This window comes from Triticum aestivum, chromosome 5D (genome assembly GCF_018294505.1).
Source record: "Triticum aestivum cultivar Chinese Spring chromosome 5D, IWGSC CS RefSeq v2.1, whole genome shotgun sequence".
Classification (NCBI taxonomy): domain Eukaryota; kingdom Viridiplantae; phylum Streptophyta; class Magnoliopsida; order Poales; family Poaceae; genus Triticum; species Triticum aestivum.
The window spans coordinates 101,019,569-101,091,657 of NC_057808.1; the positions used below are offsets into that span (position 1 = coordinate 101,019,569).

General features: G+C 43.5%; 1 pseudogene; it reads left to right on the forward strand.

Annotated features, from left to right (window-relative positions):
* Window positions 1-36,421: 36,421 nt before the first annotated feature.
* LOC123119686 (triphosphate tunnel metalloenzyme 3-like) lies at window positions 36,422-37,099 on the forward strand (annotated as a pseudogene).
* The last annotated feature ends 34,990 nt before the right edge of the window (window positions 37,100-72,089 follow it).

Genomic DNA, 72,089 nt, shown 5'->3' on the forward strand with positions numbered 1-72,089 from the left:
GCAGAATTGAACCAAGCAGTTAATTGAACACCACATTGCATGACATATAGAACATATACACTATAGGAGAAGATTGCATGGTAAAAGTAGATAGCACAATTCACTAGAATTTGTTAAGGAAAGGCAGTAGCTAGCAAACTGAACATGGGTCCTTATAGTGAGCTAATAAGACAAGCTACTCCTCATTGTCGGAGATATCGATGACGATTGGCTCCTTGGACATGGAAGAAGGCGAGGCCTCCGCATCGTGGGTGCCCTTGTTATAGTGGTGAGTTGCCTGAGCCGCTCCGGGCACCAACCTGCTGGCTCTCGAGATGAGGTAAGCACGTGCACACTGAGAAAACACCTCGTAGTCTTCGTCGAAGGCACCAACAGTGGCCTCGAGAAAACGCCACGAACTGTCGTTTAAAGCAGCCAACCGCGTCGCGGCGTCAGCGCGCGAGGCGTCAACGGTGGCCTCGACGGCGAGGTGCTCCTCCAAGATCTGGGGGTCGGCACGAATGGCAGCCATCGCGACCTCTTCCGCGCGTGCGGCCGCGATTTGCTTCTCCGTTGCCAAATGCTCCTTGAGGTCCTGGCTATACTGCGTGCACCATGGCTTAGGGCTGCGCTTATTTGGTGGAGGGTCGGTGATTTGGGTGGAAGGTGTCGCGCTCGCGCCCGCGGTCGGGGCATGTGGGATGTGGAAGGAGGAGGAGGATGGGGTCAGGTGTGGATTACCTGCCTGGATAGGCGAGGCCGAGCAGAGTGAAGGAGGGTCGCCGGCGAGGAGGCGGCGGCGCTGCAAGCAAAGAGTGAAGGTTTCAACTTGGAAAGGAAGGCGGAAAGAGGGGAATGTGGCTTTTGGTAAGGGGGGCGGGGAGCTAGATATTTCCGCGGAAGCCGAAAATTTGGAATCGCTTCAGCCAAAAAACTAGCTCGCAAAGTGTCATCAGACACGGTCCCTTATTCAGACATGGTCCAAAGATATTTTGTGCTACATCTCACACAGTTGGTTATAATAAACTGTGTGGGGTCTACTTGATTTTTCGTCTTGATTTGAATTACATAATGGGGTCACAGCGGCCATGGACGGTGTTTGAATTGCTAGACCTTTTATCTGCAGTGATCATAAAAGAATTGGAATTATTCAGGGTTCGTTTGGACATTTTTATGCATTAAGTGAGTTTTCAATGCATTTATGTGCAGAATTCAAATTTGAACTACATGCACATGCTCCAGTGCATATAAATTCGTTGAAAAATCAAATCTTTGTCCTTGGGTGCATGCTTAGGTCCCATGCAAGAAATGGGAATGAATCTCAAACACCATGGCACCGTTGATCGGCGGCAAAACATTGAGATGCTTGGTTTTTAAATTCTAGTAAATCCAAAACTCGTCTAAAATTCATGAAACTTGGCATGCTATCATGGAGCGGCATCAGCATGACGTGGTAAATTTTTTATCCCATTTGGGGCAGGTTTGGGTATATGCTTCTCACAAACCGGAGCTTCTCACAACAAGCATGATGGTTTTCGGTAGGGAACGCCCCACCTTTGGGGACGAAACGATATCCATTGCCTCTTATTGCTTTCAATTTTTTTTCTCGTGTCAACATAGAACAACAGGAGTGTTGTGTGAACTTTTGTGATTTTTCAGGGTTCGTTTGGACATTTTTATGCATTATCTGAGTTTTCAATGCATTTATGTGCATAATTCAAATTTGAACTACATGCGCATGCTCCAACGCATATAAATTGGTTGAAAAATGAAATATGTGTCCTTGGGTGCATGCTTAGGTCCCATGCAAGAAATGGGAATGAATTTCAAACACTAGGGCATCGTTGATTGCCGGCAAAACATTGAGATGCGTGGTTTTTAAATTCTAGTAAATCCAAAACTCGTCTGAAATTCATGAAACTTGGCATGCTATCATGGAGCGGCATCAACATGCCGTGGTAAAAATTTTGTCCCATTTGGGGCAGGTTTGGGTATATGCTTCTCACAAACCGGAGCTTCTCACAACAAGCATGATGGTTTTCGGTAGGGAACGCCCCACCTTTGGGGACGAAACGATATCCATTGCCTCTTATTGCTTTCAATTTTTTTTCTCGTGTTAACATAGAACAACAGGAGTGTTGTGTGAATTTTTGTGATTTTTTGGGGTTTGTTTGGACATTTTTATGCATTAACTGAGTTTTCAATGCATTTATGTGCATAATTCAAATTTGAACTACATGCGCTTGCTCCAGTGCATTTAAATTGGTTGAAAAATCAAATCCGTGTCCTGGGGTGCATGCTTAGGTCCCACGCAACAAATGAGAATGAATTTCAAACACCAGGGCACCGTTGATTGCCGGCAAAACATTGAGATACTTTGTTTTTAAATTCTAGTAAATCTAAAACTCGTCTGAAATTCATGAAACTTGGCATGCTATCATGGAAGGGCACCCGACATGCTGTGGTATTTTTTGTGTCCATTTTGAGAGAACGTGCACTCGAATAATGACAGCCAACAAAGGCATTTTGAAAATAAATAGCTGCCACTTTAATATCTCAAACGTTTGTATAATTTAAACCGTGTGCGTTCGGTTAACCATTCACGTGACGCCATGTGTCTTGGTTTTAATGGCTATAGGAGGTGTCGTGTGGACAGCTGCTTGACTGAACGGGAGGCGTGCGAGCGCAGTCCGGTGCGCAGGCTCACCAGGAAGCGTACAAGCTGTTCAACGTAGGATCTGTGCATCTCTTCAATGCAAACGGTTTAGATTACGGTATGCAAATTAAAGCCAGACTTCGGCGCTAAGCCAAGAGACACTGCGATTTGTCAAAATATGCAGCTAAAAATCAATATCACTATCTATTTTTTGCAACTAAAATTCAGTAATTAAGCATAGATTTCATTCATACTACAGATTAAGCAGTCGTTCTCAGCGGGAAGCGAGACAGCCTTGGACCGCCGCCCGCCTCGCTCCCACTGGTCTATATTAATGGCGCCGCCGAGCGGCCGCACCCCCCATCCTCGCCACACACACAATTCCTCTCTCTCCGCCCGCATCCTCGACACCACTCTGAGTCCTCAAAGCCATCAGTGTACGAGGATGCCGCCGAAGCGCCCCACCGGAGGGACTGGCGACGCCGGGGCTGCTGAAGCACCGGAGCACGGCGTGAATATGGAGACAGAGGTTTTCGTCCCCGCCAACGAGGTGGAGAACGAGGCTGCCAACAAGCGGAGGTGGGTCGAGAAAGAACCGCAAGTGACTCCAGCAGGCCTAGACTTCATCAACAACCTCCCCGATGATATGTTGATAGTCATCATATCCCTCCTCCCAATCCAAAATCGAGCCAGGACAGCCGCCGTTTCCCGGCGGTGGCGCACCCTATGGCTCCGCACCCCTGTCGACCTCCTCCACGCCCACAAGCTCTGCCATGGCTATCACCAAAGCTTGGATGCGTTCTCCCAGATCCTCGGCAGTCATCATGGTCCAATCAAAGGCCTTACCGCGGGCAAGTTTTGTTCCAATGGCAAGGAGTGAGCCAAGATTGACGAGTGGTTCCGATCCCGCGCCATAGATCAGCTCGAGAAGCTAAGTTATAATGATGGGCATATGAGCTTGCTGCCAACATCCGCGCTCCGCTTCGCGCCCACACTGCGCCTCGCTAAGTTCATGAACTGCCATCCCGCCCCTAATGACGCGCCCGCTCTTTTTCTACCATGACTGAAGCACCTCGAGCTCGTCGTCGTCCGCATCCCAAAGGATGACATGGAGCGCCTGCTCCACGACTGTACCACACTCGAGTTCCTTCGCCTTCAGGCGATGAATTGGTCGAGTACCTTGCACATTGTCGGTGTCAAAACCGGCGGATCTCGGGTAGGGGGTCCCGAACTGTGCATCTAGAATCGATGGTAACAGGAGACGGGGGACACGATGTTTACCCAGGTTCGGGCCCTCTCTATGGAGGTAATACCCTACTTCCTGCTTGATTGATCTTGATGAATATGGGTGTTACAAGAGTTGATCTACCATGAGATCGTAATGGCTAAACCCTAGAAGTCTAGCCTATGAGTATATGGTAATGAATCTGTCCTATCCGGACTATGCTCTCCGGTTTATATAGACACGGGAGAGATCTAGGGTTACATGAGGTCGGTTACATAAGAGGGAATCTTCATAATCAATCGCCCAGCTTGCCTTCCACGCCAAGTAGAGTCCAATCCGGACATGGGTATAGTCTTCGATCTTCATGTCTTCATAGCCCATCAGTCCGGCCCATGGATAACAGGCCGGATGCCTGAGGACCCCTTAGCCCAGGACTCCCTCAGTAGCCCCTGAACCTGGCTTCAATGATGAGGAGTCCGGCGCACAGATTGTCTTCGGCATTGCAAGGCGGGTTCCCCTTCTTCCGAACTCCAAGATAGTTTTCGTATGCGATGATTGTATCCGAACCTGCAACGCATTCCACACACAACCACAGAGAGAATATAGTATTTGCACGAGTCTGATCTGCTGACAGTTTTTATGACGCTACGTCTGTCCGGTCATATTCTTGAACCGTTTTTCATCTGCCACCCCGCGTTACGAGACGCGGTTGCTATTGGCATGTCTTGTCGAAGCAGAGATCGTGTTCCCTTATTGCGGGATTCTCATCAATGTGGGCGTGGGTAACCCAACCCTGCCACCTGCACAGCCATTGGGAATAGGTGAATCTTAAGGCGAGTGAGGAGGCGTTTAATGTTTGTTGCCTTTATAAGAGGATAAGGATCCCTCTTCCTCTTCTCACGCTTTCTATCCATCTCCGTCTTCCAGATCTCGAGCTCCAACGCCCAAGTTCCAATCTCCTTTCCACCCCAGCAACCATGTCCGGATCCGGTAGTTAGGGCAAGTGGATGGCCTCCTCCGTCACGGAGGAGGACATTACTGAGCTCCGGGCGGCCGGATACTTGGCGAAGGGAATCGCCCACCGCTTGTCGGCCGAGGGACAAATCGTTCCCACGCCGGAGCCCAACGAGAGGGTAGTATTCCTCCCTCATTTCTTCCGCGGGCTGGGGTTCCCAATCCATCCCTTTGTCCGTGGGCTGATGTATTATTACAGGGTGGATTTCCATGATCTGTCCCCAAACTCCTTCCTCAACATCTCGGCGTTCATCGTCGTGTGCGAGGCCTTCCTCCGCATCCACCCCCACTTCGGGCTGTGGCTCAAAGTCTTCAACGTGAAGCCGAAGGTGGTAGACGGCCAGCACGCGGAGTGCGGAGGAGCCATGGTGAGCAAGCTGCCCAACGTCTCCTGGACGAAAGGTATTTGTGTGGAGACAGTGAAGGAGTGGCAGAGACAATGGTTCTATATCGCAGAACCCCGCGGCACCTCCTGGGCCGCGGCTACTGAATTCTGCTCTGGCGCTCCTATGCGGCTCACCTCTTGGGTTGAGAAGAGTCCAGATTGGGGTTCGTCCAACGAGGTAATAGCGCTGCAGACGCGCGTTCAAAGCATGATAGCCAAGAACGTCAAGCTTGTAGATGTAATCCAGGTGATGTTAGTTCGCCGAATTCTCCCGTGCCAACGCCGAAGCCGCCCCTTGTGGGAATTCGACCCGAAGAATCACCATACCTTGGTGAGGCTCTTCGAGACTACTCACAAGGACGCGTGGAAGTTGCTCTTTAAGGGCAACGAGAAACCGCCGGCCGCGGATTCAGATCGCGGACACGACGCTGGTCATCCTGCCAGTGAGGTATGTCTCTTTTAATGTATTCCCTGCCTGTTTGATGCTAGGGCGACGCCTGAGCTTTTCTTATCGCTCTTTCAGGACTGGGCGGAGAGGGCGAAGCGGATCCAGTGTCTGGCTCCGCTACCTGAAGAACCAGTCATCCCGCGCCTAGCGAAGATGCTGGTGCCAGCGCCGTATAAGGCACCGGAGAAGAAGGCCAAGAAGAAGGCAAAGGGGGCCAAGAGCGGCCTCCGTCGTAAGGGTACCTCGGACATGGCGTCCGAGGACGACGAAACTCATTCCTATGTCCCTGAGGACAATGACGGGGAGGAGAAGGAGGAAGAAAACAATCCTCCCCCCGAGGAGAGGAAGAAGAAGAGGGCGGCTCCGGCGCATCTGGAGGCGGAGGCGTCAAAAAAGGGGAAGGGTGTTCCCGCGGTCAACACCACGTGGGACGTTGACAGTCCGGAACGACGCCCCCGCACTAAGCCCCTGGCCACGTCGTAAGTGACATGGCTTATTTATGCACACATCCAGCCCTTTTTCTCCATTATCTTGATGTGGTTAACCGTACCATTGCAGTCCGGCCCGCGACCTGATTCAGCGATCCTCGTCTGGAAGTTCGTTGGCCCCGTCGGAGATGGTGAGCCAGTCGCCACCACCCGCTTATTCCCCCGGGGCCGGGGACGACACCGAAGTGCTGTCCCGGAGGCCCGATCTGAACCGGGAAGGAACCCACGGCGCTGTCCGGGAGGCGCTATGAGGCGAAGCCTCCACTGCCGGACATATGGAGGGGACGATCCCCATGGAGACTGGCAAAGAGGGCCGCATCCAGCTTGGCCCTCAGCCGAATACGATTCTGGAGGCCCATATGGCTCCGGAGTCGGGCGGGCAGCCCCCTTTGAAGGAGGGGGTGCACCGCTTCCACCGGTGGTCCCTATCCATCCAGGGGCGCCGGATAACCTGATGGAGACGTTACGAGGCGCCTCCGTTATGGAAGAGCATCGTGTCCTTATGGGCACGGTGTCGAGAAGGTTCAGTCTGCCAAGAGTGGACTGAACGAAGCCCGCAGTAGCCTGTTGACAGGTTTCGAGGTAAGTGACATAGAAAGAGAAAACCCCATGTAGTCCATAGCCCCTAAGACACTTTTCGGTGTTCGGCGACAAGAACCGGACAAAGGATCAATCTTTTATTGCAGGAGACTAACGTGAGATGTATGCATAAGCAGGCATCGCTGTTGGCCGCAACCTCGCATGCTGCCGAAGTCTCTGAACTGAAGCAGAGGCTGGAGCGGACCGAGAACGAGCTCGGCGAGGTTACAATGCGGCTTCAGGAGAAACAAGGTACATAACCTCTTGCTGTGTGTTCGGAAAGAACAAGTGTTGCATACTGACCATAATGTCAAAATGTGTGCAGGAGCCCCGACCGAGGTGGAGGCCCTGAAAAAGGCTCTGGTCGAAGCCGAGGGGAAGGCCGTCGAGCAGCAAGCCGCTCGAAAAAATCTCGAGGCCCGAGTGAAGGAGGTCCAACAGGAGCTCCAAGACGCGGTGAAAAAATGTGAGATCTTGGAGAATGATGTGTCGGCTCAAAAGGCCGAACTCTCCAAGGCTTGTTAGAGCGCGGAAACCACACGGAATGAGGCCCGGGCCACCCTCCAGGAGATCCAGGAGGCTAGGAAGATCACGGCGGGTAAGGTTTTTAAGATGCAAAGCAAGTGTGCGGAGAAGCAATACCTTTTACTAACCCGGGTTCGGAGTTCCCCAGGGACTTTTGTGGATTTACCACGTAGCGTATCAGATGCTGCAGAGTTCTACCAAGCGAAAGGAGGAGGTTCGGCGGAGAAGTTATTCTGGACGCAGTATGCGATGCCAGAGCATCCCGTGTCCTTCACCGATCAGCTGAAGCAGCTGGTGGAGCTGCACAGGGTGGCCGAACTAGCCATGAGGGATTTAACAATCTGGCTATGGCCAACCGAAGCTATGCCTGGCAGCTACTTCGGACTTGTGAAGCGGCTAGTTGAAGCCTGTCCTCGGCTAGACGTCATCAAGCGCTCTGTATGTATTGAAGGTGCCCGTATGGCCTTCGCTCGCTGCAAGATGTGGTGGGTGAAGATGACCGCTGTTGAAGTGGCCATCGGGCCGCCAGAGGGCAAGGAGCACCGCACACCCGAAAAATATTTTGCGGATGTCCTAGAAGGGTCTCGACTTGTGGCAGCTCAATGTTCGAAGGACATTATTTTCGAATGAATACATTCATGTTGTCCTTTTCCTTGTATTATAAAGACAAAGCTTGTTTTGTAATGTAATTTTGTTATGCTTTAAATTGTTTCCTCCTGTGCGACCGTGTTCTATGCAATCTGAGGGTTGGCCAGTCAACGGCTTCTGCCCTCACGTAATTAGTACGGAGGTGTTCGGGATGGGATCTAAACAATCTTGATCCAATTATATGGTCCTTGAAGGAGTTGTTTAGTGCAACGAACAAGGCAATCAGACTATACGTCTTAAACGCCGTCACTTAGCCATAGGAGTTTTATAATTAAGCAAGTGCGCAGCCCCTGGTCCAAGCCAGGGTGCTGTCAGCATCTGATCGGGAAGTGCCGATCCTTTGCATGACGCGGAAAATAATCTCCAACGATTTTGTAACCCTTGAACAGATGACCGGCTCTCGCCGTATCAGGACAGTCAGTTTTCGGCTTTCTCTACTGAGGTGCTCATCCGGTCAAGGCCATGGCACAATCGCAGTAGTTCTCCCTTTACTACCCTAGCCGATATAGCGGAACGTAGGGTAGCAAGCACAGGAGCCGGGCAACCCAACTATTGACCAAAGACATGATTCGGAGCCAATGCATATAATGCTAAATTTCGGGGTGCCGAACTTTTATACAAGAAATGTTCGGACTTTGTTGCCGTGTTATGGGGCAATAAACAGCCCCTGGCGAATATGAAACATACAAAAGAGTACCGATGTAGCTGATAAGCAGATCGAAATAAAATGAAGTAAGAAGCGAAAACCACATTAACTGGGCCGCAAATCATTTTTATTATAACTGAGTGGATATGTCAAGGCGTATCTTATACAAATAGTGCGATAAGCACCTGGGCTATTTAACATGCCGGGATCAAGAAGGGGCAGCGTGCGGGTCCTGGGAAATAAGTAAAAATACCGTCAAGAAGAACGTATGGAGGTGACCCTACGCACCTATGTTGCGTGCCCCCTTTGTATGCCGATCCTTCGAAGGGGCTGGCAATCAGGCTCGCGAGAAAAGGAACCTGAAACAGAAAGGAAAAAGTGTGTCCGGGGTCGGTCTAGCCGAACTGTGAATCCTGGATTGGCTTGTGCCTCCGTCGACGTCCATGGAATTTCGAGTGCGTAATTATGTACGCGTGGTACGAATGCCACTACTTCATCGGGACTGGGATGGAGGCCAAATTGCTAGTCGAGCTCTTGACGAGCCTTGTTGTCCTACTGCAGTGTAGTTTGGAACTTCTTGATGGTGTCCAGGGGCTCGGCAGCCGCATTATGGTGCTGCTTGAGAAGGCCGCTCTGTACTTCTGCTGCTAGGGCAGCGGTGCGCTCCTCTGTTCGGAGGGAGCGTTCCGTGTTGCCATTGATTGTTATGACGCCGCGTGGGCCGGGCATCTTGAGCTTGAGATAAGCGTAGTGCGGCACTGCGTTGAATCTAGCAAACGTTGTTCGTCCGAGCAGTGCGTGGTAGCCGCTGCGGAATGGGGCGATGTCGAAGATTAACTCCTCGCTTCAGAAATTATCCGGAGAACCGAAGACTACTTCCAGCGTGAGCCCGTACAGCGGGCCTTGACGTGTGGTATGACTCCTTTGAAGGTAGTCTTTGTTGGTTTGATTCGTGAGGGGTCAATGCCCATCTTCCGCACCGTGTCTTGATATAGCAGGTTGAGGCTGCTACCACCGTCCATCAGGACTCGTGTTAGGTGAAATCCGTCGATGATTGGGTCAAGGACCAATGCGGCCGAACCGCCATGATGGATACCGGTTGGGTGGTCTCCACGATCGAAGGTGATTGGAAATGACGACCATGGATTGAATTTGGGGGCGACTGGCTCTACCGCGTAGACGTCCCTGAGTGCACGCTTACGCTCCCTTTTGGGGATGTGTGAAGCGTATATCATATTCACCGTTTTGACCTGAGGGGGAAATTTCTTCTGCCCCCCAGTGTTCAGCTGCCGGGGCTCTTCGTCCTTGTCCTCACTTTGTGATCCCTTTTCTTTGTTTTCAGCGTTTAACTTGCCAGACTGCTTGAGAACCCAACAATCCCTATTGGTATGATTGGCTTGCTTGTCCGGGGTGCCGTGTATCTGGCACGGACGGTCGAGTATGCGGTCCAGGCTGGAAGGTCCTTCATTATTTCTTTTATAGGGCTTCTTCTGCTGGCCGGACTTGGAGCCAGTGAATCCGGCGTTGACTGTGGCGTCATCGGTGTTATTGTCGTTGCTTCGGCGTTTGTGTCTGTTGCGCCGGAGCTTGCCAGTGCTATTCTTGGCCTCCGAGTGGCCTGTCTCGCTGGCTGTGTTGTTACTACGGGCCAGCCAACTGTCCTCTCCCACGCAAAAGCGGGTCATTAGTGCTGTGAGGGCTGCCATGGACTTCGGCTTTTCTTGGCCGAGGTGGCGTGCCAGCCATTCATCACGGATGCTGCGTTTAAAGGCTGCTAGGGCCTCGGCATCCGGACAGTCAATGATCTGGTTCTTTTTGGTTAGGAATCTAGTCCATAATTTTCTGGCTGATTCTCCAGGTTGTTGAACTCTGTGGCTTAAGTCATCGGCGTCTGGTGGCCGGACATAGGTTCCTTGGAAGTTGTCGAGGAAAGCCTCTTCCAAGTCCTCCCAGCTGCCGATGGAATTTTCAGGCAGACTGTTAAGCCAGTGCCGAGCTGGCCCTTTGAGCTTTAGTGGGAGGTATTTAATGGCGTGGAGATCATCTCCTCGAGCCATGTGGATATGGAGGATAAAGTCCTCGATCCATACTGCTGGATCCGTTGTGCCGTCGTATGATTCGACATTGACGGGCTTGAACCCCTCGGGGAATTCATGGTCCAGTACTTCATCTGTGAAGCAGAGAGGGTGTGCGGTGCCTCTATATCGGGCCGAGTCGTGGCATAGCTCTCATGGAGTCCGTCTGCGGTATTCGGCCCGGGTGTGGTTAGATTTATCACGTCCGAATAGGTAGCCTTCTTCGTGCCTCGAGACACGCCCTCGCGATCCGTAGATCGATCTTGTGTGTCCTGTTCTGTCGTCCAGGATTTGCCGGAGGTCGTATGTGTGACCCCGAACTCTTCCGTCTCTATTTTTGCGAGGCGGTGGGGCAGGCTGCTGTTCAGCGTGAGTTGTCGCTTTGTCCCGGCCGCAGGGTGGCTGGTCGGCCGCCCTGTCTAGGCCATGCGGTGGTCGCTCCTCATTATGCGAGGGAGATATGTGTTCCGGTGCCTCCTCATAAAATTAAGGTAGCAGTCTGCGTTTCGGGTAGCTCTTGGCTGGGCACTTGAGGTTGTATTCTTCCGCTGTCAGGACGTCAGTTCATCTGTCGACGAGCAGATCTTGTTCAGCTTGAAGCTGCTACTGTTTCTTTTTTAGGCTCCTTGCAGTGTCTATGAGTTGAAGCTTAAAGCATTCCTGCTCCAGAGGGTCCTCGGGCACGATGAAATCTTCATTGTCGAGGCTTGTCTCCTCTTCGTAGGGCGGATGGTAACTATCGTCCTTCGAGTTATCTTCTATGGCCTGTTCATCAGGGTTGTCTTGCATGTTGTCATGTACCTCCTATTCGGATGCAGCGCCGACAGGGTCTTGATTGGTTTCGGCGTCGCTCGGAGTACTATTTTCTCCGGTGCCAGTGTTGCCATCCTTTGAGCAACGAGGCTTAGAACGGCGTTTGGGACGCCGGCGCTTGGACTGCGTCTTAGAGGGTTTGTTCTTATCCGGCTCTTCTTTGTCGTCGCCAGATCCTTTAGGTGTATCAACCATGTACACATTGTACGAAGAGGTGGCCGTCCAACATTTAGTGAATGGCGGGTCTTGGCCTTGCTCCCTATCGGCATCGTCATCCATGCCGTCGATTTCTTCGGAGCCATAGTCAAGCACGTCGGTTAAGTCATCGACGGTGGCTATGAAGTGGGTGGCGGGTGGGAAGCAAAATTCCTCATCGTCCGCCTCTAGCTCGAACCGAACATAGTTCGGCTGTGAGTCTTCCTCCAAGGACAAGTTCTTCAAAGAAATTAGTACGTCACCCAAAGGCGAATGCTGGAAGATGTCTGCGGCGCTAAATTCGAAAATTGGTAACCGATCCAGCTCGGTGTCCGTTGGCGCACTTGATCCGGAACGTGAAGCCGGAGACAAGTCCGGAGTTCCGTTGACGCAGGCATTGCAGGATGTGGAGTCCGTGTGCGGCTCCAACACCGCGTACTTTATGGCCTCGGAGGGGACGATCTGCTTCGGTATTGGGGCCGTAGCAGTAACAGGATCCATCTCCTGGGTGTGCCCTGATGACAGATTTAAGTCATGTTCATCGAAGAGAAGGGGAGCGATCGCCGCGGTCTCAAATCCATCGAAGATCGAGTCTTCGCGGATATCCGCGACGTAGTTCAAGCTTCCAAATCTGACCTGACGGCTAGGGGCGTAGCTATCGACCTGCTCCAGACGGCCAAGAGAGTTGGCCCGCAGTACGAAGCCGCCGAACACAAAGATTTGTCTGGGGAGGAAGGTTTCTCCTTGGACGGCGTCATTACTGACGATCGAAGGGGCCATCGAATCCTTTCATCGACTGCACAATGGAACTCTCAATGAAAGCACCAATGTCGGTGTCAAAACCGGCGGATCTCGGGTAGGGGGTCCTGAACTGTGCGTCTAGAATCGATGGTAACAGGAGACGGGGGACACGATGTTTACCCAGGTTCGGGCCCTCTCTATGGAGGTAATACCCTACTTCCTGCTTGATTGATCTTGATGAATATGGGTGTTACAAGAGTTGATCTACCAAGAGATCGTAATGGCTAAACCCTAGAAGTCTAGCCTATGAGTATATGTTAATGAATCTGTCCTATCCGGACTATGCTCTCCGGTTTATATAGACACCGGAGAGATTAGGGTTACATGAGGTCGGTTACATAAGAGGGAATCTTCATAATCAATCGCCCAGCTTGCCTTCCACGCCAAGTAGAGTCCAATCCAGACATGGGTATAGTCTTCGGTCTTCATGTCTTCATAGCCCATCAGTCCGGCCCATGGATAATAGGCCGGATGCCCGAGGACCCCTTAGTCCAGGACTCCCTCACACATCACCTCCAGGAATCTCCGCACTATTTATGTGTGTTGCTGGTGCTGCAATGAGAGATCACAAAAGGTGGATGCTACCTCTTGAGCATGCGTTGGTTTTCCCTTAAAGAGGAAAGGGTGATGCAGCAAAGTACCGTAAGTATTTCCCTCAGTTTTTGTGAACCAAGGTATCAATCCAGTAGGAGACTACACGCAAATCCCTAGTACCGGCACAAACAAATAAGAACCTTGCAACCAACGCGATAAAGGGGTTGTCAATCCCTTCACGGCCACTTGCAAAAGTGAGATCTGATAAAGATAATAGGATAAATATTTCTAGTATTTTTGTTGTATAGATTGAAAATTAAAGATTGCAAAATAAACGGTGACAAAAATAGCTAGTTGACGGGAGATTAATATGATGGAAAATAGACTCGGGGGCCATAGGTTTCACTAGTGGCTTCTCTCAAGATAGAATATTCTACGATGGGTGAACAAATTACTGTCGAGCAATTGATAGAAAAGTGCATAGTTATGAGAATATCTAGGCATGATCATGTATATAGGCATCACGTCCGTGACAAGTAGACCGAAATGATTCTGCATCTACTACTATTACTCCACACATCGACCGCTATCCACCATGCATCTAGAGTATTAAGTTCATAAGAACAGAGTAACGTATTAGGCAAGATGACATGATGTAGAGGGATAAACTCAAGCAATATGATATAAACCCCATCTTTTTATCCTCGATGGCAACAATACAATACGTGCCTTGCTGCCCCTGCTATCACTGGGAAAGGACACCGCAAGATTGAACCCAAAGCTAAGCACTTCTCCCATTGCAAGAAAGATCAATCTAGTAGACCAAACCAAACTGATAATTCGAAGAGACTTGCAAAGATATTAAATCATGCATATAAGAATTAAGAGAAGAATCAAATATTGTTCATAGATAATCTTGATCATAAACCCACAATTCATCGGATTTCGACAGACACACCGCAAAAAGAGTTACATCAAATAGATCTCCAAGAGAATCGAGGAGAACTTTGTATTGAGATTCGAAAAGAGAGAAGAATCCATCTAGCTAATAACTATGGACCCGAAGGTCTGTGGTAAACTACTCACACATCATCGGAGAGGCCATGGTGTTGATGTAGAGGCCCTCCGTGATCGATTCCCCCTCCGGCGGAGCGCCGGAAAAGGCCCCAAGATGGGATCTCACGGGTACAGAAGGTTGCGGTGGTGGAAAAAGTGTTTCGTGGCTCTCTTGGATGTTTTCAGGGTATAAGAGTATATATAGGCGAAGGAAGTAGGTCGGTGGAGCTACGAGGGGGACACGAGGGTGGGGGCGCGCCTACCCCCCTGGGCGTGCCTCCCTGCCTCGTGGCCGCCTCGTTGCTTCCTTGACGTCCACTCCAAGTCTCTTGGATTGCGTTTGTTCCAAAAATGATCCTCGCGAAGGTTTCATTCCGTTTGATATTCCTTTTCTGCGAAACACTGAAATAGGCAAAAAAAACAGCAATTTGCACTGGGCTTTCGGTTAATAGGTTAGTCCCATAAATAATATAAAAAGGTATATTAAAGCCCATTAAACATCCAAAACAGATAATATAATAGCATGGAACAATCAAAAATTATAGATACGTTGGAGACGTATGAAGCATCCCCAAGCTTAATTCTTGCTCGTCCTCGAGTAGGTAAACGATAAAAACAGAATTTTTGATGTGGAATGCTACCTAACATAATTTTCAATGTAATTCTCTTTATTGTGGCATGAATGTTCAGATCCAAAAGATTCAAGATAAAAGTTTAATATTGACATAAAAATAGTAATACTTCGAGCATACTAACCAAGCAATTCTGTCTTATCAAAATAACATAGCCAAAGAAAGCTTACCCCTACAAAATCATATAGTTTGGCCATGCTTCATTTTCGTCACACAAAATGCTCCCATCATGCATAACCCCGATGACAAGCCAGGCAATTGCTTCATACTTTTTAACGCGCTTCAGCCTTTTCAACTCTTACGCAATACATGAGCGCAAGCCATGGATATAGCACTATGGGTGGAATAGAGTATGATGATAGGGGTTATGTGAGAAGACAAAAAAGGAGAAAGTCTCACGACGCGGCTAATCAACGGGCTATGGAGATGCCCATCAATTGATGTCAATACGAGGAGTAGGGATTGCCATGCAACGGATGCACTAGAGCTATAAGTGTATAAAAGCTCAGCAAAAGAAACTAAGTGGGTGTGCATCCAACTTGCTTGTTCACGAAGACCTAGGGAATTTTGAGGAAGCCCATCATTGGAATATACAAGCCAAGTTCTATAATGAAAAATTCCCACTAGTATATGAAAGTGACAAAATAAGAAACTCTCTATCATGAAGATCATGGTGCTATTTTGAAGCACAAGTGTGGAAAAAGGATAGTAACATTGTCCCTTCTCTCTTTTTCTCTCATTTTTTGTTTGGGCTTCTTTGGCCTCTTTTTTTTCATAGTCTCCATATTTACTCACATGGGACAATGCTCTAATAATGATGATCATCACACTATTATTTACTCATAACTCAATGTTACAACTCGATACTAGAACAAAAATATGACTCTATGTGAATGCCTCCGGCGGTGTACCGGGATATGCGATGAATCAAGAGCGACATGTATGAAAGAATTATGAAAGTGGCTTTGCCACAAATACGATGTCAACTACATGATCATGCAAAGCAATATGACAACGATGGAGTGTGTCATAATAAACGGAACGGTGGAAAGTTGCATGGCAATATATCTCGGAATGGCTATGGAAATGCCATAATAGGTAGGTATGGTGGCTGTTTTGAGGAAGATATAAGGAGGCTTATGTGTGATAGAGCATATCGTATCACGGGGTTTGGATGCACCGGCGAAGTTTGCACCAACTCTCGAGGTGAGAAAGGGTAATGCACGGTACCATAGAGGCTAGCAAAATACGGAAAGGTAAGAGTGCATATAATCCATGGACTCACATTAGTCATAAAGAACTCATATACTGATTGCAAAAGTTTATTAGCCCTCGAAGCAAAGTACTACTACGCATGCCCCTAGAGGGATAGATTGGTAGGAAAAGACCATCGCTTGTCCCCGACCGCCACTCATGAGGAAAGCACTCAAAGAACACCCCATGCTTCAAATTTTTCACACAACATTTACCATACGTGCATGCTACGGGACTTGCCAACTTTAACACAAGCATTTCTCAATTTCACAATTACCCAACTAGCATGACTCTAACATTACCACCTTTATATCTCAAAACCATTATCAAGCATCAAATTTATCATAGTGTTTAATGCACCCTATATGAAAGTTTTTATTATACCTATCTTGGATGCCTATCATATTAGGATTAATTTTATAGCCAAAGCAAATTACCATGCTGTTCTAAAAGACTCTCAAAATAATATAAGTGAAGCATGAGAGATCAATAATTTCTATAAAATAAAATCACCACAGTGCTCTAAAAAGGTATAAGTGAAGCACTAGAGCAAAATTATCTAGCTCAAAAGATATAAGTGAAGCACATAGAGTATTCTCATAAATTCCGATTCATGTGTGTCTATCCCAAAAGGTGTGTACAGCAAGGATGATTGTGGTAAACTAGAAAACAAAGACTCAAATAATACAAGACGCTCCAAGCAAAACACATATCATGTGGTGAATAAAAATATAGCATCGAGTAAAGTTACCGATAGACGAAGACGAAAGAGGGGATGCCTTCCGGGGCATCCCCAAGATTAGGCTTTTGGTTGTCCTTGAATTTTACCTTGGGGTGCCTTGGGCATCCCCAAGCTTAGGCTCTTTCCACTCCTTGTTCTAAAATCCATCAAATCTTTACCCAAAAATTTGAAAACTTCACAACACAAAACTCAACAGAAAATCTCATGAGCTCCGTTAGCGAAATAAAACAAACCACCACTTTAAGGTACTGTAATGACCTCATTATTTATTTATATTGGTGTTAAACCTACTGTATTCCAACTTCTCTATGGTTCATACCCCCCGATACTAGCCATAGATTCATCAAAATAAGCAATCAACACACACACAAAAAACAGAATCTGTCAAAAACAGAACAGTCTGTAGTAATCTGTATCAAACGTATAATTCTGGAACTCCAAAAATTCTGAAATAAATTGGTGGATGTGTGGAATTTATCTATTGATCATCTGCAAAAAGAATCAACCTAAAATCACTCTCCAGTAAAAAATGGCAGCTAATCTCGTGAGCGCTAAAGTTTCTGTTTTTTTACAGCAAGATCACAAAGACTTCACCCAAGTCTTCCCAAAGGTTCTACTTGTCACAAACACTAATTAAAACATAAAACCACATCTAAACAGAGGCTAGATGAATTATTTATTACTAAACAGGAACAAAAAGCAAGGAACAAAACTAAAATTGGGTTGCCTCCCAACAAGCGCTTTTCTTTAAAGCCTTTTTATCCAGGCATTGATAATTTTGATGATGCTCACATGAAAGATAAGAATTGGAGCACAAAGAGAGAATCATAAAACACATGATAAACACACCTAAGTCTAACATAATTCCCATGCATAGGCATTTTATGAGCAAAGAAAATATCAAGGAAAGCAAAAACTAGCATATGCAAGGAAGAAGAAAGAGACGATAGCAATCTCAACATGAAGAGAGGTAATTTACTAACATGAATATTTCTACAACCATATTTTTCTCTCTCATAGTAATTACATGTAGGATCATAAGCAAATTGAACAATATAGCTATCACATAACATATTATCAACACGATCCACATGCATGCAAAGTGACACTCTTCCGAAATAGTGGGATTAACATTAACTAAAGTCATGACCTCTCCAAACACACTTTTATCAAAAACTTCATAAGATTGAACATTATCCAAATATGTGGGATCTAAAGTTGACACTCTTCCAAACCCACTTTCAGTATTTTTGGAAACATTATTATCAATCTCATATTCATCATGGGGCTTAAATAAATTTTCAAGATTGTAAGAAGAATCACCCAATCATGATCATTGCAATAAGTAGTAGACATTGCAAAATTAGCATCCCCAAGCTTAGGGTTTTGCATATTATTAGCACGATTGACATTAAGATAATTTATAATAACATCATTGCAATCATGCTTTTCATTGAAGGAACTATCATGTATGGGTGCAATAGCAACGATCTCATGTTTAACATAAGGAACTATAGCAAATTCATCTTCATAAATATTGGCATCATGGCCACAAGAATAGCAAGCATCATGTTCATCAAGGGATATTTCAATCAAATCATCGGAATCATAATTATCTATAGATGCATGCATATCATTATTTTCTTCCAAAGCAACGGTCATTCTTTCAATAAATTCTTTGATATAGACATTATGAGCATAGTTTTCATAGCAATATTTAAGTATGTCAAAATTTTCATATTCGTAGAGAGTAATATCATACTTTTGAATCAAAGAAGCAACTTCATAAGCACCCTTAAAAGCAACAAATTCTTCAATTTGTTCGATATCGTAGTAACTATAAACACCCTTTGCATAATAAGATAAGATTTCATTATCATTAAACTTACATAGGTAGGGAAGGTGCTTTTTAGGGTTCTTAGAGAAACAAGTAAAATCATAAATCTCACAAAGATTCCAAGCATAGCACAGCAATCTATTTATTTGATCCCATACGAGTCTCCCTTTTTCACACAAACGGTGACGCACAAAATGAGCATGCTCATCTATAGATTTCCCATCAACTAGACTAGTTGGGGTTTCAGCACGAACGCATAAGGATCGAAGATGATCCAAGTAGAACACTTTAAGTGGATCCATATCAATAGATTTTTAGCAAGCAAAGATGCAAGCAAATAGAAGGCACATCGTAACACAAGCAAACAATAGATCTGGCGAGAAAAAGGAAAACGGAAAAGAAGGCAAATAAAATGGCAAAGGTGAAGTGGGGGAGAGGAAAACGAGAGGCAAATGGCAAATAATGTAATGCGAGGGATAAGAGTTTGTGATGGGTACTTGGTATGTCTTGACTTGAGCATAGATCTCCCCGGCAACGACACCAGAAATCCGCACGTTGGCGGGAGATCAAATCTTGACTTGACTTGGCGTAAACCTCCCCGGCAACGGCGCCAGAAATCCTTCTTGCTACCTCTTGAGCCTGCGTTGGTTTTCCCTTGAAGATGAAAGGGTGATGTAGCAGAGTAGCGTAAGTATTTCCCTCAGTTTTTGAGAACCAAGGTATCAGTCCAGTAGGAGACTACACGCAAATCCCTAGTACCTGCACAAACAAATAAGAACCTTGCAACCAACGCGATAAAGGGGTTGTCAATCCCTTCACGGCCACTTGCAAAAGTGAGATCTGATAAAGATAATAAGATAAATATTTTTGGTATTTTTGTTGTATAGATTGAAAAGTAAAGATTGCAAAATAAACGGCGACAGAAATAGCTAGTTGACGGGAGATTAATATGATGGAAAATATTCTCGGGGGCCATAGGTTTCACTAGTGGCTTCTCTCAAGATAGTATATTCTACGGTGGGTGAACAAATTACTGTCGAGCAATTGATAGAAAAGCACATAGTTATGAGAATATCTAGGCATGATCATGTATATAGGCATCACGTCCGTGACAAGTAGACCGAAACGATTCTGCATCTACTACTATTACTCCACACATCGACCGCTATCCAGCATGCATCTAGAGTATTAAGTTCATAAGAACAGAGTAACGCATTAGGCAAGATGACATGATGTAGAGGGATAAACTCAAGCAATATGATATAAACCCCATCTTTTTATCCTCGATGGCAACAATACAATACGTGCCTTGCTACCCCTGCTGTCACTGGGAAAGGACACCGCAAGATTGAACCCAAAGCTAAGCACTTCTCCCATTGCAAGAAAGATCAATCTAGTAGGCCAAACCAAACTGATAATTCGAAGAGACTTGCAAAGATATTAAATCATGCATATAAGAATTCAGAGAAGAATCAAATATTGTTCATATATAATCTTGATCATAAACCCACAATTCATTGGATCTCGACAAACACACCACAAAAAGAGTTACATCAAATAGATCTCCAAGAGAATCTAGGAGAACTTTGTATTGAGATCCAAAGAGAGAGAAGAAGCCATCTAGCTAATAACTATGGACCCGAAGGTCTGTGGTAAACTACTCACACATCATCGGAGAGGCCATGGTGTTGATGTAGAGGCCCTCCGTGATTGATTCTCCCTCCGGCGGAGCGCCGGAAAAGGCCCCAAGATGGGATCTCACGGGTACAGAAGGTTGCGGCGGTGGAAAAAGTGTTTCGTGGCTCTCTTGGATGTTTTCAGGGTATAAGAGTATATATAGGCAAATGAAGTAGGTCAGTGGAGCTACGAGGGGCCCACGAGGGTGGGGGGGCGCCGACCCCCCTGGGTGCGCCGCCCTGCCTCGTGGCCGCCTCGTTGCTTCCTTGACGTCCACTCCAAGTCTCGTGGATTGCGTTTGTTCCAAAAATGATCCTCGCGAAGGTTTCATTCCGTTTAGATTCCGTTTGATATTCCTTTTCTGCGAAACACTGAAATAGGCAAAAAAAACAATTTGCATTGGGCTTTCGGTTAATAGGTTAGTCGCAAAAATAATATAAAGAGGTATATTAAAGCCCATTAAACATCCAAAACAGATAATATAATAGCATGGAACAATCAAAAATTATAGATACGTTAGAGACGTATTAGTGGACCACAATATGGTCATCCAGGACACACCTTCACTTGAGAGATTACTTGTAGTTGATCAACAAGGTCCAACAAGAATCAATGTCATTTCTGTGCCGAAATTGAAAGTGGTGGGCTACTCATCTGTCAAATACTACAACTTTCAGGTACAACAGTCGCCTTATATACCTCTCCCTCTTGATATCAACGTTATTTCTAGTTTTGAAGATGTATGTTCGTCTGTTATCCAGCGAAGCTTCACCCAGACTCTAGGCACAATGAAGGTCTTGGCACTAGAATCTGTCGTCCCCAACCTGGACCAAGTTTTCAGTTGCCCGAGATGCTTTCCGTGCCTGAAGAAGCTGTATATTGAGGTGATGTTCATTTCCTGTTAAATGTTAACCATAAGGGAGTACAATTTTTTGCACCTTTTCTCAAGTTTACAATGACAATGTACTATGATTTTTGAAGGAATTTTGGAGGATTTTAGGACATACACCCCCACCCCATATTGGTTGCTTCATTCATATGGTTACAATCGTCCATAATCATTTCTCCTTTGGATTCATCTGTACTAGTTTTCACGGAATTTTTCATCCAATCCAACCTCTTGTGAAGAAGGCTACATGTTTCTAGATTGTAATCAAATTCCCATGTTAATCATGCCAGATCGAAGATGGCACGTTGGTGCATTTTACAAATCCTGCAAACCAAATGGGTGTGTAGCAGTGTTCAAAACTGCATGTAGGCACTAACACGTTCTCTTCTTTTGCAGTGCATATTAGGCCCGGTGGAAGATGTTTATAACGACAATCACATCGAATGCCTGGATCTGCATCTCTCAAGTATTACTTTGAACTCCTACCAAGGGACCCCACCGGAGATTACACTCGCCAGGTTCTTTCTTGCCAGAGCAAAGGTGCTGAAGGTACTGAGGTTGAACACGCATTTAATTAGGAAAGATAAATGGTATGATTATCAGAGCCGGCTGGTACTGTGGAATGGAAGTGCCTCCAAAAATGCAAACTTTGTATTGGAAGAGCATATGGCAAAGCAATTGGAAATCATTATGTCAAACCCATACATGACTTGTCAGCGGCTGATCCCTTTTCAGAAATGACACGGTTTGCAATGTTTGAATTTGGGCGTTGTAATCTTTGAATTTGAACCTTGCAATATTTATGGTATTTGTTATATTGAACCGTTTCTGCTCTCTTGTCTCAACGCAAACAGTTCATCCGGGTGAACCGCATGTCGTACATCGCACACACCTTGATCTAGCTGACCGTTTCTTTTGTGTTGCCTAATCACAAACAGTTCATCCGAGTGAACTGTATGCTGTACATCGCACACACCTTGATCTGGCTGACCGTTTCTTTTGTGTTGCCTAATCACAAACAGTTCATCCGAGTGAACCGTATGCTGTACATCGCACACAGCTTCATCTGGCTGCCCGTTTCTTTTGTTCCTCCTCATCGAAAACGGTTAATTGAACTAAACCGTATGCCCTGAATCGCACACGCAACTAAAATCTGAACCGTGTTTGATGCATCCGTCATCACAAACGTTCTGCACCTTTTTTGACAGTTTTTTACACCACCATTTTGCGATTATTGCATCGCACACAGTTTCGTCGAAGGGTCTCTGATCGTAGTGTCACGTTAGCAGCATCCTGCAGTATTGCCAATATGTTTGAAAATTCCTTCTAATTTACTGCACATGGAATTAACTCGCACACAAGTACACAAATATGATTTTTCAAACCATTATGGTTAGCCGTCGCATGTAGATGTAGTTCAAATTTGAATTACGGTCATTAAATGGCTAGAAAATCACTTAAATGTCTTTAAAAGGTCAAATGACCCCTGAAATTTTCCAAATTTTCACATGACAGTTGCATTAGTGCATGTTAAATGTAGAATTTTTTTCGAAGGCCGTAAGAGGAAGCTATCTCCCGTTCGTCATCAAACATGCATTGTTCCCTCTCGGAACCACGAGCCTTCTAGTGAGTTGCTCCGGTTTGTGAGGGGTGTTTGTCCAAACTTTCATCAAACATGCCAATATTTTTACCACATCATCTTGGTGGCATGACCTTACAGCAACCAAGGTTTCATGTGTTTCTGATATTTTTTCTAATTTTTTGGAATTAAAATGCCATGTCACTCCATGCATACATATGCATGTGTCCATGTCATGAGACAAATATGTTTGAAAATTCCTTCTAATTTACTGCACATGGAATTAACTCGCACATAAGTACACAAATATGATTTTTCAAACCGTTATGGTTAGCCATTGCATGTATATGTAGTTCAAATTTGAATTACGGTCATTAAATGGCTAAAAATCACTTAAATGTCTTTAAAAGGTCAAATGACCCCTGAAATTTTCCAAATTTTCACATTACAGCTGTATTAGTGCACTTTAAATGTAGAAAAAAAATTGAAGGCCGTAAGAGGAAGCTATCTCCCATTCGTCATCAAACATGCATTGTTCCCTCTTGGAACCATGAGCCTTCTAGTGAGTTGCTCCGATTTGTGAGGGGGCGTGTCCAAACTTTCGTCAAACAGGCCAATTTTTTTACCACATCATCTTGGTGGCATGACATTACATCAAGCAAGGTTTCATGTTTTTCTGATCATTTTTTTTATTTCTGGGAATTAAAATGCCATGTCACTCCACGCATGTGTCCATGCTGTGGGACCAATATGTTTGAAAATTCCTTCTAATTTACTGCACATGGAATTAACTCGCACACAAGTACACAAATATAATTTTTCAAACCGTTATGGTTAGGCGTTGCATGTTGATGTAGTTCAAATTTTAATTACGGTCATTAAATGGCTAGAAAATCACTTAAATGTTTTTAAAAGGTCAAATGACCCCTAGAATTTTCCAAATTTTCACATTACAGTTGTAGTAGTGCACGTTAAACATAGAAAAAAATTGAAGGCCGTAAGAGGAAGCTATCTCCTGTTTGTCATCAAACATGCATTGTTCCCTCTCGGAACCACGAGCCATCTTGTGAGTTGCTCTGGTTTGTGAGGGGTGTGTGTCAAAACTTTCGTCAAACATGCCAATTTTTTACCACATCATCTTGGTGGCATGCCATTACATCAAGCAAGGTTTCATGTTTTTCTGATCATTTTTTAATTTTTTGGAATTAAAATGCCATGGCACTCCATGCATACATATGCATGTGTCCATGTCGTGAGACCAATATGTTTGAAAATTCCTTCTAATTTACTGCACATGGAATTAACTCGCACACAAGTACACAAATATGATTTTTCAAACCGTTATGGTTAGCCGTTGCATGTAGATGTAGTTCAAATTTCAATCATAGTCATTAAATGGCCAGAAAATCACTTAAATGTTTTTAAAAGGTTAAATGACCGCTAGAATTTTCCAAAATTTCACATTACAGTTGTAGTAGTGCACGTTAAACGTAGAAAAAATTTGAAGGCCGTAAGAGGAAGCTATCTCCTGTTCGTCATCAAACATGCATTGTTCCCTCTCGGAACCACGAGCCTTCTAGTGAGTTGCTCTGGTTTGTGAGGGGTGTGTGTCCAAACTTTCGTCAAACATTCCAATTTTTTTACCACATCATCTTGGTGGCATGACATTACATCAAGCAAGGTTTCATGTTTTTCTGATCATTTTTTAATTTTTTGGAATTAAAATGCCATGGCACTCCATGCATACATATGCATGTGTCCATGTTGTGAGACCAATATGTTTGAAAATTCCTTCTAATTTACTGCACATGGAATTAACTCGCACACAAGTACACAAATATGATTTTTCAAACCGTTATGGTTAGCCGTTGCATGTAGATGTAGTTCAAATTTGAATTACGGTCATTAAATGGCTAGAAAATCACTTAAATGTCTTCAAAAGGTCAAATGACCCCTGAAATTTTCCAAATTTTCACATGACAGTTGTATTAGTGCATGTTACATGTTGAAAAAATTTGAAGGCTATAAGAGGAAGCTATCTCCCGTTCGTCATCAAACATGCATTGTTCCCTCTCGGAACCACGAGCCTTCTAGTGAGTTTCTCTGGTTTGTGAGGGGTGTGTCAAAACTTTCGTCACACATGCCAATTTTTTTACCACATCATCTAGGTGGCATGACATTACATCAACCAAGGCTTCATGTGTTTCTGATTTTTTTTTACTTTTTGGAATTTAAATGCCATGGCACTCCATGCTTAATTGTGTCATAGCCATTAGACCAATATGTTTGAGAATTCCTTCCAATTTACTACACATGGAATTCAATCACACACAATTACACAAAATATGTCTTTTCCAACCGTTATGGTTAGCTGTTGCATGTACATGTGGTTCAAATTTCAGTTATGGTCATTAAATGGCTATAAAATCACTTAAATGTTTTAAAAGGTCAAATGACCCTTGAAATTTTCCAAAATTTTACATGAAAGTTGTATTAGTACTACAAATTTTCTCTTACATTTAAAACATCATCCGTTGCCACTTTACTCCAAATTCGTCTTTCACAGCTAATAAAAAATATCTACAACAACACACACAGTTGTTTTCTAGGAACCATATGTGATGAAAATATCAAGGTCTATTTAAGTCTTCCTCCTTAAGCTTCGCCGACTCGTCTTCTCCAGTGCCGGCAACCCCCGAATCCACGAATCCCGATCCCCATTCACGCACCCCCTTCTTGCAAAGATGATGCCGTGGAAACGCTTTGTGAATGCCCGTACGATGGCCGCGCCCCCCAAGCGCGGCCACCTGCGCCGAGAGCGCGGCCGCCAACGCCGAGAGTGCCACTGCATCCGCATTGAGTGTGGCCGCTTTCACCGAGAGGGTGATACGCCTCCAACGTATCTATAATTTTTGATTGTTCCATGCTATTATATTATCTGTTTTGGATGTTTAATGGGCTTTAATATGCTCTTTTATATTATTTTTGGGACTAACCTATTAACCGAAGGCCCAGTGCCAGTTTCTGTTTTTTTGCCCATTTCAGTGTTTTGCAGAAAAGGAATACCAAACGGAATCCAAACGGAATGAAACCTTCGCGATGATCTTTCTTGGAACGAAAGCAATCCAGGAGAGTTGGAGTTGAAGTCTGGAACTCCGCGAGGCGGCCACGAGGCAGGAGAGCGCACCCAGGGGGTAGGCGCGGCCCCACCCTCGTGGGCCCCATGGAGCTCCACCGACGTACTTCTTTCACCTATATATACTCTTATACCCTGAAAACATCAGGGGAGCCACCAAACCACTTTTCCACCACTGCAACCTTCTGTACCCATGAGATACCATCTTGGGGCCTTTTCCGGCGCTCTGCCGGAGGGGCAATCGATCACGGAGGGCTTCTACATCAACATCATAGCCTCTCCGATGATGTGTAAGTAGTTTACCACATACCTTCGGGTCCATAGTTATTAGCTAGATGGCTTCTTCTCTCTCTTTGATTCTCAATACAAAGTTCTCCTCGATGTTCTTGGAGACCTATTCGATGTAATACTCTTTTGCGGTGTGTTTGCCGAGATCCGATGAATTGTGGATTTATGAACAAGTTTATCCATGAATATTATTTGGTTCTTCTCTGAATTCTTATATGCATGATTTGATATCTTTGCAAGGCTCTTCGAATTATCGGTTTAGTTTGGCCTACTAGATTGATCTTTCTTGCAATGGGAGAAGTGCTTAGCTTTGGGTTCAATCTTGCGGTGTCCTTTCCCAGTGACAGTAGGGGTAGCAAGGCATGTATTGTATTGTTGCCATCGAGGATAAAAAGATGGTGTTTATATCATATTGCTTGAGTTTATCCCTCTACATCATGTCATCTTGCTTAATGCGTTACTCTGTTCTTATGAACTTAATACTCTAGATGCATGCTGGATAGCGGTCGATGTGTGGAGTAATACTAGTAGATGCAGAACCGTTTCGGTCTACTTGACACGGACGTGATGCCTATATTCATGATCATTGCCTAGATATTCTCATAATTATGCGCTTTTCTATCAATTGCTCGACAGTAATTTGTTCACCCACCGTAATACATGCTATCTTGAGAGAAGCCACTAGTGAAACCTATGGCCCACGGGTCTATTTTACATCATATAAGTTTCCGATCTACAATTCTAGTTTCCTATTTTTTTATTTTGCAATCTTTACTTTCCAATCTATACAACAAAAATACCAAAAATATTTATCTTACTATCTTTATTAGATCTCACTTTTGCGAGTGACCGTGAAGGGATTGACAACCCCTTTATCGCGTTGGTTGCAAGGTTCTTGATTGTTTGTGCAAGTACTAGGTGACTTGTCCGTTGTCTCCGACTGGATTGATACCTTGGTTCTAAAAAACTGAGGGAAATACTTACGCTACTTTGCCGCATCACCCTTTCCTCTTCAAGGGAAAACCAACGCATGCTCAAGAGGTAGCAAGAAGGATTTCTGGCGTCGTTGCCGGGGAGATCTATGCCAAGTCAAGACATAGCAAGTACCCATCATAAACTCTGCTCCCTCGCATTACATTATTTGTCATTCGCCTCTCGTTTTCCTCTCCCCCACCTCTAAAACAAATTTTCGAAAACCTTTGCCTTTTCTTCGCCCTCCTTCCGCTCGATCTTGTGTTACCATGTGCCTTCTTTTTGCTTGCATCTTCGCTTGCTAAAAGTTTATGGATCCTCATCCCCTTGCCAATCTTTTTAAGAGATCCAATTATGATGAACCAATTTCTAGTGATTTGAGTGTACTAGATTATCTTTATGAGGTTTTGCTTGAAATTCATGAATCTGAAAATTGTGATGAAGAAATTTATGAAGAGATTCACGATAGCTCCTTGAATAAAAAGCATGATTGCAATGATTTTACTATAAATTCTCTTGATGTCAATTGTGCTAATAATATGCAAAACCCTAAGCTTGGAGATGCTAGTTTTGCTATGTCTACTACTTGTTGCAATGATCATGATTGGGGTGATTCTTCTTATGATCTTCAAAATTTATTTAAGCCCCATGATGAATATGAGATTGATAATAGTGTTTGCAATAATATTAAAAGTGGGTTTGGAGAGGTCATGGCTTTAGTTAATGATAATCCCACTATTTTGGAAGAGTGTCCACTTCGCATGCATGTGGATCGTGTTGAGAATATGTTATGTGATAGCTATTTTGTTGAATTTGCCTATGATCCTACATGTAATTATTATGAGAGAGGAAAATATGGTTGTAGAAATTTTTATCTTACTAAATTACCTCTCGTCATGTTGAGATTGCTATCTTCTCTTTCTTCTTCCTTGCATATGCTAATTTTTGCTTGCTATGATAATTTGTTTGCTTATAAAATGCCTATGCATAGGAAGTATGTTAGACTTAGATGTGTTTATCACGTGTTCTATGATGCTCTCTTTGTGCTTTAATTCCTGTCTTTGATGTGAGCATCATTAAAATTATCAATGCCTAGCTAGGGCGTTAAATAATAGCGCTTGTTGGGAGGCAACCCAATTTTATTTTTGTTCCTTGCTTTTTGTTCCTGTTTAGTAATAAATAATTCATCTAGCCTTTGGTTAGATGTGGTTTTATGTTTTAATTAGTGTTTGTGCCAAGTAAAACCTATAGGATCTTCTTGGGTGATAATTATTTGATCTTGCTGAAAAAAGACAGAAACTTTCTGCTCACGAAAACAATTGTTAAAAATCACCAAGAGTGATAAAATATTGATTTCAACTACAGTATATCAATAAACAAATTATCTAGCTCGTCCTATTTTTTCAGAATTTTTGGAGTTACAGAAGTATTCGTATGAATCAGATTGCTACAGACTTCTGTTTTGACAAATTCTGTTTTTCGTTGTGTTGTTTGCTTATTTTGATGAATCTATGAGTAGTATCGGGGGGGGGGGGGTATGAACCATAGAGAAGTTGGAATACAGTAGGTTTAACACCAATACAAATAAAAGAATGAGTTCATTACAGTACCTTAAAGTGGTGGTTTGTTTTCTTATACTAACGGAGCTCATGAGATTTTCTGTTAAGTTTTGTGTTGTGAAGTTTTCAAGTTTTGGGGTAAAGATTTGATGGATTTTGGAATAAGGAGTGGCAAGAGCCTAAGCTTGGGGATGCTCAAGGCACCCCAAGGTAAAATTCAAGGACAACCAAAAGCCTAAGCTTGGGGATGCCCCGGAAGGCATCCCCTCTTTCGTCTTCGTCTATCGGTAACTTTACTTGAGGCTATATTTTTATTCACCACATGATATGTGTTTTGCTTGGAGCGTCTTGTATGATTTGAGTCTTTGCTTTTTAGTTTACCACAATCATCCTTGCTGTACACACCTTTTGGAGATACACGCATAAATTGGAATTTATTAGAATACTCTATGTGCTTCACTTATATCTTTTGAGCTAGATAATTTTGCTCTAGTGCTTCACTTATATATTTTTAGAGCATGGTGGTGGTTTTATTTTACAGAAATTATTGATCTCTCATGCTTCACTTATATTATTTTGAGAGTCTTTTAGAACAACATGGTAATTTGCTTTGCCTATAAAATTAGTCCTGTTATGATAGGCATCCAAGATGGGTATAATAAAAACTTTCATATAAAGTGCACTGAATACTATGAGAAGTTTGATGCTTGATTATTGTTTTGTGATATGAAGATGGTAATATTAGAGTCATGCTAGTTGAATAATTGTGAATTTGAGAAATACTTGTGTTGAGGTTTGCAAGTCCCGTAGCATGCACGTATGGTAACCGTCGTGTAACAAATTTGAAGCATGAGGTGTTTCTTTGATTGTCTTCCTTATGAGTGGCAGTCGGGGACGAGCGATGGTCTTTCCCTACCAATCTATCCCCTAGGAGCATGCGTGTAGTGCTTGGTTTTGATGACTTGCAGATTTTTGCAATAAGTATGTGAGTTCTTTATGACTAATATTGAGTCCATGGATTATACGCACTCTCACCCTTCCAGCATTGCTAGCCTCTCTTGTACCGCGCAACTTTCGCCAGTACCATAAACCCACCATATACCTTCCTCAAAACAGCCACCATACCTACCTATTATGGCATTTCCATAGCCATTCCGAGATATATTGCCATCCAATTTTCCATCGTTCCGTTTATTATGACACGCTTCATCATTGTCATATTGCCTCGCATGATCATGTAGTTGACATCATATTTGTGGCAAAGCCACCATTCATAATTTTTTCATACATGTCACTCTTGATTCATTGCACATCCCGGTACACCGCCGAAGGCATTCACATAGAGTCATATTTTGTTCTAAGTATCGAGTTGTAATTCTTGAGTTGTAAATAAATAAAAGTGTGATGATCATCATTATTAGAGCATTGTCCCGTGTGAGGAAAAAAAAAGAGGCCAAAGAAGCCCAATAAAAAAACAGGCCAAAGAAGCCCAACAAAATAAAAAAAGATTGAGAGAAAAAGAGAGAAGGGACAATGTTACTATCCTTTTTCCACACTTGTGCTTCAAAGTAGCACCATGATCTTCATGATAGAGAGTCTCCTATTTTGTCACTTTCATACTAGTGGGAATTTTTCATTATAGAACTTGGCTTGTATATTCCAACGATGGGCTTCCTCAAATGCCCTAGGTCTTCATGAGCAAGCAAGTTGGATGCACACCCACTTAGTTTCTTTTGTTGAGCTTTCATACATTTATAGCTCTAGTGCATCCGTTGCATGGCAATCCCTACTGATTCACATTGATATCTATTGATGGGCATCTCCATAGCCCATTAATATGCCTAGTTGATGTGAGACCATCTTCCTCTTTTTTGTCTTCTCCACAACCACCATTCTATTCCACCTATAGTGCTATGTCCATGGCTCACACTCATGTATTGCGTGAAAGTTGAAAAAGTTTGAGAATACTAAAGTATGAAACAATTGCTTGGCTTGTCATCGGGGTTGTGCATGATTTGAGCATTTTGTGTGACTAAGATGGAGCATAGCCAAACTATATGATTTTGTAGGGATGAACTTTCTTTGGCCATGTTATTTTGAGAAGACATGATTACTTTGATAGTATGCTTGAAGTATTATTATTTTTATGTCAATATTAAACTTTTGTCTAGAATCTTTCGGATCTGAACATTCATGCCACAATAAAGAAAATTACATTGAAAATTATGTTAGGTAGCATTCCACATCAAAAATTCTGTTTTTATCATTTACCTACTCGAGGACGAGCAGGAATTAAGCTTGGTGATGCTTGATACGTCTCCAACGTATCTATAATTTTTGATTGTTCCATGCTATTATATTATCTGTTTTGGATGTTTAATGGGCCTTAATATGCTCTTTTATATTATTTTTGGGACTAACCTACTAACCGAAGGCCCAGTGCCAGTTTTTGTTTTTTTGCCTATTTCAGTGTTTTGCAGAAAAGGAATACCAAACGGAATCCAAACGGAATGAAACCTTCACGATGATCTTTCTTGGAACGAAAGCAATCCAGAAGAGTTGGAGTTGAAGTCTAGAACTCCGCGAGGCGACCAGAAGGCAGGAGGGCGCGCCTAGGGGGTAGGCGCCCCCACCCTCGTGGGCCCCACGGAGCTCCACCGACGTACTTCTTTCGCCTATATATACTCTTATACCCTAAAAGCATCAGGGGGAGCCACAAAACCACTTTTCCACCGCCGCAACCTTCTGTACCCATGAGATCCCATCTTGGGGCCTTTTTCAGCGCTCTGCCGGAGGGGGAATCGATCACGGAGGGCTTCTACATCAACACCATAGCCTCTCCGATGATGTGTGAGTAGTTTACCACAGACCTTCGGGTCCATAGTTATTATCTAGATGGCTTCTTCTCTCTCTTTGATTCTCAATACAAAGTTCTCCTCGATGTTCTTGGAGATCTATTCGATGTAATACTCTTTTGCGGTGTGTTTGCCGAGATTCGATGAATTGTGGATTTATGAACAAGTTTATCTATGAATATTATTTGGTTCTTCTCTGAATTCTTATATGCATGATTTGATATCTTTGCAAGTCTCTTCGAATTATCGTTTTAGTTTGGCCTACTAGATTTATCTTTCTTGCAATGGGAGAAGTGCTTAGCTTTGGGTTCAATCTTGCGGTGTCCTTTCCCAGTGACAGTAGGGGTAGCAAGGCACGTATTGTATTGTTGCCATCGAGGATAAAAAGATGGGGTTTATATCATATTGCTTGAGTTTATCCCTCTACATCATATCATCTTGCTTAATGCGTTACTCTGTTCTTATGAACTTAATACTCTAGATGCATGCTGGATAGCGGTCGATGTGTGGAGTAATAGTAGTAGATGCAGAATCGTTTCGGTCTACTTGACATGGACGTGGGCCTATATTCATGATCATTGCTTAGATATTCTCAAAACTATGCGCTTTTCTATCAATTGCTCGGTAGTAATTTGTTCACCCACTGTAATACATGCTATCTTGAGAGAAGCCACTAGTGAAACCTATGGCCCCCGGGTCCATTTTACATCATATAAGTTTCCGATCTACAATTCTAGTTTCCTATTTATTTTATTTTGCAATCTTTACTTTCCAAACTATGAAAGAAAAATACCAAAAATATTTATCTTACTATCTTTATTAGATCTCACTTTTGCGAGTGACCATGAAGGGATTGACAACCCCTTTATCGCGTTGGTTGCAAGGTTCTTGATTCTTTGTGCATGTACTAGGTGACTTGTGTGTTGTCTCCTACTGAATTGATACCTTGGTTCTCAAAAACCGAGGAAAATACTTACGCTACTTTGCTGCATCACCCTTTCCTCTTCAAGAAAAAACCAACGCATGCTCAAGAGGTAGCAGAGGGCGTCTGCGACAGCCGACAGGGCAGCTGCAGCAGCCGAGACGGCTGCAGCTGCTGCTACGACGGTGGCTGCAAACGCCGAGAGCGCTCGAGCTGCCGTCCGTGCCTCCGATGTCGCCCTGGCCTGGTTCGAGGCCATCCATGCCAAGATCAAGGATGCACACACCAAGATATTCCAGGCCGCCTCGTCCAGCATGCAACCCACGTCCGAAAAGGGCAGCGGTGGCCATGGAGCACCTGCTTCCTCATGAGGTCGCCGTGCGGGAGCTGGAGATGCAGGAGGCGGCGGAGATCGAGGAGCGCCGGGAGGAGGAGTTGCGCGTGGCCGAGGCGAGGTAGAGAAGAGTCTGTCCGTCGAGGAATCGGCGATGGAGTACCAAGGCGAGCTCTGGCGCAGCCACTACTACGAGTACTACAACCTTGAGGGCGGCGCCGAGGACGAGGACGAGGACGCGGTCAACTTCAGCAGGGGGGACACGGAGTCGACCAACGTCGTCATGTCGCCAGGACAAGTCATCGACGTCTCATCTCACACCGGTGATGCATAGGCTGGCGCGGCGACGGATTTGTTAAAATTATGCGTACTTAGGCTATTTTTTAATGCTGGTCTTTTGTTAGAGCAATGTTTAGGTCAACTGGCTCTGTTTAATTACTAAAATTGCTCGATTCAGTAAGTGTGGTTTGCCTGCTGTACGCTCTTTTGTGTGCCCAAATTAGCAAGCAATGTTAAATTATGCAATGATGTACCCGAGGAAATTTCCACCAAAATTTGAATTATCAAACTCATCCCACGCACGTAAAGCAGAAAAATCATTTGCGATGCACACAATCATTCAAAGTGAATGGTCCGGCGGCACTGCGCGCAAAGTTTCCCTCCACATTTCCAAAATTTTGGCCTACCACCAAAATATCTACCCCACCCCCTCCCCCTTCCCCACCCCCTTTTCTCCCCGACCACAAGTCACATTTCTCCTGTTTCCTCCTTCCTTCCTTAGCTATAGTTGCTTCCTCGCTTGCTTCCTTGCTCTCGCCGTCTCGCATCCTACCACCGGGGTCGCCATGGTCTTCTTCAAAGACCTCTCCAGCGGTTCCTCGTCCGGCGACGACTCCTTCACCACCCGGGTATGCCTCTCTTCTCTCTCTCGGGCTATGACTTGGAATGAAAGATTTTTTACCCGACAGTCGATTTGAGTCATTTCTTCCTCTTGTAGCTCCCTAGGACCATAAGTGGCAACGAATGGAGCGGGGTGGCTAAAGATCTATCTACTCGTTGTCACCATCAATTTCCATGCGTGAAGCTAGTTGCGTTTGAATCTGTGGACACTGGGAGGAAGTTTCTAGCATGTGCAGAGAAGGGTAGACCCTCTTTCATTGTTACAAATCATTTGTTAGATGTGATTCAGACACTGTCACGGTCCCAACCCATTCATACCACACCTTTAACCAAACGCATCCTAAGACAGTGTCACAGTTTCTACCTAGTATCTAAAATTGTTGCCATCTCATCAGCAGTGCCGTTAGAAAATTATTTGGCACCGCTTCAGCAGTTTATGTAGCCAACTTTGGTCCACGCATCCGAGCAACCAAGCAGTAAAATACTAAATCTTTATGGCACGAAGGAACTGGGCATCGGAGCAACTAGGTGCTCCGGAGTCCGGGTCCCTGATTTTTTTCCGCTGCATCGGCTCACCAGTGCAGGGCACCGGTGCGAGATGTAGCAACAGTTGTCTTTACACCAGTTTTGGCATACATAGTGGACGGCCTTAGTGCTATTAGTTCTATGTTACTAAATTTGTGCATGTACACACCTGTTAGTATCAATTTGCTGTCATCCAAACACCGTCGCTATGCTGTTGCAGTTATATTTACCTTCCTCATAAAATGTTTAATTTGTTATTTATTGTACATGAGTAAGAACTTGTAGCGTTGTTGTAGTTAATTATAGGTTCTGATGTTTCAGAATTTCGTTGTTGTCTCAGTAGCAATTAATTTATTTGCACATTGATCTTTTTGAGAAGATATGTGAAAATTAACATGTTTCTTCAGTTTTTCAAAATAAGTATTTAGAATTTTCTATGTTGCTATAAACCCATTTCCCCTACAATTGTCATTGATCTAGTTTTAAATATTATAGGATGATGTGAAGTGTTCTTACTTGGAGTGGGTTGATCAAGAGTGGCAATAGTCTTTGAAGATGTACCTAGCAAAGCTCTGGAACATGTATTAGGAAGAGAACAGAGGTAGGCTTAAAGAAAGTATTGTCAATGCTGAAGAATATTTGAAGATGCGGGATAAAAAAAGGAAGGTGAAGAATGAGTTTAGATTTTTTTTAAATCAGACTTTGCTAAGACGGTGTTGGCGAAGGAGTTGGATCACAGCTCTGTGGGCGATCGGCTGTTCCCGAAACTCCCGAACGGGTGGAAACAAAAAGAGAAAACCACCTCCACCACCAGGAACAGCTCTACCCACCACCTTCCCCGATCTGCAACCCCCCGCGAACCCATCGCCGGAGACCACCGGACCTCCACCGTCGTGCGCCTAGCCTCTCCTCCTTCCTTCTCCTTGCCCTCTCACCGGCGCGGCTGATCTCCCGCATCCCCGCGCGCCGCCAGGCCCTGGATCCCTGTACCTCGCCGCAGGGCCCTCGATCTCGTGCGCCGCCGTTGGGCCATGGATCCCACGCGCCGCCACCGCGCCAAGGATCCCCTCGCGCTGCCACCTCCTGAGGCCACAACGCGCTACCTCGTGTCCCCCGGACCTTACCTCCTTCCTCCCCTCGCCGGCGACCAACCTGCCTCCTTGTTCGCCACGTCGGGCGAGTGGTGCAGCGCCGGAGCGCCGCCGCCATGGGCTTGGCCGTTGCCGTCCTCCAGATGCATGTCAGCCACCGCTCCTCAACTCCACATCGACCCGGCTCGGTGCTCCAACAGTCCTCGAACTGCCATGAGATCTGGTGTTGGGGCTCCTCTCCTCTGCTTGCATTGCCTCGGCTCTGCACGTCACCTGCAGAACACCCACCCCGACCTCCCCGTAAGCCAGCCAAGCACTGCCGCGAGGCCACTTGCTGCACCCCCACCATGTTTCCCCTGCTACCCCCAATCACCCGACGGTCACCTCCCACTGCAGCGCCGCTTTCCTGCAGCCTGAGCGTCGCGGCCTCTCCTGCAATAGCTGTCGTGGCCTTCGTTCTTGTTCTTCAAGAAGCAGCAGCTGACCCTGTTCTTGTTCATCTTTAAAACATCAACATTGTTTATCTGAACTGACTGAAAATTTTGATCCGGATTGAGTGCTGATGACTAGGATCCAATGCAACTCCTCCAACATTCAATCTGTTGTATGCTCGTCATCCCTCGCGCGTGACCTGCTCGGGTATCTCAGGCAGACCTTCCATGGCTCCTGTCATTGACCTTCGCCCGACGTCTCTCATTGCTGCTGCACACGGTGTCTGTTGTGTTCCCTGTCACCTTCCCATGCATGTCACCGAGTTGCTGCTGGCTTTGGTTGTTGTTAATTTAGGTGTACAGGGAAGAAGATAAAGATGAGTGTGTTTAAGACGGTGTGGATAAGGAACGTGTGGTGTGTGAGAGGATAGGATACAACATGTCTTACTATTCAGTGATAAAAAGAACGTGCGCTTCAAAGAAGTAATGTTTTTTACCTAGTGGTCATGATCAATTATCTCTACTCCTAATGTCTCAGTTGGTAGTCTCCGTTCGGGGTTTATTTTCGTCCCACCATTTTCGTCCGGGTTTTTTTCGTCCCACCTTCCACTGGTTTTTTTCGTAGGTTTTTTCGTCCGCTCCTCTCGATCCCTAGAACTCCCAGAGTAGACACCGCCGCCGCCCGCCCCTTCCAGGCCCCGCCCCCCAGCCCTAGCCGCAACCCCAACCCCATGGAGGTCGAGATCAAGCTCCGTCTCCCCGACGCGGCTGCACACCGGCGCCTCCTCCTTCCTCGCGCCCCGCCTGCTCCGCACCGACGCCCCAGCGCGGCCCCTCGCCGCCGCCACCGCCGCCCAGCGGGACGTCCGCCTCTACGGCACCGACGACCGCGACCCCTCCCGCGCCGTCCTCACGCTCAAGCGCCGCCCGCGCATCGACGCCGGCGTCAGCCGCGTTGAGGAGGTCATGGAGCCCCTCGACCCCGCCCTCGCCCTCACCTGCGTCGACAACCCCGCCCGTCTCGACGCGGTCGACTCCCCCATCGTCCGGCTCGTCTCCGACGAGTACGGCGTCGGCAGGGACAAAGCGCCGTTCGTCTGCCTTGGCGGCTTCCGGAACACCCGCGGTGTGTATGAGCTCGAGGAGGGCGAGGGGCAAGGGCTCGTGCTAGAGCTCGACGAGACACACTTCGATTTCGGCACAAACTACGAGCTGGAGTGCGAGACCGCTGAGCCCGACCAGGCCAAGGAGGTCCTGGAGCGGCTGCTCACCGTGGCTGGGGTGCCGTATGAGTACTCCCGGAGCAATAAGTTCGCGTGCTTCATGGCCGGGAAGCTGCTTCCGTGACTAGGTTTGTGGTTGGTCTTTACCGTGTCCCAAATGATGATTAAACCGTGGTTGCTATAAAACTTGTGTTTCATTAGCACTTTCTTGCGACGATAGGCTTGTTCTGTGGTGAGTGATTTCAAATCTCACAAATGTAATGTTTAGTTCTGTTACATTCTGGTATTTGATAACTTTCATCCAAGAATACTATCTTGGGTGGCAGCATAGCAACACAAGGGTTTGCATTTCAATCCTCGTAAAAAAACTTGTCCTGGAGCATGATCCGACAACCGCTGGGAAGAAGCCGGGGCTGGTATGTCTGGTTGGGGAGAGGACTAAATTTCATCTCTCGGGTCCATTTATATACAGGACATAAAATCTACTCCCTTTGTTTCAAAATATAAACTTTTTTTAGAGATTTCAATACGGACTACATTCGGATGTATATAGACGTATTTTAGAGTGTAGTTTCACTCATTTTGCTTTGTATGTAGTCCACATTAGAATATCTAAAAGGGCTTATATTTAGGAACGGAGGGAGTAGCTAGGAACAAACTGAATTTCGTATGTCCGCCACACGGTTATGGGCAATGAGCCTGTTATTGCAGTCTCAGCACACCACATCTTGTTCTGCTCCCCGGTGCAGATGGGCATCCTTAGATTCACCACCTCCCTGATGAGCTGCTTCTTGTCTTAACCCACCTCCCTGATGAGCTGCTTGTTGGTCTCAGGCATACACGGTCATCGTTGGTATCTAAGTTGCCACCTGACAAATCTGTTCTTATTTCTTATTAGGTACCTGAAAGGCTGAACCTGATCTTTGATGAACTAGAAGGCCAAGATACCAAGGTATGCCTGAGTTCATAGCTTGATTCCTTACCATATAATTGCTGAAACATGCAGTGACACATGATTAACCTTTGTACTTTATACTTTGCTAAAACATTTAGGACTCGAGTGGGCGACTCCAAGAATGGGTACTCCTGAAACTTTAGCCAGTGGCCATGTTGATGGTATTTTTTGGGAACAGGGGAGGGCGTGTGTTATTGTTCAAACCAGGCGCCTGATTTTTTTTAATCTTTATCCATTGACCACATTGCTGCCCTAAGCGATGAACAGGGCAGGGCGTGTGGTATTGCAGTTAACTATGTGTCATCTGGTCATCATAGTGATTGGTAGATTAAAACCGTTAGCCACCTCTGAATTCATATCGAAGGTAGTTCACCAAGATCTGCGGTTTTTATTTGCATTTTATAAGTTTTAGTGTTTCATGTTACTGCTTTAAATACCTAATTATGGTTTCATCTTCCCTTTTTGGTGCCAGTCATGCGAGCTGGTCTTTTTCTGCTTGGATCTCCAGGTTGTGGGAAAACACTAATGACAATTTATTTTGAGATTGCCATATTCTTTCTACCTAATTTGTGTTCTGTATAAACTGTACAATGTTTCCTTTTCTGGAACTTTAGGGGCCTGATCAATTGAACAAGTATATTGGGGAGAGCGAATCAGAAGTAAGGAAAATATGAACCCGTGCAAGCACTAACTCACCATACATCCTATTTTTTTGAGGTAAATTTTTATGTTTAGCTGATTGCGTGTGTGGATTTATTCTTTCGGGAACACTTGGTAGTTACTTTGTACAATTATGAATGCGTGGTACATCTGTCATGTGATTTATGAATGTGCAACGAGTGGAATTAAATTGTTTGACCATGCCTTCCTTGTTTAGGTAAAACTAAGTAGTTGTGGCCGCTTTGGATGAGAGAACCCAATTCCTGGTAAATTGGACACCATCAATGAGTTCGTCGAGTTTGATTGAACTCTCACACTTTGAACATGCTCTATTTAAAGCAAGGCCATCCCTGTCATAACAGGTACAGTAAAATGCCAACACATATATGATTGATGTTATGGCACTATACTTGAGTTTGGGGATGACGAGATCGACGGAAGCAACAGGAGCCAACGACTCATGAATTCAGCGGCATCTGCACGCCCTACATGTAGTTGTGCACCTCCTCCTCCTGTTTTCTTGCATGTGATCAATGGTTTCAGATCTCTATTTATTAACAATGCTTTCCTACATTTGGTGGATTATTGCACTTGTATTTTTTATTGTTATCATCTAGAAGATTATATTCTTTATGAATGCTTTTAAAATGCTTCGTCAGGCTGTTCCTGCCGATGCTGCTGTTCATGCCGTCCCCCCAGTGCCTAGCATCACCGGCAACAAGTTCAGCGCTATCCGACAAGGTGTCCTGCAGGGACAACCTCCGTCGACCTGTCATCGAACTTCAGTATGCGTGCTTTGTTCTTTGAAACTGAATTCAGACTTTGAGTACTACTTTTATTTGAAAGAAAATATGTGCGTGATTCCACAACTTATGCCAAAATGCATAGCATAGCTTGGTATACACGAATTGCAATCTAAACGTTTTTCTCTGTGTCGTCGTCCTGCTTTCTGGTTCTATGTTATCTGTCATCTTATATCTCTGCTTTCTGCTTTCTGGTGCCTAAACCGAACCGTCGAATCTGTAAATATGTACCAGTACCAGTTTGAACCAGGGGATGGTTGGTTGTTTATGTGTGCTGTTAATGAGTTCATTCTGCTCTCTAACTCATTGAATTTTTGGATGTCAATCAACAAGCTTCCCCTCACTGACTGATTGATTGATTGATTTTTGGCCGGTGCTAGCTTGTGTGTCTTGTGTCGGGCGAGGGAGAGGGACGATGTGCATACGGGGTTGTAGTGCAGAGGCGCCGGTGGTTTCAAGTTGCAGGGCCGGGAGGTGAGGGAGCACAATGACAACAACACTACGTCTCTCTTCTCTCTGTTATCTCTGTACTGAATTGTCCCCTCTTTGTTGCAGAAATTTCACGGCAACCAGGAGTAACAATATTTTTGGTTACTTGGGAATACGATGATGTTCTGGTGACGTGGAACATGCTGAGATTTGGACTTCAATCCTTGATTGTGCACGCGTATGCATGCTTCACACCCATGCTGCAAATAGATTTTCATTTTCGAAGAAAGTAATAATACTATAACTACAAAATTCATGTTGCAGATTTATGCTCCATGTAGTATACTGGCCCATTATAGCTTTATTCAGTTCACCATTTGCACATCATGTTCTGGAGTTTGAAATGTACTCCCTTTTTCTGTAGGGATTTCCGAAACGAGTAGTAGACTAATAACTTCTACAACATCAAAGATCTCTGAGATTTTAGAGTATGCACCATATTGATTTACTTATCGATTTATTCACACGTATATTGAGTTCATGATGGAAATATATACGAGTATTTTCATTGTATGGAATTTTTTAATTACTACCAGATGGAATTTGGGAATTAGTCTTACAAAGCTTCCAAAATCACTAAAGTTATACAGCTACTACAGAACTGGTTAAAATTAGTGATGTTCTATAATATCTACATGACTGATTACAACACTGCTCATGTGATTTGGTACTTTACTATATGGTAGCTTGTTTTACCCCTGAGGCGAGCTAATGATTGGGAACTTATAGTGCCAAACTGACCTGCATATTCTGTCAAACATTTTGTTGCAGTATTTAGGATCAGCATGGAAGCTGAATTTGTCACCTGATGTTGTTTAATTGTGTGCTACTAAATTCATTGGTTGCCTAGCCTTAAAACTATCTGTAATAGCATACCTTGTTTTCAACATCATTGGCTTGTTTAGAATGCTAAACTGAAGAACTGAAGTACTGAACAAAACAATACAGAAGTCAGTAAAAAGTGTTTAAGAGGAATTTTTGGTCTGCAGTCTGTACTAATAAAATCTTGTGGTCATTCGTTTTGACCTGATTCAAGGCAAGGCCTATCAGTGTTAACTCCCAGGCTGTAAAAATTGAATTGATGATTGCATACTCTCGTGTGGATTTTTTATGTGCATGCACGACAACCATTCATTTGTGCCTTTCATCATCAGATCAAACGGCAAGTTTATTGTCTGATTAATTAGAGGTTTCTATTTTAGAATGAATTTTTCTGAATTTTTGCTATCCCGCTGGTCCTTACTAATTCAGTATATACTAGAATTTGAAGTTGTGATCATCCATTGTTCTACTATGGAGACTAGGATAAATGATTGCAGTTGCAGGGCCGCCGCCGTTGCTGAACACAAACGGGGCTCGAAGCAGGCCAATCTTCGAGGTGGACCGGGCAACGGATCGTGGAGAGGCGCCCAAGGATTTTTTTTTGCTTCTGTTGATTGTGCCATCCAATTGGTTTAGACTTTTCACCATTGCTAATTACTAGGGGCGTATGGGTGCCGGACCTGGCAAGTGGCCTGCACGCTACGCTCTTGCCAAATAATTTGCAACCATGCTTGCACTGAATTTTTATTTATTTCCCGATGTACCTTACAACAACTTCATGATGTAGCACTACTTTGCACTAGCATGCACCTGCAGATATAATATGGAAAATGACTGTCATTTAGAAGTACTTCCAAGCTGCATCGTCTATCTGAATGTCAGCCCGAAACCACTGGTTGGCACACATAAAATTTTGGAAGTTGTATGTAGTCCTCCTTCTTTGAACCAAACTTTATGTCTATGATTGATGAATCAATATACTTTTTTGTTCAAACTGGATCCAATAGAACATGGCTTTGGTGGTAGTTCCCCGTACATGTAGAATTTCTATCCTTCTATATGTGTACTGAAACAATTTAAGGTCACTATGTAGTAAATTCATCATACTATATGTCCACCGAAACCACTTAAGGTCAAAAGTGACAAGTAGAACCACATGCATCGTTTTGGGTAGTCTAACTTGACTCTATTACTTTTATCTCATAAATCTATGATCGGTGCGTTTTTTACGTGGAATATATTCCGGAGCGGTTGCTGGTGTTAGGGATGCATTTATATATGGGATAATTGCATTAGCTATTTCATACGATTGGCATGCAAGGATTTTTCTTCTTTAGTATAACTCTCTGTATTTTTATTGTTTCTTTTATTGTTTCCAGAATGCATTTCCACAATAGAGATGGGAAATGGGTACATCGTTGTCGTCCTTCAGTGAGCAGCCGAGGAGGAGCTCCTCCATGCTGATGATGTGGAAGACAGATACCCTGTCCGCGACGCCTGGTTCTGGCCTCATATACATGTAAGTACCCGTTCGTTCATTAATAGATAGCATATAAGGAAGTGTGTCGTCTGAATTTGGATCATGCCATGCACAAGACTATTCAGATTGTTTTCTTGAGGAAAGTGAGTATTCAAGTTGGTTAGATGAAAGTGTATCATCATTTTTTCATGAAAAATAATTTCATAATACCATATTGCAGTGACTTCCTATGTCATCAGCAAATGCAGTGGAGAAGAAGCCGGTTCACCACATGATCATTTAATTTGTTATTGTTTTTTAACTATTCCCTGTTGCATGTATAATCAGAAAAAATAAAACTCCTCTTTTCGGCCCATACTAGGAGTCTGGAAGTGATACTTTTGTGAGGAGTGCTGGAACATGACTGGATCAAGCGAGACAAAGAACAATGGATGAAAGAAAGAGATCAGAAAAGGGATTCACTCCTGACCACCTCATACATATATACATGTGTAAGAGCTTGTCACCTCATACATATCTCTTGTAGCTATATAGGGCTCTTTTCGTATTCTAGGAAATTTTAAAATTATATTTTACTAGGGATGTAAGTACCAGATGCTAGATATGTGATCTAGAGATTTTAGACTTTCAGGATTCAACCATCAGTTGTCTTCCTTGAATATTTATTTATTTTTGTAGGGCAATATTTTTTTTAATCCTTGAAGCGCCATTCAGAACTTATGATCGTGGTTGTCAAATTCCTGTGAAATATATACCTTTGATCTCAGTTTTATAGGGAAATTAACATGATCTCATTTTTATCATGCTGACAATATATTATGTTATACCTTTGATTTTGGTAATGGTATGTTTTCCCATGATTGCTGTCATTTTTTTGTCCTACATGTGTCCGTGCGTTGGGATAGTATGAAGAAAAGTTGCAGCTATCCATACATCATTATTTATGGCAGAAGGGAAATCTACTGAATCACAGTCACATTTCCTAAAACTCTCGAATTCCAACTTAACGGTGTTGATGACCATGATGAAACTGTGAAATATTAAGCGGTACTTTTCCATTGATTTTTCATTCTCATCGTATCATTGATGTGACTGTGTGACTCAAGTTTTGATTTCTCCCTCACCTTTTAAGTTCAAAGTAGTATTCAGCAAGTTGTTGTGTCGAATATAAATCTCTGAAACACTTGCTACATAAAGGTTCAGTTATATCATCAATAATGCCAATGCTTCTGGCTGCTGTTGCTGGCTCCTAACAGCAAAATCAAGTCTGGAAACACATATGGTAATGGTGTAAAAAAATCAAGAGAGGTTTTGAGTATGCTTTCTTAGCTATGACACTTTGATTTAGCTTACTTTGCTAGGATACCAGAACTAGCACTCTACGAGTGAAATAATTTATTTATTTAGCACCATTGTCAAATTATTACTTTGTATTCCTGAAATTTTAATATAACTGAATGTGGTGAAATGCAGTGAAAATATTGTTGATTTTGATTTAAAAATGGCTAAATTGGAGGAAAGCATTTCTGCTACATTCATCGGCAATACTACACCATATACTATAGAAGCTTGGGCCACTAAATCAGCTGTTTCTAATGGATCTTCTTGGACTCAACAGTATCAATCTACTTCCCAGGCATGTGGTTTATTTTATTCTTCAGCTCAATGGAAAACCATGGCAAGTTCTGTTTTACCTTTAGGGTGTTGACAAAATGATTTCAATGAGACCAATTAAGTGAATAGCCTATGGAAAAATGATGACCTGTTGTTAAAATGAAATAAAAACAGATAAACAGAAAAATGATGATCTATTGTTGATTGTCTTCAACAGAAACAAACCTGTTCATAGTTTTCTTGTGTTTTTTCTTCGATGTGACTCTTTGCCTGACATGTTGATGTTACTATGTATCCATATTGGATTTCACATAAGGAATGTCCATCCCTGAAGCACAACCTCGTGTACATGGTTAAGTGGACCAGACTAAGTCCGGAAGAAGATTGAAAATTTCAAACGTGAGAATGACAACTACAGGAAGACTATAAGACTTTATATTGATTCTTCTTGTAAAATCACTAGAAACGCCTAGGGCCAACTTTATAATGATTTTTTTCCTAGACAGGAGCGCCAAGTGATTGAGTCATTCATCGCTATGGACGTGAATAGCTGACAAGGGCCACCTTGATCAGAATCGCTCGATAAACCAGTCCTTCCAGAAAGACAAGCAAATCCTGCCAGCAAAATCATATTACAAATAGACAGGACACAAGGCATCCCAGACCACACAAGCAAGTAAATGATCGATATAGAGGTTTGAATGATTGAGCCATACAATATGGGAATACATGCTACATGCTAAACAAGTTAGACGGTTCAAAGTAATGATGGTCAATAAAGACGGAAAAATCATGGCACGCAACAGACGAGTGACCGAGTATAATGAACTTTTTATAGTCATGGATTAGTCATGTGTTAAACAAGTTCTGTTCATGGATTAGTTATTATCAAGCCTGCTGTTCTTTCTATAGTCATGTGCTATTTTTTCAATTGAACACATTGAAGTTCCTATAGATTTTCATGGTTTATGCAAAATAGCTGAGCCTGGTTGTTTTATTCATACATATTCAGGATTGTTAGAGTCTAGAATTCGTCGGTTTATGTCGTGGAGAGAGCAGTAGTGTTGTTCATCTTCTGGTTTTGATATAATTACTAACATTTATTCATTTTAAAGATTAGTGGATTAGTGCATGCTAACAAACCCTGTACTGTCAAAGCATTGTTCCAATGTCTCTTAAAATATATTTTTTCATAGAGGGTCGTTCTGACAAGTGTGGTAGCATGCTGATCCAATAAAAGACCGGCGAAGACAAGATCAAGTTCCGCCACTTCTGCTTTGAAGAGATTGCTACCAAGCTGTACCTCAGCCTCAAGGACAAGAATGACTCCAGTTTGGGGTTCAACATGCTGCTCGCAAATCCTAATACAATATTTGAGTCTCACCATGTTGCTTCCATTATAAAATGTGGCTTCGTGATGGCAGTATTGCCAACATTGACCTCATCGAGTCCACCAAGATTAATAAGCCTGGGATCAAGGATGCAGGTCCCTATCACATTCAGGCACATATATCCTCATATGCAGTCTGATATATTCAATGGTAGATCCACCAGGTATACCATCATGGTTAAAATCAACATGAATAACTCCTTTGTGTAGGGCTAATAACTTCAGGTTCAGTGGGAGGGAAACAATTGTGTAGAATGCCCTATCGTTTGATGTGATATATGCCCAAGAGATTAGGAGTCCTTGATTGTAATATGTGCCAATTCTTAAAGAAAGCAAGGAGTGAAGTAGAAGCTTCACCATTTGAGCACCAAGGACGTATCATTGACTACAATGTTCATCAGGTTGCTTAGAAGAGATATGAGCAAAAGTATTATCATTTGTAAATATTCTTTTCAAGTGAGATGAGCAGCAGTACCAAGATAGATAACAATGTTAAAGTATCTTTAGATTTTTTTTTCATTTTTTTGATAGAGCTGGCATTTATTTGGATATGATTTTCCATGGTGGGGAGAGATGGCGACGGCCCGGGGTGAGTAGGTTGGGGGAATGAGATATGAGTGTGAGCAATGTGTTGTGGGCTGAGAGAGTGAATCACCTTTTTTAGATAAGAAGAAAATGAGTTGTTGATTGCTTTTTTAAGGGAAAAGCCACTGTTTGCTTTGAAAGAAATGTCACACATTTTTTATATAGTGAATAATATCACGTATCCTAATAAGTCATTTCTATGGAATAATTACCAACAAGTGATTCAAAGGTGAGCCATATCGAAATTGGATGTGACCCGCTCTAATAGAAGGCACGATGCCACTCACTTCGACTAAAAATGTCACATGCTATTATCTAGCAGCTAATCGATGAATATATCTTTACTTTTTCGGGTCAGAGTTTAAAACTGATGGCTTCGGATGATGCTTTGATGGATTGGACTGAGACCTCGTCGAGTTTTACACAATCAGAAGAGGTGCACACAAATAATTGTTATTTTTTGTATATATTTAGCACATGATAACACAAAAGGTATATTTCTACATATATGTTTATTATTGTAGGGGATGAGAGAGATAAAGATGGATTATGTCGACGTTTAAAAACATCGGCAAGGGTCCCCATGCGATGTCATTGAAAGGCACAAAAATATCATCAAGTTTTATACACCAACATGAAAAAAAATTAAAGGCCTATGGCAACGCACGGGCATTGTACTAGTAAAGACTATATTTTCGAACTCAGACTCCACTAGAACTTCATAAAAAAATCCCACTAGGAAAACTACAGAAGTATAATGTATAAATATGGAAAAGATATTAAAAAAGGTCCACTTTACTAATTATGTGGTCGACTGAGCTGCAATACTTTATAGATAAAAATAAATAATATAACACCATAATTATTCGTACATTCCAGAAGTTCAACAACTATTGTTGAGTCATTCATACACGTAGTTAGGGGGTGGGGTGCACATCCCATCCAAAATTTAATTAAGGGCGTGGTTTGGTGGAGTTGACAAAACAATGAAAAGAGAGAAAAAAGTTTTGTACCCAAAAAAGTGAAAAAAATCTAGAAAGTTCAAAAAATATAGGTTGTGTGATTGACTTGAACTTTGATAGAAGTTCAAATTTAAAATTATGAGTAGTTATATATATATATATTAAATAAAAGACAAGAAGGAACAATGAAGATGGTGTGTGTGTGGGCGCGTCCGTGCGTGTGCGTGTGTGTCTTCGTGCAAATGGCTAGTTCTTTAAAAAGAGAATTTAAGTCCAGAAAATTCACTTCAAGACATTAATAAAAAATAATATTATCCTTGTTCTCCAACGCAAAAATAAAATTCAATAAAAAGGGGAATGTTGTATACACATTTTCTAAAAGAACCAAAGAAGTTCGAATTAAACAAACAGAGTAGTTTGATCTTAATAAAAAATTCCGTTTTATCGTTTCTATAAGTAAAATCAAGAAGTTTAAACTAAAAATAACGGAGTAGTTCAATCTTAATAAAAACAATAGATTTTTTCTATTTCTAATAACAAAACAAGGAAGCTCACTTTGAAAAAACATACCCTTTCGGTGTTATTTTTTTCTTCAAATTTTCCCTGTTCGAAAAAAACAGAGCAGTTCAAACAATATATATAAACAAATCCCTCTCGTCTCGTCTGTATATTGTTGATGCTGCTCCATCTCTCTTTCTGTTGCTGTTTGTTGCCCACAACATGTTTGTGTTAATGCTTGGAGGAGTACTGCTACTAGATTTCATACATAACATCTTGTTTGTTAAAAGAAACAAAGCTACTCCTAGGTGATGCAATACTTTCTCGTATGTGAACGAGACGTCATTTAGAGAACGTATAGTAGAAGAGAAATTGCTCTGTTGTTGTGCTTGTTCAACAGTGTATTTTTTTGTGAAGTTCAAAATGTTGTGTTCGAGAAGGTCAAAGTATGTTGAGTACATATTGTTATTTTTGTGAAAGGTTAAAAAATGTTGTGTTCTAGAATGTCAAGTTCAAGAAAGTTCATGAATTGTTGTCAAGAAAGATTCATTGATGTTTATTACAAAAACTCGAATTTTCCCAATTACTAAATAAGAAAACGAAGAAGTTCAAACTAAAAAGAAAAAGTTGTTGAAGAGTTATAAAAAAGGATGTCCCCGTTTCTTAAAAAATCTAGAAGGTCAAATTAAAGTAACAGAGCGGTTCAAAATATTTTATTTATTTATTGCAAAACTTGGATTTTTTTCGTTGAAGGAAAATAAAATCAAGAAGTCCAACTTTAAAAAATAGAGCAGTTCGATGTTTATACAAAACTCAAATTTTTCTCGTTACTAAATGAATAAACTCAAGAAGTTCAATTTTTTTAAAAAAATGGGTAGTTAGATGTATACAGAAAACTCAAAGTCTTCCCCGTTTCTACGAAAAATATAAAAAGCTTTAGAAGTTCAAATTTAAATAACGGGCCGGTTATATTTTTATTACAAAACTAGGATTTTTTGGTTACTAAACTAAATAAACCAAGAAGTACAAATTACAATAATAGAGCAGTTCGATGTTTATAAAAAACATAGATTTTCCTTGATACCAAAGAAATAAAATGAAGAAATTCAAACTAATAATAACGGAAGTACTTCGATATATATAAAAAAACTCAGGTTTTCACGTTACTAGAGAACAAAACCAAGAAGTTAATTTGGAACAGAGCGGAGCAGTTTGATATTGATTTGAAAAATAGGATTTTTCTAGTTACTAAATAATAAAATCAATAAGTTCAATTTCAAATAAGGAAGAAGTTCGATGTTTCTAAAAAACCTCCAGTTTCCACATTTCTAAAAATACACATTGAAGTTCAAATAAAAAAGATAGATCAGTTCAATGTCTATAAAATCATCAGATTTGTTGCAACAAGTTCACTTGCACCTTCATGCACAGTTCAGAATTTATATTGCGGGACGTCCGACCTCCAATTACATGTTTTAAAATGGCAAGAAAATGACGTCCGACCTTCAATTCCGTGTAATTCGACGTACACACAAAAATGCGACAGAAGTTTATAGTGAAAACGACGAGAAGTTCAAGTACTGCAAGGAATGCATTTCAGGTGAGAATAAAAAATATAGAAAAATAAAAGCATAAAAGGTTTGTTGAAAGAAGTTCAAGTGCTCTGTCTAGGGAAGTTCAAAAATTCTTGCGAGAGAGGTTCACCTCGTATTTCCATGTTTGATTCAAGTACTGCAAGGAATGCATTTCAGGTGAGAATAAAAAATATAGAAAAATAAAACAATGAAAGGTTTGTTGAAAGAAGTTCAAGTGCTCTGTCTAGGGAAGTTCAAAAATTCTTGCGAGAGAGGTTCACCTCGTATTTCCATGTTTGATTTTTTCCGTATAAAAATAGAATACAATTCTTTACTCAAAATTTGAAAAAGGTGAAGTTCAAATTGAAATAACAGAGAAGTTCGGAGTTTATTAAAACCTAGGATTTACCTGTTCAAAAAATAAAAACACAAAGCCATTTTTTGCACTTTAAAAAAACTCATAAACAGAAAAAATGCTTGCCAGAAGTTCAAGTGCTCGGCGGGGAAAAGTCTACAAAATTCTTGTGAGAGAGATTCACCGTGTATTTAGATGTCCAAAATACATAATAAATATGTTATTTTTTTGTGTTTTAAAATAATTCTCTCAAACCAGAGAGAAGTTCAAATTGATAACAACCGGAAGTTCACGTACTACATGGTGTGTATTTCATATAAGAAAAATACAATAAAGTGAAACAGAGTGAAGTTTAAACAGACTTGCCCTAGAAGTTCAACTACTTCACGCATTGCAAAAAATAGCACGTCAAAAACAGAGTGAGGTTCAAACAAACATGCCCCGAGAAGTTCAACTACTTCATGCAGTGTGTTTCCATTCGCAATGAAGGCAGAAATCATGATCTCGTCATTTCTCTAATTTACTTCAAAACGACAGGAATATCATTTGTGTAAATTCAAGTCCTCGGTCGGAGAAAGTTAAAAAAATATTGTGAGAGAGGTTTGTACAAAAAGAATATCATTTGTGTAACACTGACGAAATGGATGAGAAAATTACAAATGAAAATACGTCACAGAAGTTCAACATGAAAACAGCACGAAGTTTGACTACTATAGTGAATGAATTTGAGATGAAAAACTTCTAAAATTGTCGCGAGTATGAAAAAACGATCAACACGGGAAAGTTGCGTGTTTACAGCAGCTTTCCATCGGTATATCACTTGCTCAATTCCGGTGAGTGGATGGAGAGCTACGAGCAGTGGATGGAGATCTGCGAGCAAAAAAAGCACGTGAAAAACAGAGTTAAGTTCAAGTAGACATGCCGAGAAGTTCAGGTTCTTCAAGTAGTGCATTTTCGAAGAAACTGTTTCGCAATAAAGGCAGAACGAATGATCTCGCCATTTTCGAAATTACTTGAAAATGGCTAGGAATCACAGAAAACCACCAACATGAAAAAGTTTCGCATTTTCCTTAGCTTTTCAACAGTATATCATTTGCCCCATTCTAATAAATTTTGTAGAAATTACGGCGAAAATACGTTTTTAGCCATTTTCAAAATTGAATTAAAAAGTAAAGAATTGGGAGAAACAATATATACCAAAAAGTTTTGCATTTCCTCAAGCTTTCCAACGCCATATCATTTGCTGCATTCAGACATATGGTTAAAAAAGTAGATCGAAAATACAAACTCAGTGGAACTTGTATCATTTTCTAAATTACTCTTAAAAAGTTCAATATTAGAAAACACTTTCTACATGAAAAATTAGCGCATTTTCATAAGCTTTGCAACGCCATATCATTTGCCTCAATTGGAATAGCCGTTTAGAAATGACATCGAAAATACAAACTCGGCTGTTCGGTTTGCGAAATTTTACGATTTTCCAAATTACTCTTTAACCGTAGGGAATTAGAGAAAACTTTCAACATGTGGAAGGAGCGGTTTTGCAGCAGCTTTCCAACGCCATACTATTTGCCTCATTCCGATAAACAGTTTAGAAATGCGATCGAAAATACGATTCACATTTTTTGTATGAAGAAAAAACGGTTTTCAAAACTGCTGTTAAACCGCTTTCATTTTGCCAAAAAATTAACTTGGGTCATGATTCTGGTGTCCATAGCTTTCCAACGGTATATCGCAAGCCTCATTTGGGTAATGTTGGCGGAAGTTCAACCTAGCACTGGGAGAAGTCCAGGTCGAACAACTCCCGCAGTAAAATTGCAAAAAACGCAACTTCATCACGACCCGAGAGCAAAATCCGCCAACGAGCAAGATTCCTATTTAAAACCGGTATTTAGTTGCTAAAAAACGTTTCTAGATTACACTAACATCATATAGAACACGACTAACAAGAATAATTCGCGGGGGAAGCCACAGTTGCGAAGATAGCACGAAGGTCGGGTTCGTACAGAGGGAAGTTCAGGCGCGTTACTCAGGCAGTTCAGGTTGTGATCAGAATATTATTCCGATCCCGTGATCAGAATAGTGTTTATGTATAGGTAAATTGTTTGGGGCACCTAGGTGCCCAGGCACCTCGGTGTGTTATGGAAAATACTATTCATTAGTGCATGGTGTACAATTGATAAAATAATGACTTTCCATGTTTTGTTTGCATGTATTAGTATCCTAAATAGTCATGATTGTTTTCTAGAATAAAAATAAACTGAACACTTATACTTGGTATGTATATATGTACATCATACCCGAGATACCCACGTGTATATATTGTTAGACCGATATACTAGTTAGTGGGTATTATACCTAACGCAAATTTGTATGCATTGATGTTATACCCAATGAAAATATACATATAAATATCATACATTTTAATAAGTACGCATGATGTCATACTAAATGAAAATATACACATAAATATACCTCGATGCGAATATACAAATAAAAATATACGTGTATACCCAACAAAAATATAAACACAAATATACATACCTTGATGTGATTTTTTTGTATATACCCATCAATGTCACACATTTTATAAGCGGTATATGTACCTGAGATACCCAGGTGTACATTTTAGATCGTGATACTAGCTAATGGGTATTATACCTAATGAAAATATGTGCGTGTTGGTGTCATACCCAATGAAAATACATACGTGTTAGTGTTATTCCCGATGAAAATATGTACGTATTGGTGTACGTGGTAAAAAAGTTGTATGCTATTTTTCTAATTAATTATTATGCACCTGCAATACATGGCAACGAGTATGCTAAATAATTATTAGCAATTTACTATCATGAAGGGAAAATAATGACACGTATCAATTAGGCAACCATTATTACTTTCCATAGAAGTACCATCATGCAAACAAATAGGAAAGTAATAATGCGGGTATGCATGCAAAGTCTATACCTATTTTAGCAGCGAGATCAAGTATGATCCAACGACATCTAGGTAAGGAGCCTGGGCACCTTGGTGTCCCAAATGATTGACAATCATTTGGGACACCTAGGTGCCCAGGCTCCTTACCTAGATGCCGTTGGATCATACATTGCGAAGATAAACTCTGAAGTCAAATCAATGTTGAAGACAAACCAAATATGAAGATAATGCAATCATGACGCCAAATGAAAATCTTCGAGAAAGTTTGGTGGTGGCGTTACCCACCGTATAGGAAGTATTAGACCCAGACAGGGCGCACAATTATCGTGGCGCTCCGAAGTCAATTTCCGTATTAATGTATTCACACTTAGAGGGTAAGTCTTCATTAATTGAAGATATATGTTACTTCGTGTGTTGCACATCTAAGTCATCAACATGCATAAGCGTTAGAATGTGTGTCCATTCACAGGACATTAGAGGATTCTAAGATATTTAGCTCACACCGTAGCTTGCAAAACCTTTTCTCATCCAAGGGCTTCGTGAAGATATCTGCCAATTGCTCTTCAGTGTTGACGTGTATGATATCAATGTCTTCCTTCAACACATGATCTCTGAGAAAATGATGACGGATTTGAATGTGCTTTATCTTCGAGTGCTGAACTAGGTTGTGAGCTATCTTGATGGCGCTTTCATTGTCGCAGTAAAGTGGCACATGCTTCATGTTGGTGCCATAGTCCTTGAGAGTTTGCTTCATCCAAAGAAGCTGAGCGCAGCAAGATCCAGCAGCAATGTATTCTGATTCAGCAGTGGAGAATGATACACAATTCTACTTCTTTGAAGACTAACAAACAAGAGATTGTCCAAGAAAGTGACATGTGCCTGATGTGGACTTGCGATCAACCTTGTCACCAGCATAATCAGCATCTGAGAATCCAACTAGATCAAACTCTGAGCCCTTTGGACACCATAATCCTAGTGTTGGGGTGTGAGCCAAATATCGAAAAATTCGCTTCACAGCTAAGTGATGCGGTTCCTTTGGTGCCGCTTGGAATCGGGCACACATGCAAACGCTAAGCTTTATATCAGGCCTAGATGCACATAAGTAGAACTCTTTACCATTGTCGTCGGGGCCCAATTGGCCTTTGGTTGGCATTGGCGTCGTGTACCCTTTGCAGTCTTGCATTCCAAACTTCTTCAGGCAATCTTTGAGCTATTTCTCTTGTGATATGAAGATGCCATTTCTCTGCTGACGGATTTGAAGACCAAGGAAGAACTTCAGCTCACCCATCATGGACATCTGATATTGCTCTTGCATCATATGCCCAAACTCATCACTGTATCTCTTATCAGTGCAGTCGAAGATAATGCCATCCACATAGATTTGGCATACAAACAGTTCACCATCATATGTCTTCGTGAAGAGAGTGGGATCTAGGGAACCAGGTTTGAAGCCTTTGCTCTTCAGGAAGTCTTTGAGTGTGTCATACCAAGCGTGAGGTGCTTGTTTGAGGCCATACAGTGCCTTGTTGAGTTTGCACACCATGTCAGGACGCTTTCGGTCTTCAAAACCAGGTGGTTGTGCAACATACACTTCTTCAATTTTGCCGTTAAGAAAGGCACTCTTTACATCCATTTGGTACAGAAGAATCTTATTGTGGTTGGCGTAGGCTAGCAGTATGCGAATGGCTTCAAGCCTAGCCACAGGAGCAAAAGTTTCATCGAAGTTAATCCCTTCAACTTGTGTGTAACCTTGAGCAACGAGACGAGCCTTGTTTCTGACAACTTGACCATGCTCATCTTGTTTGTTGCGATAGGTCCATTTGGTACCTATGATATTGAGCTTGCGAGGATCAGGACGCTTTACTAGCTCCCATACATTGTTTAGCTCAAACTATTTAAGCGATTCTTGCATAGCTTGAATCCATTCAGGTTCCATGAAGGCTTCATCAACTTTCTTGGGTTCAGATATAGAGACAAATGCAAAGTGCCCATAGAAATTTTCTAGCAATGTTGCTCTTGAACGAGTGAGTGGACCAAGTGCATTGATACTATCGATTATCTTCTCAATCTGGACTTCATTTGCAACACGAGGATGTACTGGACGAAGATTTTGCCCTTGCTGATCATTGTCTTTATCTTCAGCATTGGCTTCAGGTTGAGCAGTGTCTTCATGCTGATTAGGTGCAGAAATGATGATTTCCTCTTCAGCCTGTTCCTCTGAAGGTATGATTTCTCCAGTACCCATAAGCTTGATAGACTCACTTGGTGTAGCTTCATCTAGCACATTTGGCAGGTGCTCTCTTTGCGAGCTGTTAGTCTCATCGAACCGCACATCCACAGTTTCAACCACCTTGTAGTGAAAGATGTTGAAGACTCTGTAGGAGTGCGAATCCTTTCCGTAGCCAAGCATAAAACCTTCATGTGCTTTCGGTGCAAATTTTGAAGTGTGATGCGGATCCTTGATCCAGCACCTAGCACCAAAGACTCTGAAATAGCTGACATTTGGCTTCTTACCAGTCAGAAGCTCATATGATGTCTTCTTTAGGAACTTGTGAAGATATACACGGTTGATGATGTGACAAGCAGTATCAATGGCTTCAGGCCAGAATTTCCTTGGAGTCTTGTACTCATCAAGCATCGTATGTGCCATCTCAATGAGGGTTCTATTCTTGTGCTCCATGATGCCATTCTGCTGAGGTGTATATGGAGCAGAGAACTCATGTGTGATACCCAATGTATCAAGATAAGTGTCGAGGCCAGTGTTCTTGAATTCTGTGCTGTTGTCACTTCTGGCGTGCTTGATCTTGATGCCGTAGTTGGTCATGGCGCGATTGGCGAATCGTCTGAAGATATCCTGCACTTTAGTCTTGTAGAGAATTATGTGCACCCATGTATATCTTGAGTAATCATCAACAATGACGAAGCCATAGAGGCATACAGTGGTAGTAAGGGTAGAGTAGTGAGTAGGGCCAAATAAGTCCATGTGAAGCAGCTCGAAGGGGCGTGTCGTTGTCATGATTGTCTTCGAGGGATGCTTGGCCCTAGTCATCTTTCCGGCTTCACAGGCACCACACAGACGATCCTTCTTGAACTTGATGCCCTCGATGCCAATGACATGCTTCTTCTTTGCGAGAGTGTGCAAGTTCCTCATGCCCGCATGCCCTAGCCTCCAATGTCAGAGCCAACACTCTGAAGATTTTTCTAGAAGACATATGGCAAGCTGTGGTCTTGCGGAGAAATCTACCATATACAGATCGTCTTTTCGATACCCTTCAAGACTAGAGATTTGTCAGATTCCATAAGCACAAGGCAACGATATTTTCCAAACATCACAATCATGTTCAGGTCACAAAGCATTGAGACAGACATTAAGTTGAAACCAAGGGATTCAACAAGCATCACTTTATCCATGTGCCGATCCTTTGAGATTTCAACTCTCCTAGGCCCAATACCTTGCTTTTACCAGTGTCAGCAAATGTGATGTGACTTTTGTCAGACGGACGTAGGGTTGAGTCCATAAGAAGACTTTGATCACCAGTCATGTGGTTAGTGCATCCACTGTCCATAATCCACTCAGTAGCCTTTGGAGCCGTACCCTACAGTACAGTTTGGGGATAAGCTTCACAAAGAGAAGTGTGAAGCATAAACATTTGACGAACAAGCATACTATCAAACTTCAGATCCTTGTTAGGGTAGATAGGATGATTGTCAAGAAATCCTAGGATGAAATACATAGTAAGACCATTTTGGCACTTTATCTTGCGAGCCACAAGAAGTTTTAGGTCCCCAGCATTAGTGCCTGGAGCTTTTGATTTCTGGCTGGAGTCCTTTCCCTGCAAAAGAAAGTTAATTCTTTTTAACCACCCACATCTTTAGGGGTGGCTTAGAAGCAATGAGTCTAAGTGCAGCATCTGAGAACTTTGGCCTTGGAGCCCTAGCAAATAGCCTTGCATGAGGTGAATAATAATAAGAATAAGCAGAAAAGTTCTTGGTCTTATGAACATAGCGGTTTGAAGAAACACACTCATATTCATAAGTCTGAGTATGGTTTCCCTACAAAACATTGGCATTAGGGTGACCCTGAGGGGTCCTCTGTCTGTATGAAGCCTTTGGACCATATGAAGCCTTTGGTTTGGGGTTTGTCTTCTTCCTAGGTGGTGTCATGATGACATTCACAGGAAGCTTCTCAAGACAACTTTTGGGCACCCAGATCTTCTTCAAGGGTGGTCGATTCCTGATGTTAGTACCAATATACCTGGCAAACGCTTCACCATTTTGATTCTTAAACAGCTTATAATTTGCGTCAAAGGATTCATCAATAATAATGGGGTTAGCACAAGTGAAGCCAGATAAGGTAGATGGGTCGACTGAGGGGCCCTTTGCAGCAACCCATGTGGTTTTGGGGTACTGCTCAGGCTTCTAGTATGAACCATCAACATTCATTTTCCTCTCGAACCCGACACCCTCTTTCCTAGGGTTTCGGTTCAGAATCTGTTTCTTGAGGACATCACATAGTGTCTGATGCCCTTTGAGGCTTTTGTACATGCCTGTTTCAAGCAAAGACTTCAACCTAGCATTCTCATCAGCAATAGTAGTGGTATCCTCAGAAGAGGGGTTAGTCACCACATCAGCAATTGAAGATATTGCAACACTAGCAGCAGTAGAACATTCAGCAACAGACACAACATTATCACTCTCAAGACCTTTTAAACATGGTGGCACAAAGTCTTCCTGAGCGGAACTGATCCGTTGAGCGCAAAGTGAATCGTTCTCCTTTTGAAGTTCTTCATGAGACACTCTCAGATTCTCAAGTTCTTACTTCCTTTGAAGATAATCATAGAAAGCTTCTCATGAGTAGCTGAGAGTGTTTCATGCGACTTTCAAGTTCTTTGTACTTAACATGAAGATTTTTAATATCTTTAATTAAGGACTGAGTTTGATTCATTTTAGCGTCCAATAGGTCATCGCTTTTGTCTAGCAACTTTTGAATATGTTCCATAGCAGCTTGTTGTTCAGTTGCAATTTTAGCAAGAGTCTTGTAGCTAGGTTTGGATTCACATTCAGAGTCATCTTCACTGGATGTTTGAAAGTAAGCATCGCGTGAGTTTACCTTGGCACCATGTGCCATGAAGCAGTAGGTTGGAGCAGAGTCATTCTCACCATCGGCATCAGCGTCGGTGAGGTGACCATTGTCTCTGGTGTTGAAGATGAGCTTGGCGACGAACGCCAAAGCTAGAGCCAGGCTTGCCACGCCTGAATCAGACTCCTACTCAGACTCCACCTCCGCCTCCTCAGAAGCAGACTCCTCCTCTGAATCCATCTCCTTGCCAACAAACGCACGAGCCTTGCTAGATGAGCTCTTCTTGTGAGACGAAGACTTTGAGGATTTCTTCTTCTTCTTGTCGTCAGAATCATATTCCTTGCTCTTCTTCTTATTCTTCTTAGATTGCTTGTCCCATTGAGGACACTCAGAGATGTAGTGACCAGGCTTCTTGCATTTGTGGCACGTTCTCTTCTTGTGGTCACGAGTGGAAGCCTCATCATTTCTTGAGCTGGATCTTGAAGACTTTCCGAAGCGATTCTTTTTGGAGAACTTCCGGAACTTCTTCACGAGCATAGCTAGCTCCTTGCCAATCTCTTCAGGATCCTCAGAACTGCAGTCAGATTCGTCTTCAGATGAGGAAGCAACCTTTGCCTTCAAAGCACACATGTTCGGCCATAGTTGGGGCCATAGATGTCTCTCTTCTCAGATAGCTAGAACTCATGTGTGTTGAGCCTCTCAGGTATGTCAAATGGATCGAGATCTTTGAAGTCATGACATTCTTGTATCATCAGGGCCAGGGTGTCAAATGAGCTGTCAAGTGATCTCAGGAGCTTCTTGACGATTTCGTGCTTGGTGATCTCAGTGGCGCCAAGAGCGCGAAGCTCATTTGTGATATCAGTGAGGCGATCAAATGTGAGTTGGACATTCTCATTGTCGTTTCTCTTGAAGTGGTTGAAGAGATTGCGAAGAAAATCAATACTTGAGTCTCTCTAAGTTGAGACGCCTTCGTTGACCTTGGATAGCCAGTCCTAGACTAGCTTCGCAGTTTCCAGTGCACTCACACAGCCATACTGTCCTTTGGTCAGATGACCACAAATGATGTTCTTGGCGGTCGAGTCCAATTGAGTGAACCTCTTGACATCAGCAGCGGTGACACCTTCACAGACCTTGGGAATGCCTGTCTTGACGACATACCAGAGGTCGACGTCAATGGCTTCAAGATGCATGCACATCTTATTCTTCCAGTAGGGGTAATCAGTGCCATCGAAGACTGGGCATGCAGCGAAGACCTTGATTATCCCTGCAGTCGACATAGCTAAAACTCCAGGTGGTTAAACCGAATCACATAGAACAAGGGAGCACCTTGCTCTGATACCAATTGAAAGTGCTAGTTATCGACTAGAGGGGGGTGAATAGGCGATTTTTATGAAAGTCTTCAAAACCCGAGGTCTTTGAAGAAAAATAGATGAAATGAACCTATTGATATGCAGCGGAAGATAGACTACATTAGACAAGCCATAGTCAAGTAAGCAATGTAGTGAAAGTATGAAGACTATCAGCAGCTAGGTAGTATGGATGAGAATGGAAGACAGAATGAAGCCAAACAAGTAATAGTCTTCACAAAGTGAAGTCAATCAGATCAGACAGGCAAGCAATGACTTCACGAAGACAAACAGTAAAGTCAAGGGAAGTGTGGGATAGAACCAGTTGCTTGGTGAAGACAAGGATTTGGTAGACCAGTTCCAGTTGCTGTGACAAATGTACGTCTGGTTAGGGAGGCTGAGATTGAACTCAGAAGACCGCGTCTTCACCTTATTCCCCTTGAGCTAAGGACACCCAGTCCTCGCCCAATCACTCTGGTAAGTCTTCAAGGTAGACTTCCAAACCTTCACAGACTTCGTTCACCGGCGATCCACAATGACTCTTGGATGCTCAGAACGCGACGCCTAACCGGGTGGAGGATTCACAGTCCTCAAGTGTAACAAGTCTTCAGGTCACACGGACAAAAAGACTTCAGTGATGCCTAACACTCTTTGGCTCTGGGTGTTTTGGGCTTTGTCCTCGCAAGGATCTCTCTCTCAAAGGCTTCGTAGGTGGGTTGCTCTCAAACGACAAAAGCCATGTACTAATTCTAAGCAGCCACCAATTTATGGTGTAGGGGGTGGGCTATTTATAGCCAGGAGGCAACCCGACCTGATATGTCCAAAATGACCCTTAGTCACTAAGGAACCGACACGTGTCCAACGGTCGGATTTCAAACACACACGGCAGCTTGACTTGGGCTACAAGTAAAGCTGACTCATCCAACTCTGGATAAGATTTACTCTCATTGTCTTCGCTCGAAGACATAGGATTTTGGTTGAGCATCACATCAGTCACTCTGACTTTGTTCACTTGGACCCCACTTAACAGTACGCTGGTTCCTATACTAAGTAAAGAAGAAAAGGAAACTACGAAACAACTATGTCTTCGCACTCCATAGTCTTCAAGTGAATGTCTTCACATGTCATAATCTTCATCGTGAATGTCTTCACGAACCACCATTGTCTTCAATGTCTTCACACATTTTTAGGGGTCATCTCTGGTAGGTAAACCAAATCAATAAGGGACTACTACCTGTGTTATCCTGCAATTCTCACAAACACATTAGTCCTTCAACCAAGTTTGTTGTCAACACTCCAAAACAAACTAGGGGTGGAACTAGATGCACTTACAGTAACCCCTCTAGGGTTCCTAGGGGGAAAACCACGACTATAAAAACAATAAAAAATCCCCTTACATGGGTGCCCGCCCTAGGCCATATATGGCACGCAGGCCAGCCAATCTCTAGTCTGACTCGACCACAAGTTTTACATGAAGAGGGAGAATGCTGGCAGCTGGAATTCTGGACTGGAAAGGAGCAAATCTGATATACCTATTCTGCACAACTCCAAATATCCCGAAACTTTACGGAGAACTGTTATTGGGCGAAGAAAGAACAGAAGGGGACTCACCACGTGGCCACAAGCCTGGGGGCGCGCCCTACCCCCCAGGGGCACCCCTTGAGCTTGTGGCCCCCCTGGCCAGCCTCTGGTGCCCATCTCTGCTATATGGAGGGTTTTGACCTAGGAAACAGATCATAAGAAGGCTTTCGGGATGAAGCACCGCCGTCTCGAGGCGGAACCTAGGCAGAAGCAATATAGGGCTCCGGCAGAGCGATTCTGCCAGAGAAACTTCCCTCTGGGAGGGGGAAATCAAAGCCATCGTCATCACCAACGATCCTCTCATCTTGGGAGGACCAATCTTCATCAACATCTTCACCAGCACCATCTCCTCTCAAACTCTAGTTCATCTCTTGTATTCAATCTTTGCCTCAAAACCTCAGATTGGTACCTGTGGGTTGCTAGTAGTGTTGATTACTCCTTGTAGTTGATGCTAATTGGTTTATTTGGTGGAAGATCATATGTTCAGATCCTTAATGATATTTATTACCCCTCTAATCTTGAACATGAACATGCTTTTTGGTAGTTACTTTTGTTCCTGAGCACATGGGAGAAGTCGTCAAGTAATCATGTGAATTTGGTATTCATTTGATATTTTGATGAGATGTATGTTGTCTTTCCTCTAGTGGTGTTATTTGAGCATCAACTACATGACACTTCACCATGATTTGGGCCTAGGGAAGGCATTGAGAAGTAGCAAGTAGATAATGGATTGCTAGAGTGACAGAAGCTTCAACCCTAGTTTATACGTTGCTTCGTAAGGGGCTGATTTGGATCCACATGCTATGGTTAGATTTATCTTAATTATTCTTCCGTAGTTGAGGATGCTTGCGAGAGGGGTTAATCATAAGTTGGAGGCTTGTTCAAGTAAGGACAACACCCAAGCACCTGTCCACCCACATACCAAATTATCAAAGTAGCGAACGCGAATCATATGAGCATGATGAAAACTAACTTGACGATAATTCCCATGTGTCCTCGGGAGCGCTTTGCCTTATATAAGAGTTCATCTAGTCTTGTCCTTTGCTATAAAAAGTATTGGCCCACTTTGCTTCACCTTTGTTACACCTGTCACTTGTTATCGTTATGAGTTACCTTGCTTCCAAACTACTCGTTACCGATAATTTTAGTGCTGACAGAGAACACCTTGCTGAAAACCGCTTGTCATTTCCTTCTGCTCCTCATTGGGTTCGACACTCTTACTTATTGAAAGGACTACGATTGATCCCCTATACTTGTGGGTCATCATTACACAATACAAGAGAATGAGCCAACGGAATGGTAGGATTTTCCAAAATACTACCTTCTGAAATATATGCGGAATGGCACATCTTACCAAAATTGGTAACTGCAGTGATTCAATGAACCATGGCCTTATCATCCTCCCTTTCATCAAAGAAACTTGTCTTCAGCTTTAATATATTGTTATGAGCTTCATTCTTGTGCACATTGGCACATTTGCAAGGATTTTCAGGAACAATAATATGAGAGGGAGATGTCAGATGTCTTCTTTGTACAAGCATTTTCACGAGAAGACGCTCGCCGGTCATCGGGTAGAGGATTACAGGGACAATTTGGGGGAGCACAATCAAAGTTTGCCTGAGTGGTTGCCATGCTTGGTTATTCTGAATTTACTTTTTTGTAACAGCCATGTGTTGCTATCTGTGGAATTGCCACGGACTAATGTTATCACTTCTTCACGTTATCTCTTTACTCATTTTTCGAAAATTATGCGTATTGTAAATTGCCATGTTCCCATCATGATCAGTGTTTGCCTCTTATTTTTTACTTGCTTCTATTTTTATCCAGAAAGCACCATTATATGTCCCAACATAGGTCCTATATTGATGGTTCACCGATCAAATTTGCCATGTGCTAGGTTGTTGCTAGTTACCAACCATCGAGTGGTTGGTAACTACATGCTTGCTATTGAGAACTTGCCACACAGGAATGCTATCACTTTTCAACACTTTTCCTTATTCTCAAGAAAATAACATGTGTGCGATATAAGAAATTTGCCATGTGTATATCGTGATACTTGCTTGTTACTGAATCCAAAATAATAACATATGGAAGTTTCTATACTGATTAATTTATTCTAACTCCGAGAAATTGCCATGTCAAGAATTGTGTAGTTCTCGTTGAGAAAAATTGTCATGTGTGTTTTCATTTCTTTGATGTGTCTCGTTAGTTGTCATGTGTGCTTCATACGACAACTAATATAGAAGGGGCCTGGCAAGTTACCATGGTTAGTATTTTAGGTCCATGGGAAAATGGTAAGTTTTAAAGATCATACGGTAACTAATATAGATGGGCCTGGAAAATTTAGTATGGCTACTATTAGATCCATGAAGAAAAAAATGCTAACTTCAGCTGAAATTATATGGCAACACTAGGTCTATAGATAAGAATGCATGCCCCTTAGAAACTTTGTGTGTTCTTTGATGGAAAAACTTAGTATATGATTGTTGTAACTCCATAAAACTTAGGGCGGTAGCTTTTTTGAACTCTAACACTGGGTTTGGGGATAAGTATACATGCGCAAAAAAATATTGTTTGTCTTTTGTTGGAAAATCCTAGTAAATGGTCATGGCAGCTTTGGGTCTTGATAGCTATGCATATGAAATATGTGATAATTTCAAGTTGACACTACTACAGGAATGCCTAGGAGTGGCGGGTGGGAAAAGCCCAGCTGTGGCGGGCAATTTTCTCAGGGGCACCCGCGAGTGACCTCCCGCCACTTCTATATTGGCATCAGTGGCGGGCGCTCGTTGATGTCTACTACGCAACCATCTCCGTGTAGACTCGTGTTGGGACTCCAAGCGCAGAGTTTTGTAGGACAGTAGCAATTTTCCCTCAAGTGGACGCCTAAGGTTTATCAATCCGTGGGAGGCGTAAAGACCGTTACCATGAATTTTGGAACCCCTCGTTCAAAAAGATCCTGAATTCCTTTGCAGTTTCCAAGTTGTCCGCACAACTACTTTTGCAAATTTGGCATGTTGTAAGCACCATGATCCCTATTAATCATATGATGCACTTATTACTATTAACAAAGGGTGAAAATGATCGGAAAAATTCGGCATGACCTTTGCTAAAAAATGAACCTACTGAATGCCAGAAATTTGGCGAAATGAAAATTAATCAATGTTTCGCCAAAACGTTGGCACTCATTTTTGGATCCCTAAAAATAATGTATAACATGTCCATTAAGCACTCATTTGGATATACTTTTCATATTCAAACTTGTCTTACAATCGGAGAAGTGATGTCGCTTGAACTACGTCGGTATTTCCCCAAAGAGGAAGGGATGATGCAGTACAGCTACTGTAGGTATTTCCCTCAGTTATGAAACCAAGGTAATCAATCTAGTAGGAGAACCAAGCAACACTATGTAAACGGTATCTACACAAAAAGAACAAATACTTGCAACCCGACGCTTATGAGGGGTTATCATTCCCTCTATAGGCAACGACGCCAGAAATTGTCAAGCTGACGGGATAAAAATTATGATAGATTGGATAAATAGATCTTGATAAAACGCAAAATAAAATAAGTAACAAAAAATACAGCAAGGTATTTTTGGGTTTTTGGAAATAGATATGAAAACAAAAGCAAATAAAAATAGATCTCAAGGCAAATATGATAAAGAATAGACCCGTGTTGGGGAACGTAGCATGCAATTTTAAAAAAAATCCTATGATCATGCAAGATCTATCTAGGAGATGGATAGCAACGAGAAGGGGAGAGTGTGTCTGTCAGTGTCAAAACCGGTCGATCTCGGGTAGGGGTCCCGAACTGTGCGTCTGAGGATTGAAGGTAACAGGAGACGGGGGACATGATGTTTACCCAGGTTCGACCCTCTTAATGGAGGTAATACCCTACTTCCTGCTTGATTGACTTTGATGAGTATAGGGGTTACAAGAGTTGATCTACCTCAAGATCGTAATGGCCAAACCCTAGATGTCTAGCCTGTATGATTTGTGATAGCCTCTACTGATTAAACCCTCCGGTTTATATAGACACCGGAGGGGGCTAGGGTCGTACAAAGTTGGTTTACAGAGGAAGGAAACTACACGTCCAGATGCCAATCTTGTCATCCACCCAAAGGAGAGTTCCATCTGGACACGGGGGAAGGCCTTCTACCTTATATCTTCACGGCCCATCAATCCGGCCCATGTCACATAGCCCGGCCATCCGAGGACCCCCTAATCCAGGACTCCCTCAGTAGCCCCCGAACTTGCCTTCAATGACGACATAGTATCTGTCTTTATATCTTCAGCTTTGCAAGGCGGGTTCTCCATTATACTTCGGATTGACGATAGTTCGGCTCCACATTAAATATCATATTCTATTGATTCTTTGCTGCCGTCACCTCGGCTTCCACGTGTCAAACGAATGCGAACGGTCTAGGATTTTTTTTACAAATAACCCTTTGACCATGCAGGGAAGGCGTCTATTTAAGGAGATTAGGTCTCGAATGCCATTCCACACCATGCGGAAATCCTTAGAACTCGCCATAGGAAATTGTCCAAACATGGCCAGCGCTCCTAGCTCTTCCTCACGCCCCCACGACCCTCAAAAAGGCGACTGGGAAAGCTGCTCGGTATCCCACGCCCATATGAATAAACTTCAGACGCAGGGATATCTTCCTCCCGCGGATCTAGTCTCCGTTCGGGCTGGATTAACTTCCCTCAACGGCGAAGCCCTGGCGGGGAATTTCCCCAATCCTTCTAAAGAGGAGCGGGTGTGTTTTGTTTCCTTCCTTTTGAGAGGCGTCGGATTTCCTATCCACCCTTTCCTCAGAGGTATTCTGGAGTATTACGACCTCCAACTGCACAATCTGATGCCAGGCTCCATCCTGCATATCGCGGGCTTCGTTGCTCTTTGCGAGCTGTTTCTAGGCTGTGAGGCTCATTTCAAGCTATGGCGGAAATTTTTCTGCCTCGTACCCCGCTCCCAGAAGGCATCTATATTCGAGGTGGGCGGCGCCGAAGTATGGCGCATAGCCGGGACACGATACTTGTCCGGCACTCCGAAGAAGGCATCCGAAGAGTGGCCCTCGGAATGGTTTTATATTGAAGACGCCATTCTTCCAGACCCAATCCGGCATGGTCTTCCCGAACTCTCCAGTGCTCCTTTAAAGAAGCGCACCAGCTGGTGTCCCCAAAGCCCCGAGGAAGAAGACAGTGCGGAGGTTAAGAGGCTAGTAAGCAAGATCAGAGTACTTGCCAACTCCGGGCTGTCTATAATCGAGGTAATGGCGATTTCAATAACGTGATGCGTTCAGCCGCTCCAATGTAGAGGTTTTCCTATGTGGAGTTACAATGGGGAGGACGATGCATCCCGTTGTCTACGCAAGGGTCCAGACAATTTTGCCGTCCTGGCCACCATCTTAGCCGACCTTTACAAATGGGAGAAGGAAGACTCGTTTGAAATGTCGGGTAGGTTTTTCCATGTATAACCCCATCGACTGGGTGAGTATTTCTTCAATTCACTCAATCTTTGTCCTGAGTTTATGCTAGTCGAATTTAATCCGGCTATTTTTTATAGGAGTGGAGAAAGGTCGTCGAGGGGGTCCACAGCCCCGCTCCGCAGCCAGAGGACCATATTCGAGACATGGATCCCGGATTTGAAGAAGATCCGGATATATTTATAGAACTTAAGGAGGGGATCTTTTATCAGGCGAGCTACGACGGGACATAAGTGGCCATTATAGCCGATTACGTCGGCTTTCTCCCGTCCTCCCATGTAAGTACCCAGGAGACGTCTCCTCCAAAAGAGTTTCCCCATTGCGCCTCACCCACCGCACTGTCTCATGCTCCGAAGGGGCAGCGCTCGTCTCGCCGAGCTGTATCAGAGGCGTCCTCTAAGAAGGCGACGCCCGTGCAGGGCGAGTCTTTGAAAAGAAAGGCAAACGGTGATACTACCGGGCCCCCACCTTCACCAAAGAGGTATAATTTTTAACATGCACTCGGTGGACAAACCGGATTGTGACGTTTCCCGCTGTGCCATATTTTAGGAAGAGCATACGCTGGACTGTATCCGGGGACCTCGCCGGCCATGCATCGACCAATCCGGCCCCGGACCTTGCCACAAGGACTAGGGTTGATGCGGGCGCAACACCGGATTGTCATCTCCAAGAGGACTCAAATAATGTATCAGTCACCAATTCCGAAGTGGAGAGTGCGATGAATCATCGGTGGCGGAAAGAGGCCATGCGCGACCCAAGTTTCACCGAAGAGGCGTTCCACGCCCTCAGCTCTGCGAATGCATATATCCGAGCTGCTCGGGATGGACTTGCCAGAGCCACTCACCTGCTTTCAAAGGATATGCTGGTAAAAACTTTGTGTAGATTCAATAATCATGTGCCAGTAGCCCCCGAGACTTGGAGCAGTTGGCGCAACTGATTCAAGTGTCGTTATATCATCACGTACTCACTGCGAAAAATAACAGCTGTCCAAGGAGCTTGAAGAATGCCGGACCAAGCTAACTGTTGTCCCCGCCGAACTGGAAAATGTGAAGAAATCCAAGAAGGCACCTGGTGGTAAGCACAACAGCGTCCGGAAAATATGATTATGGGCCAACAATGATTTTTAAATATGCATTGTTTTGTTTACAGCTACAGGATCGGCAGATCAGTTGGAGGAGAGGCTAAAGGCTGCTCAGGCGGACAAAAAACATGCCGAAGGGCAAGAAGCCGCTGGTCAATGTGTATTAACACGTACCATTAATGAGAAGAACAAGCTACATGATGCAAACATCAAGCAAGCATAAGAGCTAAAGGACGTATGAGCCCAACTGTCGGATGCCTTGAAGGAGAGAAGAAAGCTGAGAGGCGGCATATTCAGTATGTCCTTTAACCTAACTTTCATATGGTCCCCTGATGCAAAGGTTTACGAGATCGTTCCTATAGGTTTGTTAACTGGGCGGCCCGAGGGAGAAGTGTCCGGATTTCAAGGCGACTTGCTGCAAGAGCTATCGAAAGTGCACGAGCGAGCTCGGAAAGCCATGAGGAACATGGCTAAGGTTTTATGGCCATCCAATTCTCCTCCAGAAATTATGGAGGAGCTCGTGAATTTATTCAAGGAAGCTCGACGCCATTTTGAACTATGGAAGGCATCAGCATGTCGAGAAGGTGCACGAGAAGCCTGGGCCATGGTGAAAACGTGGTATACCGGACTGGATCCGAATCATATGGCCCGGGTCGGACCTCGAGGACCAGACGGTCAAGAAATTCCGGTTAGTTTGGTGTAAGACCAAGTAAAGACATCCGCCAAATTTTCACAACAGGACTGTAAACTAGAGAGCCTTATGGAGGAGTAGGCGTTTGATTCCATGTAACAATACACTTTATCATCAAACTTATCTTTGGCCGAATTTTAAAAGATCGTCATGGCAGACCTTCCGCTTCAACCTCCGAAACCCAAAGTTTGGAGTGTTTCCAATACTATACCTGTGGTAAACACCAAGTATGTTCAGAAACCAGGCAATCCAACCATAGTGCTTGAACAAACAAACTATATTCGGGGAGCTATGTTATATTACTTTTTAATGTAAGAAACATCTTCCAGAGAGAATAGTTCCGTTAAGGGTTCCTCTCCCTGGGTCAGCATGCGTTATTAATGCATGCCTAAACTGTGATGCTAAAAAATCACAGGAAGCTTTATATTTCAGGAGTTTATATTGCAACGAAGGCAGTTCATCGTTTTCCGCCGACCAATTATTCTCTTAAGAACGCTAGCTTTCGGCTTCACCCGTCTGAGGTACATGTCCGGATAACCCGGTTGTAACAATAGCAGAGGTGCTCCCTTTATGCCCTAGCCAAACAAGCGGGAACGTAGGGCATAAGCACAGGAGCCAGGCAACCCAGCTTGGCAAAAACTTAAGTCATAGAGGTGCATATAATGGCGAAGAAAGGACGTATATGAGTAGTCGACACATATATATGGTGAGCTCTATGCTCAAAATAATAATAAGCTTCTATTGAGAGAAGCCCCCAGTTATGGTGGGGTGTGTACATTTAAGGATGTATACTCCTCAAGTGTGCGGCTTACCCTAACACACGCTAGAAATCGTATAAAAACGAGAAAAAGAAAAAATTGAAAGGAGAAAAAGGAACGAACAAAGGCATATGTCCGGGCTTAGGCATAGAATCTTCGGAGCCGAGCATCGTTCCATGGGTTCGGCTCTAAGAGATTATCTGATGCATTGCGAAGGCGATAGGCTCCTCCAGTGAGAACTTCATCTATAATGAAGGGACCCTCCCATTTGGGTTTGAGCTTTTCCTTTTTCTTCTCTGGTAGGCATAGAACGAGTTCGCCGACATTATATGTCTTCGCCCGCACTTCTCTGCTTTGGTATCTTCTAGCCTGTTGTTGGTAGAATGCGGAACGGGATTTTGCGACATCGCGCTCCTCTTCCAGGCCGTCTAGATCGTCCTGCCGATCGAGCTCTACTTCTCTCTCTTCATACATGCGCACTCGATGTGAGTCATGAATAATGTCACAGGGCAGGACAGCCTCTGTGTCGTACACCATAAAGAAGGGTGTGTGTCCGATCGTGCGATTGGGCGTGGTCCGCAGCCCCCAGAGTACGGAATCGAGTTCCTCAACCCAGTGCTTATCTGATTCCCGTAGGGATCGCACTAGTCTGGGTTTGATGCCGCTCTTTATCAGGCCATTAGCCCATTCGACTTGACCGTTTGTTTGAGGGTGATATACGGAGGCGTAATCGAGCTTAATGCCCAGATTAGCGCACCAAGTTTTCACCTCGTCGGCTGTAAAGTTAGAGCCATTGTTAGTAATAATGCTGTGTGGGACACCATAACGGTGTACGACACCGGATATAAAGTCTATCATCGGTCCGGCTTCAGCCGTTTTTACTGGTTTGGCCTCTATCCACTTAGTGAATTTATCCACCATAACCAGCAAATATTTCTTCTTATGGCTTCCCTCTTTAAGGGGTCCGACCATGTCCAGCCCCCAGACCGCGAAAGGCCAAGTAATGGGGATTGTTCGTAGGGCAGTGGGCGGCATATGGCTTTGATTGGCAAAAAGCTGGCATCCAACACAGCGCTGTACGAGGTCCTGTGCATCCTCTCGGGCCGTGGGCCAAAAGAAACATGTACGGAAGGCCTTTCTTACAAGGGCCCGAGCTGCGGCGTGATGGCCGCCAAGACCAGCATGTATTTTGGCCAAGAGCCGCCATCCCTCCTCTTCGGAGATACATCTTTGAAGGACTCCAGTACTACTTTTCTTGTAGAGTTCACCTTCATGAACTTTATAGGCTTTCGAACATCGAACGATACAACGAGCTTCATTCTGGTCATCAGGGAGGTAGGCCAGGAAAGGTTCAGTCCACGGAGCGATGACAGCCATGATTTTATGGGCGGAAGGTGTCATTTCGGTGCCCGAGCCCCCGATGATATCAGAATTGTGTTCGGCATCTGGGGGTATTATCGGCTCCGGACTAGTGTTACCGCTCTCGTCCTGCCATACCACGGATGGCTTGAAGAGCCTTTCCACGAAGGTGTTAGGTGGGACAGAGTCGCGTTTAGCGCCCATTCGAGCAAGGATGTCCGCCGCTTGATTACTGTCTCGAGCCATGTGGTGAAACTCAAGCCCCTCAAACCGAGCTGATATCTTGAGTACAACATTGCGGTAAGCCGCCATCTTTGAATCTTTAATATCAAATTCTCCGTTTATTTGGGATATTGCAAGGTTCGAATCCCTGCGTACCTCGAGGCGTTGTATGCCCATAGAAACAGCCATCCGGAGACCATGTAGTAGTGCCTCATATTCGGCTGTGTTGTTGGAGTCCGTATACATGATTTGTAATGCATAACGGACTGTGTCCCCTATAGGGGATGTTAGGAGGACACCAGCCTCCAGTCCGGCTAACATTTTAGAGCCGTCGAAGTGCATCACCCAGTTGGAGTATGTGTTGTACTCTTTAGGGAGTTTGTCTTCTGTCCATTTGGCGACAAAATTGGCCAACACCTGATATTTAATGGCTCGGCGTGGCTTATATGTTATTTCAAATGGTAGGAGCTCGATGGCCCATTTGGCAATGCGGCCAGTGGCGTCTTGATTGTTTATGCTGTCATTAAGTGGTACTTCGGAAGCCACCATGATCGAACACTCTTGAAAGTAGTGCCGCAGCTTCCGGGATGCCATAAAGACTGCATATGCTATCTTTTGATAGTGTGGGTATCAGGATTTGCATGGTGTAAGGACCGCCAATACATAGTACACTAGTTTTTTTTGGGGGGGGGGGGATTTATGTCCCTCTTCCTCTTGTTCGATGACGAGCACCGCGCTCACCACCTGGTGAGTTGCAGATATGTAGAGTAACATAGGTTCGCCGATGTTTAGTGCGGCAAGGATTGGGTTGCTTGCTAACAAAGTTCTTATTTCTTCCAATCCGGTTGTTGCCGCATCCGTCCACGCAAAGTGATTGGTGCGTCAGAGCAGGCGATAAAGTGGCAGCGCCTTTTCTCCCAACCTAGAGATAAAACGGCTCAAAGCTGCCACGCACCCAGCTAGTTTTTGGACCTGCTTTAGGTTTGTTGGCGTTGCCAATTGTGACAGGGCTTGGATTTTGGATGGGTTTGCTTCGATTCCTCTATTGGAAACAATGAACCCTAGCAGTTTTCCGGCTGGAACGTCGAAAACGCATTTTTCTGGATTGAGCCGTATGTCATATGTTCGGAGGTTGTCGAATGTAAGGTGTAAGTCGTCCACCAATGATTTGACATGTTTAGTTTTGATGACTACATCATCTACATATGCCTCCACCGTCTTGCCAATTTGTTTTTCCAGGCATGCTTGAATCATGCGTTGGTAAGTGGCGCCGGCATTTTTGAGTCCAAAGGGCATAGTGTTGAAGCAGAAAGGCCCATACAGAGTAATGAATGCCGTTGCGGCCTGATCGGATTCCTTCATCTTAATTTGATGGTATACAGAGTATGCATCGAGGAAACACAGTGATTCGTGTCCTGCAGTTGCATCAATGATTTGGTCAATGCAGGGCAATGGGAAGGGGTCCTTATGGCAGGCCTTATTGAGGTCTTTAAAATCGACACAAAGGCGCCAAGATTTGTCCTTCTTTGGCACCAAGACCAAGTTTGCTAGCCAGTCCGGGTGATTGATTTCTCTGATGAACCCGGCCTCAAGTAGTTTGGCTAGCTCCTCCCCCATAGCTTGTCACTTGGGTTCGAAAAATCGCCGCAGCGTTTGCTTGACTGGCTTGAACCCCTTTATTATGTTGAGGCTGTGTTCAGCCAGTCTACGCGGGATTCCTGGCATATCCAAAGGATGCCAGGCAAAGATGTCCCAATTCTCACACAGGAATGCTCTTAGAGCGACGTCGACCGTCGGATCCAGCTGTGCTCCGAGGGCTGCTGTTTTATTAGGATCCGTCGGGTGAACTTGAAATTTGACTATTTCGTCTGCTAGCTTGAAAGAAGTGGATTTAGGCCTTTTATCGAGGATTACGTCGTCTCTATCCACTGTGGAACCCAGAGCGGGGAGATCCTCGGCCGCAAGGGCCTCCGATAATTCCTCGAGGGCCATGGATGCGGTTTTATTTTCGGCGCGGAGTGCTATGTCCGAATCACTGGTGATAGTGATGACTCCGTTGGGCCCGAGCATTTTGAGCTTCATGTACCCGTAATGGGGTATGGCTTGAAAGCGTGTGAATGTGTCTCGCCCCAACAGGGCGTGATATCCGCTGTTGAAAGGTGCCACGCGGAAGAGCAACTCTTTTGACCTGTAGTTCTCCGGCGTGCCGAATACCACATCAAGTTTAATTTTCCCCGAGCATCGCGCTTCTCGACTGGGGATAATGCCTCGAAAGCTTGTACTGCTTTTCTCGATGCGGCTCTTGTCCATTTGCATTTTATCGAGCGTGTCCTCATAGATGAGGTTCAGTTCGCTGCCGCCGTCCATGAGCACTTTAGTGAGCCGAAAGCCGTCCACGATTGGGTTTAGGACCAAAGCGGCTGGTGCGCGGACCGATCGAGCCCTT